The 72089-nt window shown below is 38.3% G+C and overlaps 2 protein-coding genes across 2 annotated transcripts; both read right to left on the reverse strand.

Moving 5' to 3' along the window:
- Nucleotides 1-573: 573 nt before the first annotated feature.
- LOC128491463 (calcium-activated potassium channel subunit alpha-1-like) lies at nt 574-6543 on the reverse strand. The gene is made up of 4 exons (XM_053463785.1): nt 6448-6543; nt 4262-4456; nt 2649-2752; nt 574-730 (listed from the first exon to the last, which is right to left on the reverse strand). The coding sequence occupies exons 1-4, from the start codon at nt 6541-6543 to the stop codon at nt 574-576; spliced, it is 552 nt and encodes a 183-aa protein (XP_053319760.1).
- Nucleotides 6544-10867: 4324 nt separating this feature from the next.
- On the reverse strand, nt 10868-49741 carry KCNU1 (potassium calcium-activated channel subfamily U member 1). The gene is made up of 22 exons (XM_053463786.1): nt 49703-49741; nt 47718-47779; nt 47185-47275; nt 46126-46237; nt 45637-45712; nt 44696-44771; nt 43356-43526; nt 42589-42680; nt 42353-42463; nt 41913-42018; nt 41329-41411; nt 40810-40879; nt 36883-37038; nt 35078-35187; nt 34359-34424; nt 33138-33224; nt 31871-31968; nt 30954-31011; nt 22409-22508; nt 18598-18822; nt 17769-17946; nt 10868-10944 (listed from the first exon to the last, which is right to left on the reverse strand). Exons 1-22 carry the CDS (start codon nt 49739-49741, stop codon nt 10868-10870), a joined length of 2244 nt encoding a protein of 747 aa, XP_053319761.1.
- Nucleotides 49742-72089: the final 22348 nt, after the last annotated feature.

The following is a 72089-nucleotide window of genomic DNA, read 5'->3' on the forward strand; positions in this document are numbered from 1 at the left end:
AAGTAGAATGGGTGTCAAAATTCTCTGCCCTTGATATTTGTGTGGGCACTATTAATGAGTGTAAGGATTACCATGAAGTAGAATATAGTGAACATGAATCTTTTTATAGCCATAGCCTAACAGCAAACCTCACAGACCCTAATTTATCATGGATATTTAGGAATTCTTGCAGCCATCCAGCAACATGGAGGATCTCAGTGTTTAGTGAATAGTTATGCTACTATTTCAGTTTAGCTTTATGGCTAGGTAATAGCTTTTGAAGAACTAATATTTGCATGATGCTCGATTTGCCTGAAAATTAACACATTATGGGAGTTGTAGCTGCCTAATGGCTCGAGATCTACCATAGATTCTGGTGATTCTGAACTACTAAAGTAAGCTACTGAGAACATTGGAACATGAGGACAGAGTATAATACCGGTGTGTTGGCAATTAAGCCTTTAATATCAGAAAGGTTAAGACCATGGTCTATTGTAAACCCAATGAACTTTAAGTGTTAAAAAAAAAAGAAAGGTTAAGAGTTGGATTTAATCTTAAATGTAAACTAAAAAATGGTAATTCATCTTCAGAGTGCTAAGTTGAAGCGTCAGCGAATAAAGACTCTATGGATGTTGATGATACTGATCTTGCTAAGCCAGGCGTATTTGGTTGATCTCTGAATGGAACCACACAATACAGCTGATCTGTGGTTAGCAGTGCAAAGTTTTTTGGTGGTCTGGTGATCACGTACCTGTAGAACAAAGTAAGTGAAAGTATCAAAATTATAATTGCTATTAGGAGTATATTTGAGCTACAGGGTCCTTGTTCAATATAATATAATTCAAATGACATACAGTGGCATTAAGCATCTTCTAAGATATTGCCATTCCTTGTAGGCCCCTTTGAACTTAAAATATGCATCATGTGGGGCATCTATGTTTTAAAAAATATAAGCTATGTATTTATTTGACATTGTCCAAGGCCTGACCCAGAGCAGCACCACCACCCGCAGCCAGAGTCCTTACTCCTGATGTGATATCCTGAAGCTCCATCTTTTATGTGTAGCACCTAGGAACAGCTTGTTATGAGGGCTGCGCTGGCCAGGCCAAGTCCTTCATAGTGTAAATGGACTGGTTAGGGAGAATAAAAGCTCTTCGTTGTAACTGATCCATTCAGCAGTGTCGCACCAAGGATTGTCCAACAGGACTATCTGCCCCTGGTTGATGTCAGAGGGTCTGTCTTCTCTGGCATATGCCACTCTTGGCCTAGTTGGCCAACTGAATTGTATATATTAACCATAAGAATCCATAGTTACATGGAAAATAGTCTTTAAGGACTTCTGTATAAAAGCGATTGACACTTCACAATCATGTTGGGGAATTTACACCTTCTTTTTCCATGTTTTTATCTTCAACAAATAAATAACTTTCTAAAGTATTGAGGAGACTACTGAACACTGTGTATAACTTTTAGGTTTGGTGTACAGATGTTACCCTCATGTGAGTCCTAGGTTAGTTGAGGTGACACATAAAGTCTTATCTTGTTGCACTCTGCGCCAAGAAGGGCCAAATACAGCAAAGTCTCATCTCTGAAAGGCTGAATTGTCTTCCAGATGTGTTTTGTTGCACCAAAACACAGAATTATTATGGTTTTGTATATTCGTGCTGGCGTGTCTTGCTAGTCTGCTGCTTCTTATTAAAAATGATAATAAAAAAATGAAATACAAATAATGTGGTAAAGTTTATGTGGTTCCCCACTTTGATAAAGGCTTTTTTTGCAGCCTGAAGACAAAATAAATTATTAGTGAGATTTACAAGCAATTTTTAAAGCTTGATTTATAGTCGTGCTTTTAGGAATATGTGAGCAGTTCATTTTATATAAAGACAAAAAATGCATCTTTAGCCCATATGAAGGGCCAATCTGTTTAACCCTCGGAGTGCCACAGTAGACCAAGTGCATTGCTTGTGAGCGGAGGCACTTAATTTCCCTATGTAGAAATAATTACCTCTGGGCTTGTTTAGTGGTCTGCAATATATTGTACAATTATATCATGCAACATGTCATTATCTATGGGCACAGGAAATTACCCTGAACCTTTTAAAACCTGTATTACTAAAACTTCCTGCTTTCCTCCAGAACACAATCTCTGCTTTATTGCATTTGATGAGGTCTTGGAAAATGTTACCTTGTAATTAAAATATCAATTTATATTTATTCAGTTGTAAACAACATCTGGCATTTATTAAGAAAAAAAAGAAAAAATACTTTCTTTGTAATTCAGTAGATTTATGTTAGCAGTGTTTTCTGCTGCTTCTTACCTGGGATACCCTCAGTCTATTGAGTTACGCTTCTATATGGTCAGAAATAAGATATTTCTTTACCATCGCGATCAGATCCCATAGATGGAATTATTTTAGGGACAAAAAGCAGAACTGGACATTTTTATAAACTGTTTTTTTTTTCTACAAAATGCTAGTTTCTGAATGTAAAAATAACATGGAACTTAATAAGATTTCCAATTAAATATAAAAACATTAACTATGTGTATTGTACAAGGTTCATAGTATAGATTTCTGATAGCCATCTACCAAATTTTTGATTTCTCAGTATTAGATCACACATGGCTCATGGATGTCAATCATGATTCAGTACCGAAAAAGTACACTGACCTTCTCTGTTGTTGGTCTGGATCATCCATAAGACGGTAAATCCCGAAGCAGATGATCCTGGAATCAGTCAGTGCGTTGCAGAACAACTCTCCATAGGTATTTCCCTTCATTGAAAGAATACAGAATAAGAGCCCAATTAGTTTCCTGAAGTTTATATACATGAAGCAAAACACGCTAACTACAGAGGCTTCAAACAGGGGTTAGGAAATCTGTAATTGGTTGCTATTGGACAATAGTTGAATGGGGCTCTATTGCAACAGCCGCTAAAAGGTTACACATATCCCAAACCTTGATGCATTTTGTTGTGCTCTGGCTTGCTAATTATTTTTGTGGTTCTACAACAAGTCCACATATTCCACGGTATTTTCAGCACTGCAAGGATGCACTCTAGGACAGGGTATTAAGCAGGCTTTGTCTGTCCTTGGTGAGTACATCTCAAACTTGTTTTGTACAGTATTTTGCCCTATGGGGACCTCTTAAGTTCGGTCTTGAATGAAAAAGGAGTTAAGACATAGACCTCCTTGATCTGTTGTGCCTAGAGGGATACCAACTTGACCTTACTGAAGAGGCCCATGAAGGTCAAAATGTATATTGTTGTTGGTTTTCTTGTATAGACACAATAATCCTCGCATTTCAGGACTGCCCTTGTGGCAGGATCAGACTGATATGTTTGATGGAGACTTTTCCTCCAAAACCTAAGATGCTCAAGTGTGGGGATGTACAGGCTATGCAGCAGCTGTCCATCCTCCATGGTATGGATTTTCTGGTGTCAGTAACACATACAGGTTTGAGTGTTCTCACAAGTATAAAGGAGAATGGGTCAGTGTCCCCCTCTTTCTGATGCTACCTCAAACCTGTACAATGAACGGGTAGTGAGGACCGACATAGGAAAACCATGCCCAAGGAAACACGTTTTATTTCCGCTGCAACCTTTTTAGTGGTCCAACAGCAGGAATACTTCTTGCTGTGTTAATAAAGCCACTTTTCAGATGTTGCACCAGAACAATTTTATGCAAGCGCATATAGGAGGGTGCCATTGGAGATATAGTTAACTTAAGGAGCTAGAAGCCATAATTACAAATGTATTAGTGAACCCTACCCTTTTGGGTAAAAGCCACCACACCCCAAGTTTTTTAAACTAGATAGCAAAAAGCACAACACAGTCTGAAGGCCCTATGTTTTAAAACGTTAGGTGTTTTGCTATTGCATATGTAAGGGTTTGGATATGTCTCGTCAATGTATTTGTACACAACAGGAGTTAAACTCTTATCTAATAGAGTTTCAAAGATCTTATTGTATCTTATGTTATCTAAATGCACTAGAGATGGACAGGATCTCTAATTTTCTGAAAATTTCTAATTGTACCGAAAATGTTCTTATTTATCTAAGCTAATGCTTGTTAAATGTTAATAAGCAAACGTCCACTTAACTGAGTGTCATTTGCAATTAAGTCTCACAAAGCAATCCAGGAGTGCCACTTTTAACCATTGTCCCATTCTCATCATCAGTGGCATCAGTTGCCAGAAGATGATAATTGTAGGAGTGATTTAACTATAGTTTTGCCGCATGTTCACTGCTGGTGAGATATCCATCCACTAGCAAAATATACTTACGTTATGATAATCCAGTTTGGGGTCCATCAGAGGGACAAGGGCCAGTTTGCAGCGGTCCTGTGGAGCAGTATGGCCTGTGTACCCGGATCTATTTGTCAGGGCATTCTCCTCAGCTAGCTGCTCTTCTAATTCTGGGGTAGTTCCTCCAGTCACTAGGGTCTGGAGCAGTCCCAAAACCTGCCAGTTAAAATATGTCTATGCAGAAAAGAGAAAACTTAAGTGAGAACTATTAGAAAGAATCTTCATTACTGTTGTGTAATGCTTATAGAACACTCATTATACAAACGATGTATAGTCACCAATCTGGCCTTCTATAGTAGGCTTTAGCAGTAACAAGAAATATGTTTTACTTCTTAAAATGCCTTACTGAGTGCTGAGTTAGATCATTTTATTTTCGGGGAACAAGAATTTGAGTGCTGCCTTACACAAGGACTGACAGTTAGAAACATTTGAACTTTAATAGAAGCAAGGAAACATGGTTTAAATAATGTGGAAAGGTTTGCAGGATGAGACTGGGATAATGACACATATGATAATAAGTTTCCAATAGCTCAACATATTCCACTAATTAGTATTACAATACATATACACAATAAGTATGTGTGAAAACACAGCTTCAAAATTGAAAGGATTTAGCACATTTTCTCCACTATGGTGGTTTTCTTGATGACACTATGCATTACCATTTACCCTGTATGGGCAGTAAAACAAAAATCTGGATGCTACCCTCTCTACCAATTAGATTAAACGTTTTTGGGCCTTAAAATCCTAACGTCATTGTTTTATCAGAATATTAGAAGAGATCACTGTAGATAACTCTGTTAAATTATTCCATTGATTTACTAACCAGTGGAAAATGCCCCATAATTTACTTTGAAACAACATTTAAACAAATCTTGCAAAAATAAAAAGGATTTGCTGTGTGATAACATCTATTTCATATATAAATGCTACTTCATATGGCCAGTACACTGTTAGCAAATGTGCAGTATGTCCTATTCAGAGATGTTTTACTGTGATTCAGATTGTTCCTTCTTGGCAGAGATGACCATAAGGTTTGTGTTGCTTCTCAGAAAGAACACAATTGCAATGAATGGCCTCACATGGATCTAGTAGAGGGGGTATATCTCCCCCAAGGTTTAGGAGGACGAGAGACACCAGAGGGGAAAACTTTCACTCAAAGTCCAGTGTTGGGTATTAATTTAAACACATGGTGTAAGCATGATGATCACAGAAGGTGAAAGTGGTAAAAGGGAGAATAAAGGGATAAGGAGCACCCAACCTCCCAGAATGCACACAAGGTATCCATGCCAGCACTCAGGTCAGGGACCACACTGCCACAATATGGGAGCAATATCCCCTTTTTGCCATTTTGTTTGTGTGTGTAAAGTTTTCTGACAAAAGTTATTATTGAATAAAGAAAAGGCTACAAACTGCAACATTTTGGTAAAGAGGGTAAAAATCACAATAGCGTCTAAAACTATAAAGTGATCTATAAAATGGACTTTACAATATTTTATTCATTGTGTGACTGCTGCAATTTGTTTTTTCCCTCTTTAATTAAAACAACTGCCCCTAATTTAGTCGTTATGATTATATGGAGAAATACATTTTGCGGCAGCAGCAATTTAATAGCAGTAATAAATGAAGGCATTGTATGATTGCCGCACTGCTCTATGTCAAAATATAGTAGCCGATTTTAAAGCAGTAGAGATGGTATCCTCAGAAAGTTGCAGTCCCAGCAGACAGAAACGAAAAGCTCTCTGCCATCTCTAAACCCTTAAATGCTTCCTGAAGTAACAGGACATCCATTTGTTCCAGCAGTAACTGACCGCTTGTGTCATTTGTCAGCACTATTTACAGACTTTGTGTAGATGTGAAGAGGAAAATCTTTGTCAGCCATCATCGGTTTGAGACAGGCAGCAGCAATTCAGGGTTAAGACTGGAGACAAGTGTCTGATGCTCACATCTCATGAAGATAAAATGCACGGATACATTGTAACTTTATACTTCTCCTACTGTGGTGTCATAATGTGACAGCGCCACTACAATACAGTGACACTTGATATGTGTGCATTATAGTATACTGTACTGGGCTTGAATATATGAAAAGATCACAATGCATCTGAGCTGGGCTTCCGGCATCTCTCCACCAGTCATTGAGTGTTAGCCAAGTTTGGTAGTACAGTATTCAATATAACATAAGTCTCAAATACTCCATTACTTTTCAAGTTAAGGATAAGTTCATTGGGAGTTATTCCATAACCACTGGAGATAGGCATGGTGCCTTCATTATTATACAGCTGTGTAACATATGCAAATTGAAATGCTATATTATTCTAGGATTTAATGAACACACTAATGTATGTGCTTCTAATACCATATAGGGGTAAATAATTAAATTGAAAATAGTAAGATATATAGAAATATGTATGAAAACTAACTATAAGACAAAAGTATAACATGTTTATCCCTTCTTTATACCATAACATGTTAAATACTTTGAAACAGGCCCATATTGAATAGCCTTTATTGATTTGGATCGGATTTTGACCATACATGGGTGATTATGTATGTAAACACAGAATGTAGTTATGTATTTTATTTTGTATTTTTATCACATTTACACCAAGGATGGTTTGATGGCTCTAGTAGAACTGTAATTCCGTATTTGTAGGACAGTATCATGAGAGATTTATGCCCATAGCTGTCCAAGCATTAAGGTAACACATTGGAATGCTTGGAGTATTCTGTCTAGGTGTCTCCACTTCCTTCTCTGTATGGGAACTGGGAAGGGCCGGAGAAGTTCAATGGAAGAAGGCTTGTTGTGGGAAACTTGGCTCATGTATTAGGCATCATAAAACAAATAGAGTTGCACATAGAGCAGGTCAAACTTAACTGGCATACCCCCAACCCAAAGTTCTGAAGGACTGTCCAGAATGGCAGCCGCACGACAAAGGCAACTACATACCATGTAGGCTTTCTAAAATAACGTGATTAATGGCAGTGCCTGTATGTTTGTATATTAAGCAAGTATGTCAGTCTTAGATAATTAAACATGAGCCTGGGCTACTGAAAAGCTTCACAAGAAGACATTTATTTTTTAAAAGGTCAGGGAGGCTGCAGAGAACAGTAAAGCTGATATTTCCCTCAAAACACAAAAAGAATACAAAACCCTTTCAGAAGCTTACCCTTATGGTCGTGTATAAACATAATTGAGATTTAACTGACTCATCTAAACAAATTATTGGTGTAGAATGTAAATATGCAAAAATAAAATATGTTTGTAGACATGAACTTAAATAGGGAAAAAACCCAGAAATTATAGTATTGAATGAAAGCCCCTGAGTTGACCCAGAGAATGGGCAGCCGGCACTGAGTATCCCTCATTCCCTATAAAAAAAATGTGATTCATCATTTAATCTACTGATTTGCTTAGCAGAAAGTCCATAGCAAATTTCTCAAGGACTAGTTGCCCATTGGACCATTCACAAAGAGCAGATATAGTGCAAGCTAATTAAGTATTTAACAGCACAGCTGAAATATGTCCATCAATAGGGGCTTCTGTCATATCGAGCAAAGTGGATACCACAAGATCCCAAGGAGGCTACTATCTTTGGGCCTTTTTTATACACAAATGATTTCTTCTATATTTGTTGGTGTGCCTCAAGAGAGGCAGCATTTTGCCATGCCTTTTGTCTCTAGATGATCACCAGTGTGCTTTTAGAGCAAAGGGTTGGAGCTAGCCAAAGCAATGGAAGAGCAGTATGGGGGAGGGGCTAGAATGATTATAGCTGAATGAGGGAGGGGCTAGAGCTAGCCAGAGCTCTTCAAGGGAGGGGCTAGGGCTACCCAGTGCTCTGCAAAGGAGGGGTAGAGCTAACTAAAGCTGCAAGAGGCAAATAGCATGATGCAACTGCAGCATGTTTCTGACACCATCACAAAAAAGGTTAATTAATTTCCCCTCCACATTAGGTAAAAAAAAAAAAAAAACCTGGCAGTTCAGATGGACCAAATGTTTCTTATCTGTCAGATTTGAGTGTATATTAGTAGTACGGTATGTAAGGGTTAAGATTGTATGTGTTTTATAAGGGCCATTCATTTGAATACCAGCCACTCCAAGTGCAGTTAGGACTAACTTGTTAGCTGGCATGTGACTTACCATGCACATCAAAGAGTCTAGGAAACAATCAGAGAAAACGGATCCAGAAGCAAAAGCAGTGGTTAATCGTGCATTGGTTTCTGGGTGTTGAGGGTATGTAGAGTCCTCGTCTATAAATGTAATATTTGATGCTTGCTCTGTTATAAATAAAAGGAGAAGATATACAGGTAATTGCTGATCTTTCATAAACAGAGTTATAATTGTTTTAACAACTAGATACAAGGGACCCAAAATAAATAAACAGTCAAATTGCGAATGAATAATTTTCTCACAATTCTGTTAATGTTGTTCCTGCGTAAATAAAACTCTGACAATCTGGGGAAGTGGTTATTCATCCCCCACAGCAAGCTTGTGTGCAGAGTGGCACGTATACCACTGACCCGTGCAGAGCACTTATTTTGGTATCCGCGCATGCACATAGAGACACTTAAATATCAGTGAGGGGGGACCTGTTATGATGCCAATTACACCACTCTCACTTTTACTGAACTCCAGTGTCCCAAAGAGACAGAAAAAGATTCAGCTTCATTAGAAACTATAATATATCCTTAAAAAACGACCACGTTATTAAAAGTATTATTTATTTCAATTTATGTAACATGTTATTATTCATCATTTCATTTATACTATATATTTTATGCCTAAATCCGGAAGCTGGTGATAGCAAGTTTCATAGCATCAAGCAGGGTAAATAAAACTTCTAGATACTGACATAGGCAAACCTGGTCAGTTGGTTATGAAGACGCTGCCTTCGTGATGACAAGGCGAGGAAAGGTGCAGAGAAGAGAATAACTAACTTATCATTCAACCAACAAATACCACAGTCCTATCATTTTCTCCCGATCTGCTTTACTCTGTGATTCACCCCTTAACTGCCACATATACTGGAAGCTGATACAACCCGTTCTCTGTAGAGTTCTGCAACAGATGCAGCACGACACAGATCTCAAACAGAACGCTTCCCCGTGGCTGAGGAGCTGTCTACTCTGCTTTGGTTGCAGAGCGAGGTAGCCTCCCCATGTAGCCGTATAACAGGCTCTGCCATGTAACATTAATTTGACAAGCATCACCTCCCAGCGTGCTGGAACCTTTGGAGGGCTCCTAATTAAACTGTAGACACCCGTCGGTTTTATTTGTGAGGGGGTTTCATTGCTAACACACACAAGATGATTTAATTAGCGGCATGCGTGCTGATTAGCAGCATTTAGCAGAAGAGTCGACATTAACAGCAGAAAAGAAAAGCTAAAATAACAAGCGTACATTTGCCAGGTCAAGGAGAGACATGTACGACTGCCGTAGTCACGCGCAGATTGAGGGACCTGACAGGTTATACACTGTGTAACCCTGGAAATAACAGAGGAACATCAATGCTCGGACAGCAAAGAACAGTTAACCTTCTGTGTAATAGATTGCTGGGACCCCAAAGTGTTAAAAGTCTTACGTGACATTTCACTGGTTTATATATACTGCAAACCCATGAATCTATGAGTCAACTTTCATCCTAAATTGAGCAAGCTCAACCTCACCACAGGTTAAAGTGGTTCCCGTCTTGGACAAAGCTTGGAAGCCCCCTTCGGATCTAATGTGTTCTCTTTATCTCTGAGCAAATTGTAGATGTTTATAAATGGGCCATAATAAGGGTTATGGTGGCAAGCGCTGAAGGTCCTTCAATAGTTATGATACAAAGCAGTTCTTTCTGAAATACACTGCATTCTTTCTTATTCACCATATACGCATACCCCCAAGAGTCTGCGTTTAGGGGGGGGCAGTAAATCTTTGAGGCTCAAATCCCTCTGTCCCACTTTCCACCCTCTTTAATACAAACTCAGAATGTTTTCTACCACCCTGAAACGCATCTAAATTGTGTAGAAAGATATCATTACTATTACTTCCACAAATAACCATCAATACGTTATGAATTTACATAAAAAGTATTGGTAAAAGCCGCCACCTAGTTATGCCCCCCGATCCCTCCCTCATTTGTTTGGGGGGCATATGGTCGTTTAATGAACTCATCTGATGTCTGATATGGTTCACATGTTTCTTTTAAACAAATGCTTTATTACCTCTAAAAAGAAAGTATAAAGTAAAAAAAAAAAAACACTACTCCTACTTAATAGTGCACAAGGACAAAAAATGTGCACCTATGTTTAAAATTATAAAAAGTATATAGCTTATAATAAAAAGTACCCCTTATTATATACCCCTAATGTCGAAAAAATATAAACATTTCACTGGGTATTAAACCCACTTAACTTTTTATGTTTTAAAATATGGGTAACAAATTTGTTACATTGTGGCTGTGCAACTTTTCTTTATTGCCTCTTCCCCTTTACTGATTCCCATCTTTGACTTTTCATAGCCACTCTAGATTGCCCGTTCTGAAACTTGCTAGCTCAGAACTGATCTGTATTAATAATACCCACCCCGAAATTTAATAACTCTCAGAATGACTTACTCAGCTCTGTGATCACCGGAATCCTTGGCGCCGGTTTCTTCTGATCCGATAAGCACAGGAGGTCTGTAAGCAACAAAACATAAACACAAAGAGATTTTTACAAGAAAGGCGAACAAACAATAATTATACCTGTCAAATCCACCAGCGAGCATTAATTGCATCTCTTTCTCATGCATTACCACCACTGCTGGGAGGCAGCTTAAACACTGAGAATGTCACACTTTTTAATGGGGGGTTGGATCTGGAGGGGGGGCACTGAATTCTTCAAGGAGGTCTTGTGGTCAATACCCCCCCCAAAAAAAAATAGTCTTTGGGTGGCTTCCAGTGGTTTTGATTTATTTATTAATCACTACCCTTTATGAAGGGCCAGCACCTTCTCCTGCAGGAAGAGCTGGGTTGGCCCTGCTTGGTGCATAGTTAATTTTATGATATTGCATAGACTCTTTTGTATGTAATTGCGGTTATGTACGCTATATGTGCCGTGTTATGAATATTCAATGATATCTGCACTTCCGACGTATTATTCATCATTTGTTTCTGGCTGTTTCGGAATGGAAATAATAGTCGCCAGGAAATAGATGCAGCTGCCCAATTTAACCCTTTCTTCTTGTGTCAATATTTTGCTAATTTCGAGTCATCGGTCGCGTGGTAACATGGGCTTGTTATGCCAGAATTACTTAATGATAGATTAATACTGTACATTTAAACTCCAGTGGCAGATTAAGGTGTCAGGATTAATTATTATTACATGTTTGGAATATGTCACAATCTATTTAGATCACAGGATGAATTTGCTAACACGCTTCTGCCGTGTGCTGTCACTCTGCTAACTGACACGCAATTGAAAGACAGTTCAACTTTTCCACGGAGAGAGAGAGTCGGATTTCATATGAAAAGGCTTGAATAATCCTTTGGCAAGAGAGGTGGGAAGGGAAAAATGAGAGAGCGGTGAACAGTTCACGAGGGCTTTAACCTGTCACTGAGCACATCCTGGCACTTCTAAGAGTGATGAGAGTTATAGTCCACAATAGTGGATTTCGCTTAATGAATTACAGTCCACCGTAGGTTGAAGTAGGTTTGATCAGACGTTGACAGTCAACAAACCAGACAATTGTTATTGTAGTACATAGTCTGCCCTTTTTTAATAACCTTTTACTTTATTATTAATTATATCGGGTAGCTTTACTCACATCCTAGGCTTTCTTAAATTGCCTTTCTTTGTCTGCCTCTTCTTTATTTCTCCCCTGTCAATATGCTGCCATAGTTCACCTAGGTCTTTATATGCCATACTAGCTGATGTGTCCATCATTAAAATGACAGAAGGTAGTTAAAATTAAACTGTATGTGTGATGTGGATATGGAGAGAGTCCAAGACGAGGCGGCACACAGCGAGATCCAGGTCTATAATCGATCTGTGCCTGTGAGACCGCAACGTAGTGTATTCACATCACACACACACACACACATATATATAAAAATATATATATATATATATATATATATATATATATATGTGTGTGTAAGCACAGTACACAAAGAGCAGCAGCCTCTTTAGCTTTACATAAATTATGACCTTGATGACAAGTCACTAAATTTAGGTTTATATGATCTTATTATATCGTTTGCCCTTCGATTCTGAACCTTCCAAAGCCGAAGGAGTTAATGAAAAACTACAGACTTCTGCTGGCCGGGTTGGACTCCTGAGGGATGGTAATTTCGTTTTTTTGGGTAATGTAGTTTAATTTTTTTTTAAGCTGCCAACATAAGGCAAGTAATTGAAAGTGAAGGTTCGGATACAGAGAACAGGGAAAGTGTTCATCCCGTGAGGTGTTTAATAAAACTCGCATTCAATTACAAAGAATTACATTACTACGGAGACTGGGAGAATGCTTAATATTGCATTTTTACTCCAAGATGTCTGGGCTGGTGTCAGGGAAAGGGGCAGAGACAGCCATCCAAACACATAAAACTGAATAAATGTCGAAGTGCTGATATTTGTGCTTTGAAGCAGTAAAAAATGTCCTTCGTGTCAGCGCTCATAGACCTAAATTAAGAAACGCCTAATTACTTTTCATTTGTGTATTTGAAATATAGTTTAGTTCTGGAGCAGTGAAAGCGGTAGGCGAAGCTCACAGATGTAGCGAGGAAACATTCCGGAAGAGCAGGTTATGTTTCCTTTGGGTGGAAAATTTGTGGGCATCTCTTAATGGAAAGATTAGGGTTTGTATACTAAACTCATGTAATGCAATATAAGCCATGATCAATTCCCTTCCCTTTCATCAGCTTTTCCTTGGCTCATTTTATTAGGGCAAGAGATATTTTTTTGGCATAAGTAACATGCGGCTTTATGATTGTCCTTATGTAATGTCTACCTGGCATATGATCACATATCTAGGACCTTTCCAGGTTTGGTATTTAAATAAATGCAGGTATTTGTGAAAGCAGAGAACTGATGGCACCTTAATTAAATAGAACTAGAGTAGGTATGAATTATCTTTATACTAGATATGTTTCCCAGTACACTACATGGCCAAAAGTATGTGTAGACCTGACCATGACACCTATATAAGCTTGTTGGGCATCCTATTCCAAAATCATGGACATTAATATGGAGTTGGCCCTCCTTTGCAGCTTTAATAGCCTCCGCTCTTCTGGGAAGACTTTCCATAAGATTAAAGAGTATTTCCCAAAGGTGTTCAATGGGGTGAAGGTCAGGGCTATGTGCGGGCCACTCAAGTTCCTCCACACCAAATCTGTGAAACCATGTCTTCATGAACCTTGCTTTGTAAACAGGGGCGCATTCATGCTGGAACAGGAAAGGGCCTTCCCCAAACTGTTCCCAAAAAGTTGGAGGCATACAATTGTCTAAAATGTCTTTAAAGTCTGTAGCATGAACAATGCCCTTCAGTGGAACTATGGGCCCCAAACCCTGAAAAACAGACCCAGACCAGTATTGTTAGATTGTAAGCTTGTTCCTTACCTCTTGTTTCTTTAAGTCAACAATTGTTTTGTTATATACTACTTGTTATGGCCTGTTTACCCATTGTACAGGGCTGAGGAATATGATAGCGCTATATTAAACAAAAAATAACAATAATCCCTCCTCCACCAGGTTTTGTATTAGGTGCTATGCATTCCAGTAGGAGACATTATCCTGGCATCCACCAAACCCAGATTCATCCATCAGACTTCCAGATACTGAAGCGCAATTCATCACTCCAGAGAGGACGTTTCCCCTGCTGCAGGGTCCAGTGGCGGTGTGCTTTACACCACTCTAGCAACTCTTGGCATTGAGCTACTCAGCCATGGAAATCCATGATGGGCTAAATGGTTCTTATCTGCCGTCACATACTATGTTTTTATGCCTCTGGGTCAGGGGCTACATCGGGTAAGCTAGTCACCTAGAGTTGTGACTAATATTAGGGGCTAATGTTAGGGGTACTTGTTGGAAAGGGTTGGTATTGGAAGTAATTGGTTGAAGATATGCATGACTAGTGGTAGTTAGTTAAAAAAGGTTGACGATCTAATGGTTGATGATTTAAGTGCTTGGGTAGTGCACTTTTTGAAACATCTGGACCAGCACCAAAGCATGTATCCAATTTAGAAATAAAAAAAGATGTTGAATGATATTCATGTAGATTGGTCTATGTGGTTTTGTTATGACAGTTTAGAGTTGGTATGGCACTTATATGACCTAATGGGCTTTCTTTCAGTGTTTGATGCCCATACCTCTTTATGGTGTTTTCTTAGTGGTAAAATGTATTTTAATAAACCTTAACTGGAATCCAATCTGGAGGTTCCATGGTGTTACATTAGCATTAAGTGGCATTTAACAAAGTGAAGTCACAAATTGTGCAAATCCTGCCGTGGAAAGTAATTTATTTAATCGTCAGACAGGTTTGGCAAACGACTAAGCCTGGCACTGACATGTATAATATCCTCTGATAAGTACAGAGTATCTGCAACTTATTAGCTCATAAATCCTCAGCTATTCAATTAGAGATTTACAGGGAATTCCAGGGACAGCAGACAGCCATTAGCGTTTATTATCATAAGTAAAGGCATTTGCTGGAACCAAGTACAGGTCACAAGCATTACATCTCAGCTAAAATACACATGTAAAAGCTTATTGACTCAGAGACTGGGAAACTACTAGTGTGCCATTAATTTTGTTTCCCCACAAGTACACAGTAATGTTCTGTGCTGTCAAAAAATCCTCACATAATTCATTACATCTATTTATACATTATATGTGTTTTGGAGTGATGTATGGACATTGTGCTTTCATTGTAAATAAAAGGCAGTTGTTTGAAACATTTATTGAGCAACATATAAATACAGAACTAGAACTTCAATTGTTTCTCTTAGGAAATCAGACTTCATAGGGTAGAGAGAGATATGACTGCTCACTCACACCTGGGTGAAAGCTCAATATCTTCTAATAGCCTGTGAGTACTAAAAGGTTACCCTATTTTCTATGTTATATTCTGGCCTAAGAAGCTTAGGCCTAGGGTGGTAGGTGCAAGGGCGCCTCTTTAGGGAGAAAAAGTGCTTCATTGCGTACTGCTGCCAAGAGCAAGTACGGGAGATGTCTACTGTAATGGTCTAGTTACATCATGGAGGCCAAGGCAGCACAGTAATCTTTCCTGGCACGATTGCCTTAAAAAGCATCATATCATGGCGCTCAGTAGAGAAGGCAGTAGCTGCAGAGGTAAGTGCTGGGGGCAGCTGGAGTGTATTCCTAAACTGGACCTAGGATAGCGCTCAGCCAAGATACACCGCTGCCTTCTTCTTTCTTTGGATTAAAAAACAAGTGGACCTCTGAGCTTTCCTCCTGCACTCACCATAAATGACATCTAGCCAGTGCTTGCTTTAAGGAGGTTTACTGTACAATGTATGTGATGATGCACTTAGGAGAGGCCGTTGTGGTGCATCTTAAGGCTGCCCACACACTTGGACTCTTGGGTCACTAGAACTGCCTGCTTGGTAGGATAAAAAATGTTAATATGTGTTATACTGTGTAGGCACATGTTGAGTGGACGGTTATTACCTGTGCACTACCTCAAAATTATTTTTTTATATGTTTATTTTGGGGCTGGGTGGGGCTACAAGTCAGGTTTATAAGCGTGGGCCATCACAGCATGGCGTTGGCACTACCATTTTATTTCTAGAAGATTATAAAGGAGGATACAAACACAAAATCACTGTTATATTGATAAAAAAAACAACATTAAGGTGCAAGTCAGGAAGGGCCTAAGAGAAAATTACAAATACACAACAGAGAAAGAAGGTTATATTTAATAAGGAATTCTTATTGGGATTAGCAGCAATAGTACAATTAGCAGGAACAATTCAATTGTTACTAAGTGTGCACTTCACTTACTATAACCCCTACAGAGAGCTTATGAGTGAGACCAATGGTTTCTGCAAAGGTCACCTCGTTCTGTCCCCCAAATCCTTAGACGTGTGAGTTGCCCCAGCATTCTGGCAGAGAAGCTAACATTCTCAAGATCTCAGCCCCAATGCTCAGCATCTGATCTCCATAGATGATTTATGACCAATACTTTGCGTCAGGTGCCAGTTTGGTGGCTTGTCACTACTACTGCCACTGGTAATTTACTTGCTTAATCTTATTTACAGAGCTGACATTTATTAGCATGTTACTGTGAATACATTGTTTCCTCTCATGCCTAAGGCATTGATAAAGCACAACGCTATCAATTAAAATGTGCATGCTATGAGTTTGCATTTTTAATTAATCATAAAGACTCCATTGCTCATAGAAATTTAATTATAGCACACATGCTGGTAATTATCGACCAATAGCCGGTTTATAAAATTGCACAGAGGAATTCACAGCAAATGTGCCTACGAGGATCACTTGCCGGCCCAAAATATGTGTTTCTATAGATATCAGGAAGGCATGCATTGGGCTTTGTTATTTTAACTATGGCATACAATAGGCATATTCTGGCATTTTGCTCGGTAGCTGTCAATAGCGGTTGTCTGGCAGACTGATTCTAATGGTATAGAATATGCCAACGTTTTGTTAATGATATGGATAGGCCATGATGTCGGGTAGTTGGGCATCAAAGTCATAGTTTAGTTATGAAACTAAGAATTTTTGAAGTGGCCTTGTGAGCATGGCATTGAGGTTTTATAAATAAGTCTATTCAGGAAGAAATAAAGTGGTCTGACCAGACTAACCATATTCATACCTGGGAACTTCTGGGCTCCGGCTACCTGGAGCCTTCCCTATGCGGGACACGGCCAGGACTGCACACTGTGGGCGTTCCCGCTGACGTCGGGGGCATTCCCACTGACGGCAGCGAAAAAAACACTACCATTTAAAGGAAAAAAAACCCGGAGAGTTCCCAGGTATGACCATATTATACCAAGGTTGCTTACCTGTTCAGTATGCAGTGTCAACTCAGCCATTGTTAAGGGAGGACCTCACCGGGGTTTGACCACAATAAGGCTGAGTGATATCAGAGAGCCCACATTTTTTACTATCCTTAGGACCATTTTTTTTAATAAATAGAATGAAACTTGTGTGAAGTACTGTAAGGTACTCTATAAAGCAGAAATGCCTATAACGATTGCTATAATAATCAATTTATGCACAAGGTTGCAGGATATGACAAATTCATGGTACAAGGTGGCAGAATCTCTGTATTGGTAGCTTGTTATGTCCTTGCCAATACTCTGTACAAACAGCTACAGATATTTTAAAATGTATTTATATAAAGGAATTCAAGAAAACCTGGAATGTGCATAAAGCTATTCTAATTAGAATTAAAAAGTAAATCAAAAAGGGTCGAAACATGGGTATATTGTTCTTTTCTGTTATTTTTATGCATCTTTTTACATTTTGCATGAAAAGTTACCTGAGTCAGCAGCTGTAGCCTCAGGGATCATGGACCTCATCTTAATAGTGGAAAGTATACACTCAGTGTCCTCCATATACTGAGTAGTTTTGCCGGTCCAGATGGAAGATATAATGGCACACATGGAGCATGAATGTATGTTCACAGACCTTAGATTTACGCTGGACAGTCCAGAACCCTGAAAGAGAATAGTCAGCACTTCTCTGATATTTTTTAAAAACCAAACACATTTTTATCGGTAATTCCTGGTGGTCTAGTAAAAAGAAGCAGTGAGATCTCATCTAGCCACAGAGGCACATGTATAGGTTCCCGGGTGCAATGTCTAAGCCTAGCACCCAGAGCTAAAGCAGTTTTTCCTTCATCCACAACAGCAGAGGGAGTTGCTGAGCTGCCAGGCTATCTGTTATAGTTGTGCCCTTGCAACCTCATTCTTTAATTGGGCTGATACCATACTGATACAGCAGAAAATGCTGCTTCCTCATAAAATGTAACCTATAGCTATACATTCGGTAGCTTAACAGTAAATATTGTAAAGTACAAGACAGCCCTCATCCTTAACTATCTAGTGTTTAGAATCATATATACAAAAGAGTTCCCTACCTCAAAATTAATTGAAATACATTTTTTATTAATAATCTCTTAAAATTTCCCAATTAAAAAAAATACTAAATATGTAAGAAAAATGTTACTCAATTCTACTACCAATCCAACTGAATGAGATATAATGTAAGTGCATTGTATTAAAATGGTATCGTTGATGAGTAATAACATGAAAGTAATACCAATATGGCATTTTGATCGTCTCCAAAAGCATGGATTTACCACTTACGGGAAAAACAAACAGCTGTGGGAAGTTTTCAATGTACTTCCATTCCCTTTCCAGATAGTTCAAGGGCCCAAGAAACACTATTGGTTTCAACTCATCATAGGTCAGGTTGCTGGCTCGTAAAGGCATGACAAAGTCCCGCAGTCCAATCAAGGTAGAGTTACTGTCTCCGAAGACACTGACGACAATATGATTGTGAAAGTTCTTATACACAGCTGCTTTGTGTGTCTAGAATGTAAACAGGAATTTAATTATTCCATGTTCTGTAAAAACGATACATGATATTAATTGTATACTCTGTGTAATACAAAATGTAGTGAAGCATCAAAAACAGTTCTAGAACAGAGGTTGATGAGATACTCAGAAGCAGAATACTTTTTCCTACAGTATCTTTGTACCACCATACTATAGAGAAAGGGTAGCTTTGTATCTGTATTATATATATATATATATATATATATATATATATATATATATATATATATATATATATATATATAAATCCCTTTATTGTCCTGGTATGTGGTTACCACTAGCAGATGAAGATGGACCACTCATACAGTTCTAAAGGCTTGTTGGCCCCTCTCTGGTCAACATGCAAACTGGACACCCCAGTCTAAAGCCTTAAGGCACTTGTGGATATTGTACAGAGAGCCACTGAAGAAAACATTTGAGAGCCACTGAAGAAAAAATGAGGCATTAAAATATATGTGGGTGCTGTTTCCCATACCATGCATATTATACAAAAAGTACCAAAATAATCTGATGCTTTCTTTTCAATTCATTTGCAATAAAACATCTGTTATTTCTTGTTGTGCTATATGTGGGAGATGCCATTTTGCCACTGGAATTATAATTTATTTTGTTTTAATCAAGTCTGGAAGACCCATGCAAGTAAATTCCAGTTAGTGTGAGCTTACAGCAGGATCCCAATGCAATTTATAGGCAACCTAGACAAGCAGAATGGTCCTTATCTGCCGTCAAATTCTATGTCCCTATGTGTCTTCATTGAGGGATCAGGGGATGTGAGGAAAGATAAGCGTCATATGTAGAGACAGGCGTCATATGGGAGAGAAAATATAAATCCAAGTAACTTTCAACCGAACATTAAAACAATGTTTTAGATGGTTTTATCTCACATGACACCTGGATAGTGATATGGAAAGCCAGAGCAGCTGCATATGCTTCTTACATACAAGCACCAGTTATGCTAGTAGTTGAGTAGAGAACATTCTATATATATAGACTGAGCATTCTACAAAATAGTTCACCCCGGACCAGTTTGTCTTCTAAACTCAAGATGCCATTCAGTATGATTGGTTTTCTGAATCTCGGATATGTTTCCCTATCAAATGTTCACACAGCCCATTAATTTGTTACGTTTCCACCATATTCCCTTCTCCTTTCTCTCTTTACAGATGAACAAGCCCTTATTGTCTTTCCTGATGGGCTTTATGATAGATGTATAACTAACTTACTCACAGAGGCAGACACCATGGAAAATTTCACATCGTAATTTCCAAATGGCAATCTTTTTTTACTCTCTTTAATGGTCGACTGGCAGGGGTTGTGTATTTGATCCAAAGGGTTTACCGAGAAAAATTTGGAATGGTGAGTCACCCAACCTTTCACCCCATAGCTCGAACCCAAGAATTGAGCATTGTTTGTGGTATATAAATCTGCACTATATTTTATGCTCTGTAATTGTGTGCTTTGGGTAGACAATAACGGCCCTTTATATATCCCAGTACATATTGTCAGTGCATTATATTTGATTTGAATTGATTTAGTGGTCTTAGTTCTTGTTTGATGGTCCTTCTTGCATACTGTTTTACTGTTACATTTTATGGGCCATAAACACCTCACTCTGATCCATTACGTGAACCTCAATAACAACATTCTTAACAAAGAACTTATGTCTGCTGCCATATCATTCAAGTGGTTTCCAGCAGAGCTGGGCTGGCTGTTATTTTCAGATATGGGCTAGGGCACTAGAAAAAAGAAAAACATTTTTACCTGCAAATAAAGCAATGATAAGCATGGATCCAGTATTTCAAAGGTTGGTCATTTGGCAAATAGGCTTATACATAGCTATCATTCGCTTTACGTAATTATGTCTGAGGTGGCTGGGATTACCCCAGTAATATTTAGGTTATTACCTATTCCTTTATGAGTAATATGTGTAAAAAATTAGTATGTGTATAAATTAATGTTCCAAAGACAGTAGGTATTGCTACATGGGTGAAACTTGCCATAGCCCTATATTTTATGTTCTCTTCCTTTTTCTAGTGGGAGTAACAATACTCCTCCTAGCTATTAAGGCACTGCTTATGAGAACCCGGAGTGAGTTATCTTACACCATGTATGATAGTAGTCTGCATGGATTATTTTACGTATGGAAAAAGTAAGTTCCCTTGAGATACATTTGTACTTTATTTCATAGAAGGACATCCACTCCTTGGTGTCTAAATTCGAAACAATACGTAAACTACCTGCATTATTCCTACTGTAACTTTTATATTTGTCTCTAACCCTTGCCCGACCCAAAATTATATTAGGAATTCAAGGCATGTTGCAGAATGGTATTTTAAGTTTTATTAAGTTGGATACCTGGTTCAATGGTCATATGATCCTTTAAAGACACTAAAAAGAAAGGTTGTCTGGAAAATGGTGGTAGGGCTTGGAGTAGTCAAAAGATCTACAGTCCCCCTAAATTCTAAGGTGCTTATATAGCCAAGTACAGACAAAGTATTATAGGAATTACGTGTAATGCAGTTTAACTTTGTGAGTTTTTAGCTCATCAGCAAACCAGCGAAGGTATCTTATTTACAACATCATTTAACCATGAATACAAATAACACATATTAAAAGATCTTCTTCGATTGAACCTGTTTCATTATCGTTGACTAATGAATCCCTATCAAGCTTTTAATCTCATTGGCCCGAAGTCCAACCATTCGTCTCCAGAATGAGACAGACTGCTCAGTAAAATGAAGCTTATCTTAAAAGAGACAAATGGATTGATTATTAGCTCGAGTCTCTTGGAGAAAAGGTATAATTTCACAATTAATATGAGTGATGAGAATTAAGCTTCATTGATAATTAACTGGGTTTTCAGGCTGTTTGTTCTACTTGCTTAGCATAATGTTTATATTTCAGCAGAAGATATTTCATTATAAGTATTTGCTAAGACAGCCAGGCATTGTGCAGGAATATCTGTGTTACGTGCTGCTAATGTGCGGTTGGAATTAGTTAGTGCTACGTGGGTTTGGAACAAAACCGTCATCATCAATCATTCTGAATTTAAAAACATATTAATATTATCATTTACATATAAAGCGCCAATCATTTATACAGAGCATGATACAGTGTGATAAAAGTAAAAGGCCAAACAGAACCACTTACAATGGTTTATGATCTTCAGCCTAAAATATAGACTGGGTTATTGGGAAAAAAAACGTCACTCACACGTGAGGGTAAAATAAGAACACCTGGAAGGTATATTTTACTTCCATTTACCATTTGCACCCACCTATTCAACAAAGCAGAAACTTGTACGATTCCTCCCGGGGAAAAGAAACAAAATAAAATTGTATTCTATATTAATACTATTAATTATAGTCAAGGCACTTGGATGTTTCAGCTCGGTAAAAAGATATTTCACAAAATGTGATCCCATGAGCAACGTTGCAATATTTTCAATGAATGTATGGTTAACAAGCCAGTATAGGACAGTCAGGCCAAAATGAATGAACAGGTGCTTAACCTCACCAAATAAGGTGATTATTGTATAAATATTTATCATGATACTCACCAGTACAGCTTTTTCGAGTGGAACCTCTTTGCACCAATGAAACATCCCTGTAGAGTCCAAAGCTGTCTGCCCCTCCTCGTCCGTCTCGCTTGCGAGATGTCTATAATACAATAAGGAACGTTAAATGGAAATTACAACTTTGTCTATAACGCAACGTCAGATGTGCTTGACCTGATCATTATTTTTATTATATTTTTCTCTTCTCTATTACTCATAGATCAAAATAGCTAATAGATAATTACTTTTTTTGGTTAGTGATATGACCTAAAACAAGGTTTGTTAAATTGTAAGCCACCTTTTTATCTAATAATACAGTGGTCCAATGTTAACTTGCAGTCTTCTTCAGTTGTTTAAATTGTCCAGTTATGCCCAGTTAGCACGTGTTGACTCTTAAAATAAGGAAGGATGTCCAAGATTCAGCAGCACTGTAGGTATTAATTTTCCCTTTTTTTTTCTCTCAGGAGGTGTGAAATATAAGTGCATCTGATTTTTATCTGATGTCTACCACATCCTGAGAATTTTATAGCATTTTAAAACCAAGCTGAGTTTCTTGCTACCACCAACAGGAAGAATGAACAAAGACTGAATTTATTTACTTTTGTTATTTATTATATATAGAAAGGACGGGCTGAACTCATACAGACGTTGGATGGAGGTTAGTTAAAATGTCTAACCCAAGAATTTAAGCTACCAGGTTAGATTGATAACTTCAACCTGTAATCGCAGGGCTAATCTTTGTTCACAGATGCCCCATGACTACAGTCAGGTCTAATAACCATCACGTTTTATGGGGACTTAACTCCATGGCTAAAATACAGATTTACGAACCACTTTAACCAAATGGTCAATAGACTTCTTATGAGTTGAGATGAAGTCTTTTTGGTGTTTTGAAAAGTATCTGAATGGATGTACACTCATTATTCAAGTGCTTATTTTAAAATGTACAATAATACAAAAATAACTAACTACTGTTAACACACTACACTAATTTCCTGCTTGTTATGATCGTTAGGTTGTGGGTAATTCAATGATTCCTGACTGTGGATGGGTGAGGTATTTAAATTAAGGTTTAGTTGAACTGTGTCCAGTCTCCTGAAGATACAGGGCTCAACTAGTGTCAAAACAAGGAGCTCATTCAAGGGTTGAGTTCAAAACATGGATTCAAAAGTCAACACATACAACTGAATCCAATAATCCTAACCACAAATAGCCCATCATATTAAAGCTGCTGCCCCCCCCCACACACACACTTATTCCACCCCACCTGGCCATCTGGATACCATAAAGCCGGTGACATCTGTCCTGCACATGGAATCATTGACTTGATGAATGGCAGACGACGTTGACATGGCATATTCGCTGAGTAGGAGCCAGTAAATTCACTCTCCCTCTTGATGTATACAGAGCATAGCAAATCAATCAGCATACATTTTTGTTCCATAATAAAAAACATGATGCAAAATCTCCCTGTCAGCCTCGCATAACTCTGCCCGAATATTATGGGAAACAGACAATGCTTTGGAGGAAACACCTGTACTACCGGTTGCGTCAACAGAGAAGGTTTGCAGCAGTCACACTTCATTGCAAAGGCATTCACCTGATGACGTTGCCAAAGTGGAAATTAATGTAACTTGGGCTCTCCGACTTTGACAAATGCACCAATCTCTCCATCTGGTTCACACATGAACCATAATTTGTGAAAAACTGGACACTCCTTCAGAGTTTAATAAATTATTGCTGGAAGCAAGCTGTGTTCTGGGATGCAGGCAGTGGAGAGGACTGGAGATGTAGCAGAATGTTTAAAAAAATACTTAGTTACTAGAATATATTTCTCAGGCCAAGGCCTGAATCCCCTTGTGACCCCTAAATACTTAACAGTTTGTGGATAAGAATTGCGAGCAATCCAGCGAGTCAAGTAAATGGAAGGTTAACTCCATTTCCATAAGTGAGGTGGCATCAAAAATGTCTCTATATTCAGCGTGTAATATGTGGATGAGGTTTTTACCCATCTTGAGGTAAATGTCTTCCTATGTGTAGCCCACATAGTCTTTTACCTTGATGAGAAAAATTTGTACAATTTGTGTACAAGAGGTCATGATCTTACTATGACTGGTATATGGTTTTCTTTAAAAACCCTTCATCCTACATGCTTCTCCCTATGACTAACACACTATTATTATTTTTTATTTATTAAGCGCCAAAAAATTAAGCAGCGCTGTACAATTTAAATGGGGCATTTAACACACATAACAAATACATATTAATACATACAGACACAACAGAAGTTAAGAACCCAGCCCCTAAGCTTGTCATCTAGCCTTAGGGTACTTTTATACAAAGTTCCCTTCAGGAGTAGTGGGATTTTGAAAGCTTGAAAGCTTAAAATCTAGTGGAATGGTAATTAAAACAAAAGGAGGGGTGAAAAGAGGGAGTAATAGTAGCTCTCTTGTAGCAGTAATTGTATAACCGTTACGGTATCTGCTTTGGTCTTGGAGGACCACCGCCCTTCCATAGTTTATGCGTTTCTGTAATTAACATGCACTTTAAAAATGCACGTCACTTAGAAATGGGCTATATTGTTCTGGACATTCCTGAACAGACATGAATCAAAAAGAAAATGTATAAGGAGTATTGTAATAGGCAGAACCCTTTTGTCTACGGCTTTGGACGTAACGGACACAAAGTATTAAGGGTGATTCAGGAGCAAAGTGCTAAATGTTGAGTAGTAAACATAGAAACTATGAAATCTTCCTGATGATTGCTCCTCATTTAGTTCTTGAAACATTAAATTACCCTTTGGTAGGAACTTCTGGAAAAAGGCTTGAATGACTGAGAATTCCAACATTAGTTCTAGTGAGAAAACAGCTCAAGTCCAATCATGCTTTCTCTACTTCGACAAACAAAGATTAAATCAGATTTTGTTGGAATAACAGATTTGGCCCCAGCTGCGATGAGTATCATGTTTGACATTGCATATGCAAGAACGGATTATGTGTTTGTCAAGGGTTGGAAATAGAAACCACATGCCTACCCCCTCCATCATCTCAACTTAAAAGAAGGACATGGCCTGACCATAATATGTTATGTATGTTAAAAATACAAAAAATGTCCTAGTGTTCTCAGATGTAAAAGACGTGTATCTGGATGTATAGCTTGCTCTGCATTTTATACCATCTGTTACATTTTCGTTTGAATCCTATTTTTTTTTTAACAGATATAAAAATGTTTATAGTCATGTGCACTACAGTGGTCTGTAGTGGTCCTGTTGCCACCCTAAGGTCAGTGGAAAGCCACTTTGGTCTCCACACGCAGAGGCTCTGCTATTTCCCACTGATTTTTTTAAACTATGGTTAAACTACATGCTGGTAGATTTTCCTGTAGGCTGTCCAACAAAAACTTTACATGAGGGGCAGAATTTCCCAGGTGTAGCTATGGGTGTATCTGAACTAGGTGCTGCATTTGCCCTGGCGAGACATCACCCTATAGAGTCTCAACCAAAGAGCGTGAACGTTTGTATATGTTACATATGTATGGGGGGCACTCAAGTAAATCTACCCTAGTAGGTAAATCCTGGCAAGTCTATGTGGGCACTGGTAATTTCAGCTCCTACTTGCTACAATAACGATTCATAAGTTGCTAATAGTGTTGTATGAATTGTCTGCTGGAAAAAAAGTAGAAATACATGACATGGTTTGATGAGTTTGGTGTGGAGGAACCCGATTGGCCTGCACAGAGCCCTGACTTTAACCTCATAGAACATGTTAGGGATGATTGATTGGATTGCCGATTGCTAGCCAGACCTTCTCATCCAACATCGGTGTCTGACCTCTGCTGACCTATTGCTGTGACTGGGCACAAATTCCCAAAGAAACACTTGAAACATTTTGTGGAAAGCCTTCCCAGAAGAGCGGAGGCTGGCATAACTGAACAGGGGTGAGGCAACTCCATATGAATGCTCATGGTTTTGGAATGGGACGCCCAACAAGTTCCTATAAGGGTGATGGTCAGGTGTCTGCATACCTTTAGGCATGCAAACTTTACATTTATTTATATAGCAGATTCTGTAGCGCTGTAGTGGATAGATTATGATGAGGAGAGTGAATCAAAGGGAAGGGAGCTTATATGCATGTGTAAATGTTTTATAGCTACTCTTTTTGATAACTAATTCATTATGGTTTTGGTGAGCATTTATCATTATTATGGCATATCATTTGTATTAGAGTGTTATTCTTCATAGTTTCCAGAAGCTCAATTAGACCAATTAGTGCCATCTATCACAGCAGTAGGGGGTGTTCCCGTCTTGATTTCACTAAACGCAGTAACTAAAAACTAAATCCATAGGGGTTCCAAAAAAAAATGGGGTAAAATACTAAAAAATGCTTTGATTATAAAATGATTTTTCTATCACATTTTGGTACCATTTGAATTCTAAATGTTTTTAACATAATTTAAGCACCTTTTGCAACAAATTTCTAACAGAAACACTATGTCAACCCTGTTTTCATTTAGAGAATATTTTACATTTTAAAAATTCAAGTACTGTATGGCCTTTAAAAATAAAATCAATAAAACCACACGTTCTGATACAGCGTGTGTGTATATCTGCCTTTGAAGTGCTCAGACCTTGCAACCCTCCATGTCAGGACTCCGTGAACCTGCTTATTAAGAACAAGCGATTAACTGCCTGAGTACACACAAAATACAACAATTCACATCCCGGCATTGAGTGCACACAATAGTCCTTTATCCTTTTGCATTGTGGGCCTAGCTTGTCTGGGATTCTTTCGTATTAATATTTCACAGAGAAAAAAAAAAAAAGCTATTTATTTTTCCACTGGCGTTTTGCCTTGCGCGTTGCGGTGTTGTTAGGTTCCTAGCAATGATCACACGTCCAGCTAGTTAAGGTCTGGAAACCATTACCTAGCACAATAGTCTAATCTTATATGTGTAAAGTGTTCTCCGGGCACCTCTGACCCATATCTAGCAGTATCAGCTGGGTAACCCCATCCCCCCCCTTCCTAATGCCTTCTGTGGTTTTATACTTGTCCTTCACGAAAACAACCCGAGGGTGGAAATTATTCAAAAAGCTCATGTTTGACACCTCATCTGTTCTAATCTGACAGCAATACATAATGTAACAGGCTGAGAGTAAGAAGAAGAAAAAAAAAAAGAAAAAGAAACGCAACTTAAAAAGGAGATTGACTCCATTCCAAGAGGCCATAAACGGTAACAAAGAGCGAAATGTGATTTATTTCAGCATGTAATCTTTACAGTAAGTCATCCTTCAGACGTTTCCCACTGACAGAATGTAATAATATTAATGCCCAAAGCAATCGCAATCACGACCAGGAGAGGTATTTATCAGGCTGCCAATTCACGTAAATGCAGTAATGTAACATGTTTAAAGCAAGCTAATAAAACAAGTCAGTAGAGAAATATTACACAGTGCTTTCCGCCTCTCCCTTAATCCCCGCTATACATTACTAAAACGAAAATGTAAATCTGCCTCGCTCTGCGCGCCCCCTCCTTTGCAGTTCTGCCGCCTAAGATTTAGCAGGGGTTAAAATACACAAATAACACGTATTTCCTTCGTGGTAATATATCGCGATCTATTATTGTATGACATGTACGCCTTAGCGGGGCTGACCTTGGAGTTTATTTACTAAACAGTGAATGTTAGGTGATTTATCCTCCGATGAAAAATGTCACCCAACCCAATTAACTATTGACATATATTATGAAGGGCCAAATAGGCCCTCTGGGTGGGGAAACTCAGTGTGTTCATTGTGAATAACTAATGTGTGAGATGACACTCACTCCACTTCGATGTTTAATGATTAAACCTTTATATAGGTTAAGGTGGCCACACAATTGTTCATACAGACGAAGGCTGCATCAAGCTTTGAGGTGGACAATTAGTAAATGTCTCTTTGTACGAGACAGTTCCGTCTGCCCGTTGACACTATGCCTATCGTTGGTTACAAGATTTTTCAGTAAAAATACAATGAACATCGTGTTCGAGCATCTGTAAGCTCCACTTGTAATTCACGTAGCCATTGTAGAATCTTGCGTTGAATTGAATAACTTCTAACCTGCCAGAGATCTCTGTTCTCAGCGGGGAACAAAGCCCAGCACAGCTAGAGCCATATCCACAGCTCATTGCACGCTCTTCTCACCCTCTAACTGTTGTGGAGCAAACATCATTATATGGGCTTCCACAGCTGTTTTTTTTATATATATTTGTCTTCTCCAGAAAGAATAAAAATGGTGCTATTTATGAAGTTGAGGTTTAACAGATGCATTGCTAGCAATTGCTAAGCATGCAGGCCAAATAAATAAGAAATTCAGCCTCCCCACGGCACAGTTGCAGAATACAGCACCTCGCTTTCATTAAATACCTCCCTCTGGCCTACTTGACTTTTCAACGTGCCTTTTTAATAATGATATTTCAGCGGAATCTGCTCCCTTTCCGAAACCCCCTCCTTCCACCCCCCCACACCCATCACCCTCACAAAATGATGCCAGTGAAATAAAGTGTTATAAATCCAGTGACATTTCCAGTCAAATTAAGTCAGCATTAAGGCTCTGTGTTTACAATGTGTTCAAAAATCTCTTCTAATATTTACTGAAGTCTGCATAGTACCGGTCGCGCAGGAGGGACTGACATATATAAAAAAATCCTTCCTCCGCACCTGCACTGAGGGTGACGGGGTCACCTCCTGATAAATAAATTTTAAAAAATACACGCTATTTGCATTGCATTTGAAGGAATATATATATATATATATATATATACACACACACTATATGGACAAACGTATTGGGACACCTGACCATTACACTAACAAGGACTTTTATGACATTGCATTCTAAATACATGGACATTAATATGTAGTTGGTCCCCCTTTTGCAGCTATAACAGCTTCCACTCTTCTGGGAAAGGTTTCCACAAGATTCTGTGGGAATATTTGCCCATTCATCTAGTAGAGCATTTGTGAGGTCAGGCATTGATGTTGGAGGAGAAGGCCTGGCTCTCAATCTCCATTCCAGTTCAACCCGAAGGTGTTCAATAGGGTGGAGATGTTTATAAAATGCAAAATAAGTATGACCACATAAAATCTCAGATTAACGCTTTCACTCTTACTTTATCTAAGCATAGAATGACAATAAAGAAACCCAATAAATAAGTTAAGATGAATGAGCTCAAATGGGCCTGGCATGGTCTGCCTTGGAGGAAAGTGCAAGCTGAACCTAAACTGGAACCAGAATTGGCCTCCCCTCCCTCTGGCAGTAGGTACTCACACTATGACATGGCACAGTTACCCTTTTACGTAGATTTTAGTTTGTCATAATGCTGTGTTTATGGCTTAGTCGTGAACTGTTCACATATTGTGGAAGTGTGGGTTCCCTATCTTAAATTATTTGTAATGCCCAAGGACCATGAGTTTCTGGAATTATTTGGAGTAAAAATTCTCAGATATGTTGTGTTTTAAGAAAGAATTTCCCCAAAATATATTATTCCCATATTCATAACGTTAGTACTGATGGCTTAAATGGGCATTTAATGTATGTGATAGCTGAAAGCCCCCTTTACACTTTTTATTGAATCCCACATATGCATTTGTCCCTTAGCTGAACACATCTCCTGACGAAAGATATAATTAAAGCTCCGGCACTAGCTTGGCAAATCTTTGAATCGGGGTCTAGTGACCCCTTGCCAATGCGGGGTTAAAGCTTTCAATTGATTTTATTGGGAATGCTTTCCTGATACTGACTGGCTGCTTCAAGTAGCCAATCAGTGGTCAGAATTGTCTGACCATGAAAGAGGTTGGGAGCGTCAGCTCTGGGGTTGCAGCTTCTCTTTCTGTTAAGTAATTTATTTATCTTTTACATATTAAATAATGCATATTAAAATACTCTACTTTAGTACGCATTTTGTTTCTGGCGAGGCTGCCAGGCACATTAAACTGTCTCCTTAAGAGTCCAGTCCTTGAGGCTCAGGCAGTAAAAAACAAAATATACCAAATGTGTAGCCAATTGCTTTACATGATTTAATCTTCTGAGTTTGCAGATTAATGTACTTTGTTTTACAGCTGGTAAGGGGAAATCTTTATTACAATTTAGATATGGTTCATTTTGACTAATGGCCCAACCGACGATGTATATGAAATTGCAAAACGTTGTAGACAGTTTGTTCTTTGCCATTACATTCTATGAAGCAAAATGTTTTGTTTTAACATCGAGAACAACCGTGTTATCTGCAGCAGCCTTTAGCATGAGAGATTAGGAATTATTATTGTAAATGATGGTAAGCAGTTTCTTTCTGTTGATTCACATTCCTGGTTTGTGCCATTATTTTTCCAGTCTTAAATCAGATGGCACGCCACTGCAGAGAAATTCAGAAGCACTTATGTTTCTTTGGGTCCACAGATCCCAACATCCTCAGCCGACAGCCGTTTAACTGTGAATGGTGGGAATTGTGGCCCGTCAACATCTTAAATACGCCACAAATGGTAATGAATTGGTAGTAATGTCATTCCCTCACCTGATATCAGAAAGAGACAGTTTATCCAATGATTTTACAGGAGTCAGCATAATACGTTCTGGCAACGAAAATAGAAAAGAAAATACGAAGCTGAACAAAATAATTCAATGAAATATATGGTGCAATGAAACTGAAATAACAGCAAATAGCATAGTTTAACATTTACAAAGTCACATTATAGCATGAATTCCAAAACTGGGTAATGTATTGAAAAAGACATCATAATTAAAAAATGAAAAAACACAACCCCATCTGTATCATTGAATATTAAGCATACTTTAATGTTCAAATCACAGTAACTGAAGCTGAAACATCAATAGGAAGGTTAAGGATTGTGGTATTTATGGAACGTTGCCACCCTCTGCTGTTGAGATATGAAAATGCATATATAGTGCCATAAAAACATAAAACTGATACATTTTACCTAAGTAAATGACTCTTACCCAGGACGGGCTGGCCATGTGGCGCACCTGGCAAATGCCCGGTGGGCCGTGGCCAACAGAAGCCCAGACTCACTGGCAGATCGGCTGGATGTGCCCGGCCACATGCTGTGTGAGCATAAAAACTTAACTTGCGGTCTGTCATATCCAGCCATCATCCTCATTCATGTCATAAGGTGGCCTCTGGCCTTCAAAGTGCCCTGGCTGCCTTGTTATCCCCAGTCCGGCGCTGCCTAAACCCAATAAACCTCCGTTCTTTACTTGTGATAAGTTTATCTCCAGTAATTAGATTTAGACTACTATGTGTAGTAGAAGCTAACAGTGGACAAAACCAGGGTTATACACTCCAAGGAACATTTAAGGACATGATCTCATCATAGAAAGATGCAACATTTTACAGATTGGATCATCTTTAAGTCATATTCATTTCTCTGGTATAGTTGTAAATTATTTCAGTATAGAGAGTATGAAAGGTACCTGATGAAGCGCACGGAGAAGGGCTTTTGCATGCACATTTCTTGATGAGTAAGGGATTGGAAATGTCATTGTGGCAAACCGTGCAGTATACAGAAGACCTACACATAACACATACTGCATTAATATGACATTTTATGAATATACAGTGCTGGACTGACATCTTGTTTGCAGCTTTAATTGCTGTGTATTTATGCTACTGGATTGCACAGAATTGCCTAAGATTCTAGATTGTAAGCTCATTTGAGCAAGACCCTCCTCACCTATGTATATGTTATACCGTGCTGTGGAATATGGCGGTGCTATATAAAGATAATACTAATAATAAGAGTAATAATCATAATAATTACAATATTATCCTGTCCGTGTTTATGGTCTTGTAAAAATATAAAAAGGGGACAGAGAACAGAAATACAAATAATAATGCAATATAGCAAAATATAATACGCTAATCCCCCGAGTAACCAATTACCCAGTCTGCAGCGGGCACCTCCGTGGTTCCCTGGAACATTAGGCCCAAAAACAAGCAAATTGGGATCATCACCTGCACTATGGGACACGCATGTGCTCACTGCACACTTTTATAGGGTTTGCAGCAGAGACATGGTAAAAGAGATGACATCCCGCAAGGGGGCGGATAGATAATCAAGCACGGTATAAAAGGGACAAGCAGGACCTTACTCAGCGCGCATTTATATTGCTGATATTGCAGCAATCAGGTGTTTCTGCGATCCCTGCCTCCCCGCCTTATCAAGACTATTTCAGTGGCAAGTAATAGTGGAAGTATTTTTGGTCTTTGTTTCTCCTCATTAACCCCTGCATTGCTGACTACTTTCCCTGAACTTATTTGTCAACTTGCTTTTCTCCAATAATATTCATATTGCCTGTGATTTTCTGCACCTAGATATCCTCACCCTTGATCCTTCCTAATAGTATTTATCCTTTCAGTAAATTCACTAAAAGGTACATAGGTCTAACTCAAAAGGCAGCCTCAAGACTTAAGATTTATTTATTTATTTGAACTTGAAAACAATTCAACTGCAATGTGAATGTTACAAAGTATAGACCTGGTACATTCTATGTACCAAAGAACATACAGTTTTTAGTGTTTCCTCTTAGGTACGTTGTCCTGTATGGCTCCTCAGAAAAAAATAGTGAACTTGAAAGCACCAATTCCTCTCTTGTGTCAAAGAAATGTTTCTCTCTTTAGAAGCTTATTGACTGAATATCAAAGCTTTCGTATGTGTTATTCTTATAGGCAAACACTAACCTCTGCACTTCACACGAAGATCTTGCAATGAAGAATCCAACAGTGTTTTCTTGTAGTTTTACCTGTGCTCTTGGATTCACTAAAATACTAACAAATATACATATATTCTTTAAATACATGTCTCAAACACAATACCATTGTCTAAAGTTTGCAACCAGGGCATCTTTTTCTTAAGGTAAAGGTAGGGCCAAGCCTTACACATTGGTATCTTTTCAGGTTCACCCCACCCTTTGCACTGTGTTGCTGATGCTGTAGATATCTACAGTAGTAGGGATCTGAAAAACCTTTGAAACCCTGATTATCCTTCTTTTTCTAATGGATCCAAGTGCATGGGCAGAAAGATGGCAGCATCCTCCAGTTGTAGGCATAAATAGGTAAATCTAGACTTACCTCTTTATTTTGTTGGGTAAGTTAGTGTGTATGTCTGCTTATGTGTGTGTGTTTGTGTATTTTAGTGTGTGTGTCTGGGTATGTTAGTGTGGTGACTGTTTTGTGTGTCTGGATATGTAAGTGTATGCGTCTGGGTATGTTAGTGTGTGTTTTGGTTATGTTAGTGTGTGTTTTGGTTATGTTAGTGTGTGTAGGGTCTTGGCTGGGATGCACTGGAAATCAATAGCAGGGTGGTTAAGCAAAAAGGGCTCAGGCAAAAGCATAGCCGAGGGCAATCCAGAAGGTCGGGTCAGGCAGAGAGTAGGAGAATCCAGTAGACAAGCCGAGATCAAAAACCAGGAGTGCATGCAATACCAAAACCTTAGCAGCTTAATATACTGCAGTAGGTGCACGGGTTTTATGGGGTTGAAGATCCCAGCCCCACCCCTGCATTCTGTATTCATGTGTGTTAATGTTGAGAGTCTAGTTGTGTTGGTGTGAGTATCTGTGTGTATGTCAGTTAATGTATTTGGTTGTGTAAGTGTTTTTGGGTGTGACACAGGGTGTCTCTATGGTTCCATATAGAAAACAGCACCATTTGGGAACAAATGAACCATTTCTCATTTTACACCCATAACAACCTATTATAAAACAATGGTTATTTGACTATCATGAAAAATGTGCATTACGGTGCCATTGAGGGTTGACTGTGTAGAGGCCCATAACAGCTAAGTTATCATAGCCAGGGATACATCTTCCAGCTTAAGAAAATCTCACAGGTTTGTATAGCTGAGAATTGCTTCTCACCTTATTAAGGGGGTTATTAAAAGAATACATGTACAGGACATTCACCTGACTCCTGAGTTAGACCTGTATTCAATCGCCACCAGCACAATGTTCATCTGTATGAAGCAGACTCTAGAAAAAAAAAAAAGGAGTTTAGAAAAGTGAGAAGTCTGCAAGATATGAACATGGTACTTAGGATTTACAAATTTAATATTTAATATTATGGGTCATGGAAAATTAGCTACTTTTTAGATGGTCCAGCACAATGAGATACTGGTATTAACAAGATAAAAAATGTTTAATTGTGCCTGAGAATACAGATAGTTTGTCCCTGTGTCTCGGAGTATCCCAATAAATGCTTTTCTTACGTGTCTATCCATGTTTAAATCCTTCCTTGAATACAGGTGACTTGGTCCAAAATGTATTCACCTCTATTGAGGGTTTTCATAAGGATCTATATTAGCGTGATTTAGTTACCACCATTAGTATGTCGGTACAACAGAATGTTTGTGATGGGCTATTACATGATTAATATCTGAAGAGCCTCAGGTTGAGTTCATTCATACAGTTCCCAGGTATGTGTATGACCTGCAGCTGTATGATGGACAGACATGCCCTTTGAATATAGCGATCATGTCCTGCTAGGAGAAAGTTAGTGGGGGTGATGGTTGTATGGTGTTTAACAATTTCTGAATAGACACGGGTTTCTCAAATCGAGTCCAGAGAAATGCAATAGGTATGCAATGTCCTATGGTGGCCTCTGGGATGGAGACTTTAAGTCGTACCTGCACACCTCGTTAAAAGACATTCCCACAAAGGCATTGGAGAGCACACTTGTCATCAAGCGGTTGTTGATGCTGTCCAGATAATGCCACCACCAGCTATTTTCATCCACCTGAAATAAGACACAGGTATCAACACATTCATTCACCTTTTGAAATTTTTTCCAACAATGCATCCTCGCCAATACATATAAAGATAATCCCAACATCCCAATTTCACATTATTATCCTATATTTTTGAACATTTGCATTTCTATAGAGGTTGCCTCTCCCAGTATCATATATTCCTACTGCTGCCCTCTACTTGCCCCTGCTCATGTAAACAAATATTCCAGCTTTTACTTTTCCATTCACCCCATTCTTCTCCCCATTAATACCATGTTCTGTCTCCATTCTACATAATCTTAATTTATCTCACTGCAGATAATAATGTCTTTTCAGTTTTAATTACAATAAAATTCACTATTCTAATCCATTTCAAGTAACCACCCTAATAATCTTCACACACTATATTTGATATTTGGCACAGAATGGGTATTGCCGTATTTGCTGGATTATAAAACTAGGTTTTTTCCAGCGCAAATGCTCTGAAAAATACCCCTCGTCTTATAATCGAGGTCGTCTTATAATCAAACCTCAAATAGGTCTGACTATGAGACTAAGATCCAGATCCCCTGCAGCGATGCAGGGGACCTGGATCCTCCTGTGTGATGCCCCCCCAACTTACCAGTGCTTAGTCCGGGCAGCATGTAGAAATGCCTTTTAACCTCCTCAATGCCACTCTGCCTCCAGAAATGCCTTTTAACCCTCTATACGCCACTCTGCCTCCTGAAATGCCTTATACCTCCCTATATGCCACTCTGCCCCATAATATGCCTTTTAACTCCCTAAATGCCAGAGTGGCATATAGGGGTATAAGGCAATTCTGGAGGCCGAGTGGCACATATGGGGTCAAAAGGCATATCATGGGGGACAGTGGCATATAGAGGGTTCAACGGCGTAGCATGGGGTACAGTGACATTTAGAGGGTTAAAAGGCATATCATGGGGCACAGTGGCATATAAGGGGTATAAGGCATTGCTGGGGCAGAGTGGCAAGCCTGGGGGCAGATGTGAATAACTGGGGGGGCAGGTTGTACAGAAGGAAATAAAAACAAAATATTTTTCTCAATCATAGCTTTTATTAACAAACAATTGTTCACATAGTTTACATGAATTAACATTTACTGGTAAAACTTTTTTCCTATAGGGTCGTCTTATATTCAGGCTTTTTCTTTTTTTCCTAAATTAATATTCAGATTTTAGGGGGTCGTCTTATAATCAGGGTCGTCTTATAATCGAGCAAATACGGTATGTGCGTCAGTCAGAAAAGGAATTTAAGTCTGGACCATAAGTCCCTTATGAAAATTTTAGAGCATGGGATAACATATGTGGCACTTAAAGTGGCAAAAATTTGCTTATTTTGGAGGAAACAGATCTCAATCGATCAAAGGATCTCAGTCTGGTTTTGCTTGTAAAGCTGCAGCTGATAATTGATCAGAGAATTCCAGCTCTTATTAGTTAAAAATTCCAGCTCTCTTAGTTCAAAATGCCCCAAAATTTCCAAGATTCCAATGCTTTGCAAAAGGGCACGTGAATGCCGCTACTGTCTTTTAAACTATTCTTAAAAATCTGTGCACTATGTCCCTCATACTTCCCCGCCAAGATCGAATCTTGAAACTTTAGAACAGTTCTATGATTTTGGGTGGCTAGTAGACCCTTCCTTGGTATTTTCCTGAGGTTTGTCCATATATTGTTAATGTGCCTTACCTGTATATTATCGGTCACTGAACACAGGTTTATTAGCACAGTGGAGAGCCCGGGGACTAGGCTGCTCTGGGCCATAAACCCCAGTCTAAGCTCTGAAAGGCAGATGATGCTGTCGCCGATTTCCCAATTCCAGCCGGGGATATTGAGCAGGTGAGTCTACAGCAAAAAGTGGAAAGTCATCCGAATCATTTGTTACAGAAGGTGCAGTGGATAGTAAATATTTGCTGCCATCTAGTGTCATTTATGTGGCAAATCGATGTTCACGTCAATGTTACATATTCACTAAGCATAAGATGCATCGAAGCAGCAGAAAACAGTGTCTGTTTGTGTGATTATTTAAAAAAATGTGTCAAATAACTTATTTGTAATGGCAGTCAGACATATGAGGTAAGGTAAGGTTATAAGTAATAAGTAACATGTTGATTTGACAGGTTTAATAGGAAACCACCACCACATACCTTTTATTAGAGTAACTCACCACTGTGAGTTCTTTTTTGCCTCTTTTCATTGAGTTATTAATTATTATTAATCAGGAACGAAACAATTGGAACCTAAATCTACTGTGAGGTTTGTATTGTTAAGCTCTAGGCCTTTATTTTTTATTATTATTTCTTGTTTGATATAGCACCATCATATTCCGCAGCGCTGTACAATGAGTACAAAGGACATAAGTAGTATAACACAAACATTTGACTTATAGAAACAACAGATGAGGAGGGCCCTGCATTGTGTATAAACTAAAGAACACATTTATGACTTACAAAAAAATGCTTTTTAAAGAAAAAATACATTACAGTGATGTGTAACTTTACGAGGAACCTGTTTTATACTTCTATTAGTGTTTTCCCCTTAACCTCTAAGTTGCCTCCCCAAGTGGGAATTTGCTTGCCATTGTCTCTATTGTCTTATATGAGTGTCTACAGAGGCATATCTTGGCTGGGCGTTCCCATAGGCCTGACCCGCAGCACTGCCATTCCACTTGGATTGGAAAGACCCTAGGAATTATGCTTTAGTGGGCAGGAAAGGGACCACAGGCAAAACTGCATGAGATAGTTATAACATCTAACGTTTGATTGTCCAAATACGGTAGAGGGACCACATGTCCCGGGTTATGTGTGTGTCCCTGAATGGCAGAAATAATATGTGGTCACCCTAACATAAGACAACTTTTGCGTTTACAAATACCAGATACATATTGCTTCTTTCCTTGTGCTGCACAACTGATATACAGTAACACATAAGGCATAATGCATATATATATATACAGTGTATATATATATATATATACACTGTATATATATATATACAGTGTATATATATATATATATATATATATATATATATATTGTGACAAACCCTGTAGCATGGGAGCCATAAATCCTAAGCACAGTCCTCTAGGGCAATCAGAGTCGGGAACAGCAGCTTGCAACAAAACAGCGCTTTATTTTTAGCGCAAACCCCAAAAACCAAATCATAAAAAGAAAACCTAGCTCCCAATTGGAGCCTCTCTAACTACACTATACTGGCCCAGACTGACCAGCCTAATCACCCACTAACTTGACCCCCCAGCCAGACCCAGCTAAGCCAGGCTCTGAAAAACCTCCCCCAGACAGCACACAAAAGGTCCAGGCAGGTATTGCCTCACTCGGCTCAGGGATTGTCTTCTTCAGGGCCTCTCCTTGCCCTGGGTGCGCAGGGAACTTCCTCTTCCCCCAACAGTCTCTCTGAGTATCAGGCTCCAGGGGTTTTTAATGCCCAGCACCTGTGCCTGATGCCGGCCCCATAGGAATCCCTGACCAGATCCTGCAGACTTCTCGCCTCCTGGAAAAGCCGGCATGGAATTTCCACAGAATAGGGGAACGGGGCATTGGCCCACCCTGCTCTCCAATTGCTCCACCCCAGGGACCCATATGTATAATTTGCATAGCAGCTGTACCCAGATGCCATGCCAATCAACTCCCTGGGGTTCACAGTCTCACAATATATATACATATATATATACATATAAATATATATATATATATATATATATATATATATATATATATATATACATACATAAGGCATAATGCATATATACAGTATATATATATATATATATATATATATATATATATATATATATATATATATATACACACACACACACATTCTGCGACATTCCTACATAAATACATACACATGCATATATACCGCCTTCCATATGCATAGATCCAAACTCCAACCCGCACAGAGTGACTCTGCACATGTGACTGCTGGCTGAGGGATACTGACACAGTAACTCTGTTATTTACAAACAGAAAGCCATGCAGCTTCCACTCTTACTGACTGTCAGGGCTGGCCCAAGACATAATGCCGCCTGGGGCGAAGTTTAAAATGCCGCCCCCCCCATTATCTACCCTTCCTCTGCCGCCCCCCCATTATCTACCCTTCTCTGCCGCTCCCCCCATTATCTACACTTCCTCTGCTGCCCCCCCATTATCTACCCTTCCTCTCCTTCCCTCCCTATTATCTACCCTTCCTTTCCCTCCCTATTATCTACCCCTATCCCCCCCCCCTTTGTACTTACCTTGCAGCAGTCCTGCGGCGAGTCTCCCTGCTCGGTCTCAGTGCCGGCTTGTAATGCTGAGCGCCGGAAATGGCGTCATCTTCCGGCACAAAGCATTATAAGACGGCACCGAGACTGAGCTAGAGGGCTCGCAGAGGAGAGAGAGGAGCGCCGAGCGGGTAAGCGAAACTTGGCGCCCCTATCTCTCCTGCGCTTAAAAATAAAAAAAAAAGGGCTTAGGGCGGCAAAAGTGCTCCATGGTAGGGCCGGCCCTGCTGACTGTAACAGGTGAACTACAAAAGGAGCTTCTTCCTGGCTTTGAGTGAATTGAAACATGCACGGAATAGGCATAAAGCTAACCTGAAGCTAAGACAAGACCAAGGACAGATACAAGACTTTACAACTGGCACACTAGGACGCACCAAATGGTTTTTATCTGCTGTGAGATGTTTCATGGTTTTCTGTCACAGGACGTGAGAAGCTCCCTCTGTCAAAATTGATCATAGTCCTGAATTGATCTTGTTTATGTCTCTGCAAATACCCCTGTTATAGCTGGGGAGCACCATGCACTCTAATCTGGGCCCCCATTTTACCCAGCTCTACGAGCACTACGATCCTGCTGTGCAGTGTAGGCAACTACACAACCGCAAGTAAACAGTGATTCCAACTGCCCAAGATTTCCCGAGTTTTGGGCACTGTCCCTCCAAGCTCTGCTGGGGAGATCAGTTGATCCTATGAGCACACACAGCTTTTAAAATCGATTGAGGTCTGACTTTTACACACCAGACCTCAACTACAATGTCCTTTGATGACCAAACATAAAAAAAAAATTTCATTTTAAGGCTTTTTGCAGTATCTGTGATGTTTCCCGCTGTTGCTTGTACCCAGAAGGTATTTTGATTTTACTAATTAGTGAGTATATTGGCCTTATTCCCAGAGTTAACTGCTGACCATGCAACAAAACACAGAATCTGCTGGTGGACATATTAACGCTTGCTTTAGATTTGTATTGTGGAAGTCAAGTCTGCATAAGTAATTATATGCAAACATAAGGCTACAAAGAGTTATGGTGTTGACACCGGCATATATCAGTTGCATGTTTCCATGGAGCTCTCTGTTTCTTCTGCAAGACACGGGTAACATTATCAGAAGATTTTTTAACTTATGGAGCTTGAAATATAGGTTATATCATGATATTTCTGAGATACAGGTCATCCCCAGCAAATACTATTAAATAACACTCCAGTAATGAATATTGTAATTCCATCACACTATATGGTCATATATTGCTTAGTCCTTCACCACACACAAGGAATGCCATATGAATGGATGTTGATATATTGCTTTATAACTATTATGGATTATTGCTTTACACTTACTTTGCTGTACGTTTGCAGAATCTGTATAATCACTCTAGTTTGGGGGTAATAGTGTTTGATCGATATGACCCTGAAAAACACATAAGCAAATAAAACAATGAAACTTAAGCTCAGTATATATACCAAAAATACACACGTTTACATAAAAAGACCATTTAGAGCTGTTTAGGAAAAGAAGCCACATTTAATTTATTACTAAAAAATCCATGTATATTGAACCTTGTACATAGCTTATCATTGTGTTAATTGAGTGTAATTCAGCTACAGACAATTTAAATGTGACACAAACTAAATATACTTATGGGTCTAGGGAACTTCAATATTTAAATGAAAACCACATCGTTTATACAATTGTTTGGCGTTAACCATATATTCTTTATATGTTGCAATAGGACCGCTTCATAAAACGCCTTTTTTCTATGTTGTGTTTTGTCAATAATATAGTCCTAGACAACCTGTTGAACAATTGAAATTGCTATTTGACTTTACTGACCCAGAGCACGGGCGATAACCACTGACCTCATAATGTTACAAGCATCTTCATGTTCCGGATCAGAGCTATGTTTGTCAGCTAAAACCAAGCATGCATCTGCGCGATCCATCTGTGACCGAGACAAAAATACAGAGGGTCTGGTATTTCACACTGAAACCAATTACCAAATAAGTTTGCGTAGGCTTTCCGCACCGTTTGGCGTACATTGAGATAACTGTAGTGGATTTCTATTCACGTAATTTTTTCTGATAGGGATTCTGAGGACGTTACATTTTCTCAGGATGCTTACTATCTTAACTGTGAGCTGATATCCACACAGCAAATTAGAACAATCCCTTTAACATAACATACACTGGGTTTTAAGAAGGAACTGCCACTTTCACAGTTTTAGAATACCTTGATTTGTGATAAATATACGGTAATCGTTTCCTGCCCTGAAAATGTTATGGGGAGAAATAACTATGTCGATCTTGAGAACAATCAGTTAAGATTGCTTCTCCCATGGTATACACATTTGGTGGCTTTTTTTCTTTATATGTAGTGTGCATTTTAATTTTAAACACTATTTATCAAAGGATTAAGGAAGCTATAATGCCATAACATATCTTACCTTTACTCTTTTCAGGTCGTCGACATTTAGCACAGATCCATAGAAAAACGTAGTTTGCGCGTGATAACGTTTTAACAGAGTCTCCAGCTCCAAATTTGGGATGATTCTTGGGACAGAGAAACCCATATATTAACCAAGCGCCAGTGTTCCCTCTAAGCTGTGCGCTTTTTTAGAGAGCGCACACGTCCAAAAATTGTGCGCACAACAGTTTTTCCCCAAAAAAGAAAAAAATTATAATTTTTTTGGAACTTTATGCGGCGCGGATATTGTGCGCACAAAATGTTTGCTCTCTGAAAATTTTTGCACAAGATACATTTTCTGCGCACGCTAACTAAGAAAAATTAGATGGAACATTGCCAAGCACTACTGTTATATGTCTTAGACTGAATGATCTGAAAATGGATATAATGCAGGTATGATGTATATAATAGAAAACTCACTCTCCCATAAAGATGACCTCTGTGCTGGTCCTCCCTTTATCTCTGTCCATGAAGTCCTTGAGAAATGAATTCACACTGTCTAGTGTTATGTACCCACAGACTACAACATGTCTGAAAAATAGGACATTAGTCTATAAGAAAGGCCAATGGCTTGATCAACTATGGGCTTCCATTCATACACCAATATACACTTGGGCCGTACCATATTTATTATATTATTTATAATTTTAACTTACTTTCTTCGTCCCATCACAACATATGTCCCATTGTACTTTTTAGTGCTTCCCACAATATCCACGATTTCTGGAGCATGGCTGGCAAACAGAGCCTACAAATATATACCTCTCCTAATTAGCAGTTCAGAGCAAAAGATAGAAGTGATAAGTGCTTAACTGTATTTGGAAAGACTGAACCCTCAGGTTAAATATGTCACTTATCTACTACTAGCATAATGTACAACTATACAAAGGTTAGTCATTTATACATGAAATAATCTCCTATCATTTTCTCCCTCTTATCGTACATGGCCTTTATATAATCCCCAGCAGTTGTCCCAGTGTCATTAAATATACGGTATGTATTTATATCACCTTTGTGTTAATGCCATACAATCAATATTACATGTGATTGTTGTGGTACCTATCGACATCATATATGACATGGACCCCAAAAATGGATTTGTGTATTCAGCAGTACTGATAATGATGTTTTGATAATGCTGCATTTAGTTACAAAAGTGTTAAATTTGGCAGGGTAGCTGATATAACACCTTTTATAATCTGTATAACTTGCTAGCCTCCCTGTATTACAGAGTTCTTTTCTTTTTTTTCTCATTCGATGGTCATTTGGGGGGGGCTGTGTCATTTTGCAATGCAATTTGTTTCTTATTACTGTATGTTGTACCCTGGTTTCCTTGTTTTTGTTTGTGTCTTTGAAAACGCAATACAAATGTTCAAAATGAGGTCCCATTTTCCATTAAAATGTATGGAATCAAACTCCTTACTAGTCCTCCAACGATGAAGAATATCATGAAGATTCGGCCTAGGGTAGTTTTGGCTGTAATATCTCCATAACCCACAGTTGACATAGTCACCATAAGCATATATATGCATTCAAGGTAATTCATGCGCTGAGAGTTATCGTAGTCTAGCCATTGGTCTCCTGTATTTTCAAGCTAATAAAACACAATACAGACAGGTATTGGGATGCATGCACTTCCTAAAGTCAATTATGATTTTTATAGCATTGTTCTTGGTTTTTATATAATTTATGTCAGAAGGGAGGGAGAGGGTATGTATGTTTGAATGCATATGAGCATTAATGTGTATATAATCATGAACGTCTATTTATATGAGTGTGAATGTCTATGTATAAGTGCATGTGAGCATGAATGTCGGAGGGGGCAAAACAGACTAAGACAGAAGAAAAAAGGTTAGTCGGTTATGCTGTACCACCGTTAATGCCTGGCTCAGTATATAGTGATGGCAGTAATGCTGTAGGATCGTCAATGTCTGGCTCAGTATATATAGTGAGGGCAGTACCACTGTCAATGTTTGGCTCAATATATGCTGATGGCAGTTATCCTGTAGCATAGTCAATGTCTGGCTCAGTGGAAAGTGATGGCAGTTATGATGTACCACCGTCAATGTCAGGCTTAGTTAAAGTAGATAGAAGGTATGCTGTACCCCCTTTAACGTCTGGTACAATATATAGTGATGGCAGTTATGCTGTACCACCGTGAATGCCTAGTACAGTATATAGTGATGGCAGTTATGCTGTACCACTATCAATGCCTAGCACAGGATATAGTGATGGCAGTTATGCTGTACCATCGTCAATGCCTAGCACAGTATATAGTGATGGCAGTTATGCTGTACCACCATCAGTGTCAGGCTCATTTTAAAGTGATGGCAGCTATGCTGTACTACCCTCAGTGTCTGGCTCCATATGTGTTGTTGGCAGCTATGTCATGGAAAATAATATATATACTTTTATATTTTTCTGATTGATTTTCTGTATTTATATATTTATGATTAGAATGATTTGTAGTTTTCTATTGATGCTGATATTTATTATTAATTATCTTTATATTAAAATTGGTTTACACTGTTTAAAAGTTATCTTTTTTTATTACTATGAATATTGAAAAATAGATATGAGGGGGGTGTAACCACAAGGGAGGAGCTTAACCAAGAAGAAGAGTGGTCATTATAGAGTGTGACTAAGGTATGGGCATTACCACAGGGGACCCATGACTCTTTGTTGCTCAGGGCCCTGGATGGTCTTAGTCCACCCCTGAGTATATATGTTATATATATATATAGTAGAACATATAATATTTACCAGGTGCAGAAATCCAGCTGCTGTCAGCCAGCTACTAAGGAAAACAGCTAGCAGGTTTGAGAGCTTGATAGCAGCACTGCCAGGAATGGAGAAAACAGTTGGTATTCCTCACTATAGTTAAAGTAGCCACTTCATGCTTGCAAATAATATACTTCTATATTCAAATAATATACTAATATATTTTGTTTTTAGAATTATTCTTAAAGCCAACTTGCGGACATGTGGAGTTAGCACAAAATAGAGTGATTGGAAAATTCACCTTTTCTCAACCATCATCCGGGTGATGACCCAGCTAAGGTACTAAGTCAAAGGAAACTGTATAACATAACACACCATCTTAGGCTATATAGGTTAACTAATCAGTGACCAATCATTTGAAGAACCATACTCACTGACTTGTTTTAAAGAAAAACTCTTAAAAAAATAAAATGGTATGGAAATTCAAGAGAAATTCTGCTTACTAGATGAACTTGCACCCAACCATGCCTATGTGAATGAGCATGCAAGATAATATGATAGGGAAGGATTTAGGCAGTTTGTGTTATGGAAACACACTTAGACAAGCTATGGAAGACTTTAATAGGTACTTTTCTATTCAGACACAACATTGCTGCAATATCTAGTATGTTAAGTAAATAAACCTTAGCAGTTTTTAATACACAAATTTACAAAGTATATAAATAAAATTGAGAAAATTTCTTCATTTACACATTCCAAGACAGATAGGATGACACATTTCGTTACGTTTTAAAAAAAAGTCAATGCATGATTGTATTGTATTCTATGTTGAATCTTTGTGGCATGTTGCATTTGTTTGATAACATTTCTTGTAGGAAAACAATGTAAACCAGCCAATATCAAGTCTGCAGTATATCTCCTGACCAAACTGTGATTTATTTTTTAGATTCTGTTTACTTTTTGGAATTTTGGTTCATTCTTACCTGGTTTTAGTTATTTTGAGTAACAGTAAAATTTTGGGTAGTTCTAACAACCGAAGAGCCCGGATGAAGCGAAGTCCTAAGTAGGAGACAAACTCCATGATCAATAGGCAATAGTTTATACTGAACATCATTTCAACATGTATGAGAGGATACTGTACTTCCTATTCTCTCATCTACTCGTATTTGAAAAGAATCACAAAACATAACTGGGAAAAGCTAAAGACATTTTATTTCCATAGTCATAGTGTCTAATGTTTATAAGAATATATAAGAGAGTTCTGTTTCATAGAGGCGCTGCTTTTCTATTTTATCCGGTAGGTACTAGAGATGATAGAACTAGTACTGAGGAACCTCCCAGGAGGCAAAGGTGTGTGACGCTCTGCAAAGGTGCTTGTGTTGAACCTCCAAAATTATATGTGTGAAAGATAGAAACCACATTTCAAAAAACAAAGTATACAAATGGGAATAAGAGTAGTTTAGAAAACATACCAAGCCAGTTTTTCCCTAAATAAACCAAAACACAAACTGGCGGAATAGTCAAAAAATCCACTATAGAGTTCAGCTCTAGCCAGAATTTCAGCTTGTCACTGGCAGCAATGAACTGCAAGACAAAGTAAGTAATTTTACATATAACACAGCACATAAGTTATCCATGAAGAATAGAAATGGCATTTTTTTTTGCAATTAAGGTTCATATTGATTGTGTATATTTAATGATAAAACATTTCGCAAGAGCGCAATCAATACAAAATAAATTTTAGGAAGTCTAATCAATTTTCAGAATGCATAGGGCATAGGAAATGCCTTATTATAGTCTTCAATTTATTTTTATATTGCAGTAAAGAACATTAAAGAAATATACATGTCTTTTAATTCATAACTCGATTTTTGTTTTGCTGTAAACTTATCAGCCACTACCATGATTGCTGATCACAGCTCTGCCTTTGGGGGCTGCACGCCACTGTGAAGGTTATGTGAGTGGTGAAGGCAAAAGGTTTTTACCCCCTTGTAACTCAACAATCCCAAAGACGCTTTTCTATCCTGCATGTCTAGCTGTGTGTAACTATCTGGGAAAGCATATATTACAAATATGACTGCATAAGCAATGCCTAATAAACTTACACAAATGGACCCAAAAGATTAAGACAACTTTTCCATTTTTTTTTTCAGACAATTAATTTAATTTCCTGTTCTTTTTGATTTCCATTCAGAAATTAAATTCACTGAACAAAGCAAAGAAAACAGAAGAATCAATACAGAAGGCACAAGAAAAGAAGCAGTGCTGCAGAAAAGAAGGCAGGAAAATGGAAGCGGTTGTTGGAGGAGGTAGGGAGACATTGAGAGAGAGTGAGAGAGGTGTGACAGAGGGTGAGAGGGAGTGTGAGTGATTGAGAGTGGAAAAAAAACACGACAAAATGCAAGCAAAAAAATAGGAGCTCTTTTGTTTCATCGGAGGCCCAGACATTTGTACAAATCCCAATGCACAAATCCAATGCCTAATTCTATATACAGGATTCCAGAGTATAGTATGTTGGGTTAAACACTTACCCGTAATACAAAGCAAAATGCAAAGAACCCATTAGCCAACACTTCTGCTGCAGCTATTATTTTTCCAGGGTAGTCACACGATTCTAAAGGGCTAAAGAGAGACAGGGAGGTATGGCAAAGCCCAATATACTTCATCATTATGGTTATCAAACCAAATTATCTCTTTATTTCTGACAGTGGCAGAAGGAGCAAAATGACCATGACCATATTTTGTTGACACAGCCCAGCTGTGGGCTGAAACGTTGATGAGCATTTTTTTTCTTTTCCCTTGAGTTTTATTGAACTATTATATTTCATAGCCCTGTACAACGGGATGCATGTGACATGGCTAAACATTAGTGGAATATTTGGTTTGGTTAGTGAGAGAAGCTGCTCAGAAGCACTTCTTATTGCGTCCAGCAAAGCCCACCACATTTTTTCTTCTCCAACATGAGTTTATTCCATTCAATTTTTAATAAAAGCCCAAGATGAATCTGATATAGAAAACTTTGGCTTGGTATTAAGAAAGAAGCAGAAAAGGCTGTAGTACTTACTACGTAGACATAATAAAGTAAATTATCACTGTGATAATGGTGAGCGCAAACACGCCAATGACCTAGAGGAGAAAGCATTACAAGATATTCTTAGATATTTACATTAACTGTATTCTTAAAAATAAAAATGTTATGACTAACAAAACAAATACTCTGACTCGATATATATATATATATATATATATATATATATATATATATATATATATATATATATATATATATATATCACTAATTCAATGGAATTGAGTTTCTGTAGATACATATGACTAAAGTGAATTTTATTTGTCAAAACGTTTGCACACGTGCTGAAATTGAACTCACATTCAATGCACATAAAATCATTATTTTTGGCAAGTGTGTTTGTGGAATGGGGGATGGAATAGACCAGAGCTCTCTATTATATGAAGTTAAGAGGAAGTCCAATGATCTGTTAACATTAAAGGTTTTTAAATTAATGTGTTTCTTCTGTTCTGCTAGCAGAGCCTGTAGCATTAGTTAAATATGGGAGCATAACTGGCACTAAACAAAATGAACAATACAGGTAATATGAAAACATGTTAACATACCCTGCTTTTGCAACCTTGCAATCTATTAGTAGGTTAAAAATGAGGGACCTCTTGTGTAAGGATGGTTTAATTGTAGAGAGAAACCAGTGGCCTGAAGATCTCACAGGTTGGGGAAACAGTGATTTCTTTTGGACCTTAAGTCGTACATATTAAGGGGATAGACTGCATGCTTCTCTGAACAGATGCAAGTCAGCAAGCATTGAAAGTTAGAATAGTTATTAAACAAATTTATGTTTAATACGCATTAAGGGTGTGGGAAGAGCAGAGGGTCTTATTCTTACAAGGTTACAACCTATTGGTTAAACAGTAGGAGAGGACTACTTGGGTAAATATGACTTTTTAGGAATATGAATTGTAGGAAGGGAAATATGGAGAAATCAGTGGCGTTGAGATCTGGCAGATGGTTATGACGTTTCTTTAGGATGCAGGTTAATGGTATAAGGGGGATAGGTTGTATGCTTAATAGATGGGTTTTTAATACTTGTTTAAAGTTAGGGAATTTCAGAAAATAGGTACAGAACAAGTAGAATCCTGGATATACACAAGTGGGAACCATAGAAGAGAGACACTAGTAGTGTGAAGAACACAGAGGTTGGTTAGGAGACTATTTGGAGAAAAGAACATACAGTAGATATGGGGGTGCAGATTTGTTAAGGGCTTTGAAGGTCACAAGTAATTCACTGCAATCCATAGAAAATAAGCTTTGTTAAATTTACACATTTTAGTCATATTTCCTAGGCAATTTAAAAACCACAAAAAGAAATCTGAAGACAGGTCTTATTAACTGCATTTCTATTAATGCACTGTTAATAGGTTAAACTAACAGTCAGCACATGCACAGATGAACCTAAACACACCTTAACACTTTAACCCTTTAATTGATAGATGAAACAAAATAGATACCGGTATCAAAATGATGGTATTCGACACATTTTGTTTAACTATGTCAGCATTGGAGCATTTTTATTACTTAACTTATTATAATGTTGCAAAGTTAAATAGAAGCATCATTTTGCGCAACACCAGCAACATTCTAACCTTCAATTAACCTAATCCAACATTTAAACAAGTAAAGCAATACCATAACATCTGACAACGTCTATCTAACGTCAAAGGTTGAGCATTGAGTGTAAGCCAGAGCTGTGGCGGATCTCATCCCTCCTCTACTTAAGTGGTTTGGTCCTTACGAACACGTTAGGTCTTTCTTTACGCAGCAGGTTGAACCTGCTTGTTGCAGAGTAGGTTCAATGATCCAAGACTAGGATTAGTTTCTGGATTTTCAGGACTGTTTTAAGTGGCACTTTAAAGGCGCATACAAACTAAAATCATAGGAAGAAAAGACATTGCTGAATAATTAATGACATCTATACTTGGTCTGTAGAACAGTATAAGTTGACAATTTACCATGTTACTCACCAAAATCTTTCCTATAATGGTCTGAGCTGACAACGTCATTTCCACAAAGTGTACCACCCGGACTTGAATACTAATTGATTTCTTTTTTTTCTCCCTCATCTAAAAGAAAGCCATTGTTATCCTATGGTGTCTGCCATGATGCACTCACTAGAATACACTTCTATATATTCTGTATTGAGATCAACATTTCCATTAGGAGCCAACGTAAAATAGAAGAATCGAAAAGGCATCTTTATATAAAAGTTAACATTGTGCAGTGTTCACCTTATTTGAGGTTTTGGAACATCTCTGAAAGCATAAACGTATGGCTCTCAACAACAATATGATGACCAGACCGCCTAGAAACACAGATGCTGATGATATCAGAGAAGCATTCTTTTCTGTGGAACAGTGTGAAGATATCATTTTGCTTCCCTATTATGTTAACTGGTCTTAAAATATCCTTCTACTTCTGTTGCTGGAGCTGCCACTGGAACTTTCTTTCTGAAGAACAAGAATTCCATTGTTATTCACAAAGCGGCTGGCACAGATACTAGGCACATGCACATATACTAGGAGATAAGAATGAGAGTGTTGTCATCGGAATCTTTTCTTTGGTTTTCTAACTGATGGGAGGTTTACATATTGTTGTAAACGCACAAATCAGTAATACATTAGTGTGCGAGCATAAAGGATGCTCCATGAGAATTAAAACACACGGGAGCGTGAGAAAGTTTCTTGATGAAACAAAAATTAAAATTGACTGATATTGTTGTGTATGATAAACAAGTGGTCTTTTAAAATATGTCTGTTTAACTTGCGCATGGTACACTCAATTACCCATATTCAGCAACAGGCAAGCTGGTTAAACTATATGATTCACGTCCATGCTGCTTTTATGTTAAAACACAGAATGATAACCAGGAGATTGCTGTGTAATGTAAAACCCAAATTATTTAGCTGTATGCAATTTAATAGTAATTAACTTCATTTTTAGGGAAACTGTTATATCTTAAACAATATAAAGTAGGTCAATGTTTCTCAACAGTTTACTACTCAGCTGCCACAAATCTATCTAAAATACCCATAACCTCCATCTCTTGCTCAGCAAATGTCCCTTACACCTGTCACAAAGTAAGGAAACACAATTCCCTTGTGCTATTGTCTAGTTAAGGTCCTGCTGTGGCCCTGTGGTTTCTAGCACCACCAGCAATCTATGTCGCCAGCCCCCACTCCTTCATGCATTTCATTGCAGACATTGGAGAGAAAGGGCAACACAAGCTTATGGAGTAGGAAAAACCCTTCTTAATATGTACGATTCCTTTATGATTCACTGCTGATCAGTGGCATCTACAATCATATTTAGGGGGGCACATGGGATAGGGGCAAACGTATACACACACACATACAAATATTTGGGAAACATTTATAAGTTAACAACCACCACTGTGAAATATGCAACCAAGTCTTTCTGTATGTGTACATATGGACTTGCCCCAGCACCCACATTGCACACACAGAAGATGCGTCTAGCTTCAGTGCTGAGTACCGGGATATCACATCATCTATGATCTCCCCAACTGGCCCTGCTCCTCCAGGAGTTACTGGCTAACGGCATTTCATTTCAAGCGACACCACAACTGCCACTGCTGCTAACTGGATTCCTTTAAAGATGTCCACCTAAGGTGCTGCCCCTGTAGTAGTGGGCACACCATAGCGTTTCTGTAGACAGATTCATGCCTCAATAGTACAACATAGTATTAAAATAGATATACACAGAGATATATTAATTTAAATGTGAGATACAGGCAGGGGTGGGCTGGGCTGGGGGGCAATTGACCCCAGGCTGCCCTAAATCTAAGTAAAATGACCTTCAGGGCCGTCTTTAATCCATCATTAATGTCTTTTAACCGTGATCGCATGGGTCACAACCCCCACAATCACTTCCGCAGGGGCCCCGCTGCTTACCTATGCGTTGTTTGTACAGGCTGTGCGAGCAACGTCTTTTGCTCCGCCCAGGACAAGCAGGAACCCAGCGCAGTCATGTGACTTTACGTCAAGTCACATGACTCCGCTCCATTCTTGCTTTGCCGGGCAGTACAAGAGAAATTGTTGCACAGAGTGCGAGCTACGTTGAGGCAAGTAGCGGCCCCTGTGGAAGAATATAGCGGGACCGAGATCTGCAGTTCAGGGAGTGGGGGAGGGTGTATGAATGAGTATGTGTGATTGTGGGAATAAATGAGGCAGTAGCGTACCTAAGGGGGGGGGCAGTCCACCCCGGGTGCCGCTCATCAGGAGGGTGCCACCACACCGGCACCCCTCCAGAGATAGACAGTAATATCCGCCGCTAGAGGAGCAGGCTCGGTTGGGGAGATCAAGGATCTCCCTCTAATCGGCTTAAAGACAATCAAGGGAGCAGGAGGTCTGTTAATGCAGACCCCCAATCCTGCTCCCATGCGATGTGTGTGGCAACTGATGCTGTGCGTCGGGATTTGCTGTCGTATCCTGGAGCACAACACTGAAGCCACGCCCACCGTCTTCCGCGCTCATTGCAATGGAAGGAGACAGAAGAAGAAGAGCCAAGAGGAAGAACGAAGAGGAGGAGGAGGAGGAAAAGGAGCTGTAGCAGGAAAAGTGACAGTGACAGAGGAAAGGTAGGAAACCATTCAGTGAGAGTGAATGTTTGTGAAAGAGTGTGTGTGATAACATGGATGTGTACGTGTGTGTGGGGGGGACAGCATGGCATTAGGAGGCTGTAATCTCACTTCTACCATGCCCAGGTTTCCAGGTTCCAGCATGTACTGGCTGCCTGGCCATGATAGTAGTGTGATTGCTGTTAGCAATCATATATATATATATATATATATATATATATATATATATATATATATATATATATATATAATGTTGTTATTGATTTTTTTTTGTCCAATTTTGGTGTGTTAACCCCACTTTTATTAAAAGTAAGTAACACTCCAAATTTGGACAGAAAAATTCAATAACAATATTAATATATATATATGAGTGAGATAATTTCACTGGTTGTACCATATATTATATAGAATTGACTAAACTGTTCTAGAAGGAGGAACTCTCTTGCCATTGGCTACACATAATGTATAGGTAGGCTGACCTGTGTCACCCTAAGCTCACTTTATTTCATCTGTAGGTTAGTGAATAAATACTGCTCAATGGTATGCTCCCAGTTGGTTGCAACAGCAATCTTTAACCACCAGAGGGCCACATTGTATTACAATTATACATGTATTCATCCTTTGTGATTTTGGCGGAAGCATCTTACTGTGTGACAGAAGAAGGTCACAGAGAAAGGTTTAGAAAGAGAAAGAAAATAGGAAGCGACCATTAATTACATTGTCCATCCAAAACATGTTTATTTTCCGGAACACCACACACAATATAACGAGCAGAGGTCCACAAAGTTGAAGCATTATGAAGGTTCTCTAGGACTAAGGAGCCAAAAATGGTTTGTGGGGTTTATGGCGAAAGAAATGTTATTGTTAAAAGAGCTATGGTGCCCCAGTACCTTTGAGTGTCAAGAGTTACAAAAACATCCTTGCTTTAATGTTAACATTATATATAGTATATATTTTTCTCATGGAAATAAAGTGTGAAGTATAAACAAATAATGTAAACTGGTCAAGTTGGAGCTCAGTTAAATGCATTCAAAAGAGAAGAGACTGTACTGGTGTTAACTATACTACTGCTGTCGCATATACAGTCCATTATTTTCTTGTAAATATATGCAGGACAAAGATATCCTTAATTGTTCATATGCGTGGTTTCTTCTTAATCCAAAGTCAATAAGCATTGTTGACCACCTTGTCGGAGCAAACAGAGTCAAAGCTGCTTTGGGCCTTTTTAGGGACTGTTTTAAAACCCAAGGGTTAATCAGTGCTGGGCGTGCTACACAATCTAGACACAATCTAGACATGAGACAGATTATACTGAATGCCGCTCTTCTGTTAGCTGCATACTCCACAGGGCACCAATCTGTTCTTGATTGGCTATTAAAGAGGGATATTAACAAACACATTTTAACAGCTTCATTTCCATAAAATACTGGAAGGCTGAGATAATGTAAAGATCTGCAGAAAGCCTTAAGGAAATCGATAATATGTCACTGTTTTAGTGTTTTCAATGTTGGCCAGTTACGTTAAATAATGTAAGCTTAGATGTATCAATACCACAGTAGAATCGAAAGCATTGCATTCGCCCTTGCTTTTAATGATTCCTTGCAATGTTTATTACACACCGAGAAAACAATATACACAGTAAGGCTTACTACAACTCCCAGACTTCTTGGACAGCCAACCACGCAGCCTTGCTTTTCTAACTACTGAAGAATTAATAAGGTCAGTTCATACATTACAATTCACAGACTTTTAACGGCCATGTTAGGATGGCCTTTTTATTTCCAGGATATGTATACAATTCGTATTTTGCTTCTCAGCCTTCATTGCACTGCCATATTTGCCTGCCTGATTCATGGACCAATCCCTGCCCTTTTTATTGTTTTATCCCTATTTTTTTTTTATTGTTGGAGGTGCTGTCGATTGGCTTATGCCTACTTTGGCAACCAGGTATTACATATGTAGTTGGTACTAAAATAGTTAAACCATCTATGCCTTAAAGTATGTTTTTGAAAGTGTTGTTGGTTAAAGGGCCCATTAGTCCCCTTTTCCTGATTATATGTCATTATACAATGACATTAATAGTAGTGCTTTTTCATCTTGTGTTGGCTAATATTTAACCTGCCTCAAATAATATGTTCTGTTTGTAAGCTTTGTTCGTAACCACTAAAGCAACATGGATTTTGTGCTATCTCTGATAAAGTGTAATGTGATTATTCTAATCCCTCTTTTACTTAATAAACCCTGTAGCCATTAGGGACCATTCCTTATATCGATGTGTTACTTGTCTTCATTGTTCTGCTATGAGTTTGAGTATCTCAGTTTGGGCAGCAACTAACGATTATTTTCATAATCGATTAGTTGGACGATTATTTGTTCCATTCATCGGATAAAAAAAAAAGCGACATGCAAATTTTTCATTTAAAATAATATAATGAACAAACTGGGTGTTAAAAACAAACATCAGAATGAAAAACGTAAAATTTTTATTAACGTGTCATTAACCCTTTTATCTCTATCAGAAAGGCATTTCTCTAATTGCCTTGTTACACAATATTTCTCAGTTTTCATACCTAAAAAAGTTTTAGTAGTAAATATTAATTCACATGAAAACTATTTTTTCATATTTAATAAAAACTATGATTGAGAAAAATGCATTTCTTGTTTTTATTTCCTTTAATTTGCCAACCTGCCCCCCAGTTATGCACGTCTGCCCCCAGGCATGCAACTGTGCCCCCCCAGATATGCCTTATACCTCCTATATGCCACTGTGCCCCCCTGATATGCCTTATACCCCCTATTTGCACTCCACCCCCAGATATGCCTTATATCCCAGATATGTCTTATGCCCCCCGATATGCCTTATACCCCCTATATGCCACTGTGCCCCCTTATATGCCACTCCGCCCCCAGATATGCCTTATACCTTCCTATATGCCACTCTGCCTCCCAGATATGCCTTATACCTACCTATATGCCACTGTGCCCCATAATATGCCACTCTGCCCCCCCGATATGCCTTATACCGATATGCCTTATATCCCCCTATATGCCACTCTACCCCCAGATATGCCTTTTACCTTCTTATATACCACTATGCCCCTGATATGCTACTCTGTCCCCCAGATATGCCTAAAACCTCCCTATATGCCACTCTGCCCCCCCAGATATGCCTTATACTTCCCTATATGCCACTCTGCACCCTGGTATGCCTTACACCCCCCTTATACGCCACTTTGCCTCCCTGATAACCCTTATGCCCCCCTGATACGCCACTCTGCCCCCCATACTCCCTGGTGTCTAGTGGGGGCAACCGGTGAACCTCCGCTGCCGGCTGGCACTTTCGCTAGAGCTTCTATGACTGAGCACCGGAAGTGCCTTTCACTTCCGCACCATCATAGAAGCCCCAGCGGAAGTGAAAGGCAGTAGCGGAAGTTGTCTGCGCGCATCGCAGTGGAGGGCAGAAGTGGCTGCCAGTGCTGCGGAGGATCTGGATTTTAGTGTTATAATCTGACCTCTGATTTGAGGTCGGATAATAAAAGGAGGGGTATTTTTCAGAGCATTTGCTCTTAAAAAAAACCCTCATTTTCTAGTCGATAAAATCGATTCGACTAATTAATAATGAAAATCATTGACAACAAATTTTATTATAGATTATTATCTATTTTTATCGATTAGTTGTTGCAGCCCTAATCTCAGTCACCTTCCCCCAAAGAGAAATTATGTATCATTCTACCCACGGTGCAACCGCAGTTTCATGCCATGAAGAAAATGTATAGATTTCAGATTTCATTTTTTTTCAGAACAGTTTACCTGTTTCTATTTTTGTGTTGTCCTTTATGTAAGGATTTCTCACCACATGGCGTATCCAAAAATCCCCGCTACTTCGCTGCTTCCCACTGTCTAACCACTTAACACTGTAATCAGATTATCTTTTCCTTGTATTCCTTGGCAGCAGGCAAAGGATTGGAATGACATGTGAAAGCTTGTTTTCATTGAAAGATTAGGGGTTTTCTGGACAATATACTCGTGCAAATCTCATAAATGTTTCTTAGAAAAACTAGTTTGAATAAGGACCTATTATTCATCCAGACTCTTGAATTGACATGCAAGCAAATGATAGTCATTCATGTGACCTTATCACCATAAAGGGAAATGAACTGTATGCTGGGATTAATCCTCTTCCCAAAAGAAAAGGAATTTATGTATAAGTGGTTTACTGCTAATATCTTAAAGAACACTCCAACCATTATATGCAATTTAATGCATATGGTTGCCGAGTGGTTCATATGTATTTATCTCTTTACCCAGCTCCCTGGGTTGTAAGAGTTCCTGCTGCCCACGTGATACACACCGCCACTCAGCTCCAGCATAAACTCAACAAGTGTTCTTTTGTTCTTTTAATGTTAACAAATTTATTCCAATTTTGTTAATTCGCATGAATGTCTGAAAACGAGGAGGACCTCAACAAAACAAATACTTCTTCTCTTGCCTCTTCTTGTTCTTCCGTCCCTTTTCATTATCTGCTTCTCCCCGCGATTAACTTTGTTAACCAGGTCGGGTAGAAGTGGATGATGAAAGAAGGCAGAAGAGGGCGCGAAAGAGGATGAATGACAATGAATGTTTTTTCACAAGTTTGTCCGAACGCAAAGGGCAAGAAATGAAATTCATTGTCCTAAAAGGAACAGACATAAAAATAAATGAAACATTTGTCCAAATTATTTTTGGTCCGTGTGCACATATCTAGTGTGCTGTCTGCACGCCAAACACTGTCATTAGCTGAATTAGACTGCAAGCTTTATAAATGACATTAGACTACACACTGTATTACCTAATTGAATTACATTAGAGTGCAAGCTTTATTGTCTAACTGAATTCCTTTAGAGTGTGAGCTTTTGGGGGGGGGCAGCATTTCATCCTTGGACCCAGCCAGAACAATGTCTTGGGTCGGCCCTGATATGTATCGTTTGTTTCTGTGGCTTAGTGTACACAAAACATATCAATTATGTCTGCCTTTAAACTCAGTGGAAACATCCATGAGCTACTTTATGGATTGATGACATTTAACCCCTTAAGGACAATGAGCGGTCCCTAAACCCATTGAAAACAATGCATTTTGAGCCTGTACATGTAAGGGCTTTGTCATTAAGGGGTTAACATGGGTTACAATTGTGTGAATTTTTCACAAAGCATATAAACACCCTAAAGTATTCCTTTTTTTTAAAGGTCTCAGTTTTCACATCTCAACCCCCCAAAAAAGCCAACTAGCTTTAGTCTGAGACTGTTTTTTTTTGTTTTTTAATATCCATGAAACTCAGAAACAGGGCTGGGAATTAGATTTATTTAGATGAATCAAGCAATAACTCTCCACAGCAATCATGCCTGGGAAGGGCTGCGTTGAGTCTTTGATTTCATCAAAATGGTAATGTGTTTTAAAAAAGCAACAGACAAATAACTCTGGAGAACCGGGAGAAAGTTTATTTGCAAATCCGATCCTATGTTCTGGAGCTCAACTTTAAAGAGATATCAGTGTTGAAGAGCAAGTTGGTGTGTTATTGCAACATTTATTGGAACATATTTCCAAAGAGCCACTAAGTCTTGAAACTAAGATGGATCAAGTTATAGAATTATTATTTAAGCTAGACTTAATAAGAGTGCTTAGTTTATGTTATATTGAGCTATCACAGAACAAAAAATGGACTTCCTTTGATGGAAGGAGGTTTTCTTATCTTAAACTAAAGACTCCAGCAAAACTTAAACCAAGCCTGAAGAAGGGAACTTAGCAACTTGAAAGCCTATATTAGGTACTATTGGTATTTTGTTATTTTTACATTACTCTTTGAATTATTTATTACAAAAATGCCTTGACTACAGCTAGATTAAATTTGTTTTTATTATAATACACTTATTGACAGCGACTTGGTATAGCTTAGACCTTGAGTGTCAGGTACGGTGGAGTGGACGTCACCATGCCACAAACCCGAGGGACGGGGCAAAGCCTCGTTTAGGGTGATCTTCCACTGCGATGTGCCACTGCTCAACTGGCCAATTACCAGGGAGCTCTCTCAGCTCCCCAACTCGCCTTTTTCTACAAGAGCTGGGCCAAATCGGCACAACTTCCATAAAATGCAGTATAAGGTTCTGCACGCATTTAAGACACGGGGTCAGGGCCGGCCTTTGGGGTGTGCGACCTGTGCGACCGCACAGGGCGCCACACTCCAGGGGGCGCCGCCGCGGGGTCCGCCGCCGCCGCAGCGCGGTCCGACGCCACTGCCGCCGCTGGGTCCGCCGCAGCGCGGTCCGACGCCCCTGCCGCCGCGGGGTCCGCTGCCGCGAGTATGGGGGCACCCGGCACCCCTCCAGAGACGGACAGTAATGTCCGCCGCTGGAGGAGCAGGCTCGCAAGGGAGCGGTGTCGGAGGTCTTTAACAGACCTCCGATACCGCTCCCTTGTGATCCCCGCGGCAACAGCTGCTGTGCGCCGGGGTTTGCTGTCAGATCCCGGCGCACAGCACTGAAGCCGCGCCCACCGGTCTCCGTGCCCTCTGACCCGGAAGAAGAGAAGACAGAAGAACTAAGAAGAAGAGCGAAGAGGAGGCAAAGAAACTGAAAGAGGAAAGGTAGGAAAGCATAGAGTGACAGTGAGAGTGGATTGGTGTATATGTGTGGATTAGTATATATGTGTGGTTTAGTATATATGTGTGGTTTGGTGTATATGTGTGGTTTGGTGTATATGTGTGGATTGGTGTATATGTGTGGATTGGTGTATATGTGTGGATTGGTGTATATGTGTGGATTGGTATGCGTGTGGATTGGTATATATGTGTGGATTGGTGTATATGTGTGGATTGGTGTATATGTGTGTGGATTGGTATGCGTGTGGATTGGTATGCGTGTGGATTGGTGTATATGTGTGGATTGGTGTATATGTGTGGATTGGTGTATATGTGTGGATTGGTATGTGTGTGTGGATTGGTGTATATATGTGGATTGGTGTATATGTGTGGAGTGGATTGGTGTATATGTGTGGATTGGTGTATATGTGTGGAGTGGATTGGTGTATATGTGTGGATTGGTGTATATGTGTGGATTGGTGTATGTGTGTGGATTGGTGTATATGTGTGGAGTGGATTGGTGTATATGTGTGGATTGGTGTATGTGTGTGGATTGGTGTATATGTGTGGAGTGGATTGGTGTATATGTGTGGATTGGTGTATGTGTGTGGATTGGTGTATGTGTGTGGATTGGTATATATGTGTGGATTGGTGTATATGTGTGGATTGGTGTATATGTGTGGATTGGTGTATGTGCGTGGATTGGTAAGGGTGTGAGAGTGATGGGTGTTATGCTGTACCATTTCCAATGTATTTTTCATTATATAATTATGCTCTAAAGTACATCATAACTCCCATCACTCTATACTGTTCCATACAGTGGCAGAGCTGGGAGGCAGAGGCCTTGCACCCTCACCGCAGGACTTCTGAAAGGTAAGTGAACTTCAAAGAGGGAGAGGGTAGATAGTTAGGAGGGAGTAGATAGGGAGAATGGAGTCAGACGGGGTACATAGGGCAATCATACTCCTATCATGCCAAGTAGTCTACGAGTACATCCTGGAATCTGCGGGCATGATAAGAATGTGATTGCTGTTAATCATATATATATATATATATATATATATATATATATATATATATATAAATATATAAATATTGTTATTTAATTGTTTTGTTATGTGTTATGGTGTGGGGGGGGGGTCATATTCGGTTTTGGCCAGGTAAATGCTGCACTTTTGGTTTCAGTCCAGAATTCGTTTCGGTGCATCCCTACTACTAAGCCAGACAATGAAGTGGTAGGCCTACACCACATCAATGTTTGGCGTAGTATATAGTGATTGGGGTTTTGTTACAAGTTTTGATTCCTTTCTTTTTTTGGGATGGGGGGGGCGCCAGACGAGTAGTCCGCACAGGGCGCCAGAACACCTAAGGCCGGCTCTGCACGGGGTGATAAAAATATATGACATGTGTCTTAACTTATATTTAGATTATCTTATTTTAGCTGTATATTTTTAGATTCATTTAAGGAGAAATTAGGGATATATTTGGGAAATATTATGGATCTTCCTAGCTTAGGAACATAAAGGCTATGTACATGTAAGAAAATTTTAGATTCATAAGATATGTGTACATTTCTTTTTTTTAGTTTAACCATGAAAAAAAAGTATGTCATATGGACTTTTGTTTTTGTCTATATTGAAATGTATGTAAGAGTAGCCCCTATTTGTTTTATTTAAAAAACTTGAAATCTGTAATCAAAGCCATTCTCGTTTTGTACAAGTAGTTGAGTGTTCCTGGCTTTGCCCTCTGTCTGAAGGTATTATTCATTAATACCTATATTCATATATATTAACTTCACTATGATGGACCAATTGTAGTACATTTCTACAGTGTAAAGGACTGAGCTGGCCCATAATTCAACGGTTGGGGAGCCTGAAAAAACCTTTCATTATAAAAACTTTCCATTATAAAACTCTTTATAGTGCATAGTAAAGTCAAAGAGGTGAAAGTTAGCTCTCTTGTCAATTGTAAAAACGGCAAATCTTCTGCATACACTCGTTTTAGTGAATAAACCCCTAAGTATTGAAGATAATTTCCCTAATAAACATACAAGATTTTTTTTTGAATAGTAGTCCTCAACAAAGAAATAGTTTGACATAATAGAATTAAACCTATTTTGAAAAGTGGAGAAAAGGCCCTGTTGATAAGGAGACTTAAAGAAAAGAACATTTATACCGTCATAGCCTTTGTGAAAAAAGGTCATTCAGCAAGGGGCTTCAAAACAGCTGCAATGAGAGTCCCACAACACATATTACATTTAATAGAATCAATTTCACACCAATAGAACCAGGACCACTGGTTGTCAGGTTTCAATTTACTAAGGCTGTGTCTTAATGTAAAATTGCACTTGTGATTGGTTCCTAAGGTTTTTTCAGGCTCACCTATGATTGGGTAAAGGAGATGGTACTTGTGATTGGATCCTGAAAACATCAATCAAGACAATACAAATATTATTTAACAAATATAGAGTAAAAAACACTTCCGTATGGCTGTGTATTGTTGCTGTCTGCTGGGAAGTTTTTTTTTTATGGTCTGCAAAAATGTAGTGATTATAAACTTGCTAATACTCTGCCTGCCTCATTGAATCACTTATTAGAAGTTGTTTTATACTGTTCTTAATGCAGTTTTTTTTGTCACAGTCTAGAATCTGCATCAGTATATATACGTTTAGTCTGGCAGTTGAATGTCAAACTCTGCTGTTTCTACCACTGTTAAGACCAATTAAGTTTTAGAGAGGTCTTTGAATCAGGCCCATGATTTTAAATTTGTTATAAAAAATAAAATGAAGAACAGAGTAGGCGTGTATGAATGGGTCGTACTGTGGCCGCACAGTGTGAGAGCAGCCGGGCAGAAAGCTGCAGGAGAGGTGAGAGGTAATTGGGGTATATATACATATATATATATATATATATATATATATATATATATACGTATATATATATGTATATATATATATATATATATATATATATATATATATATATATATATATATATATATATATATATATATATATGGGCATGAATGTGCATGCATAAGTGTATGGGAGCATGAATGTCTATGTATAAGTGTGTATGAACATGGAAGTCTATGTAAAAGTATGCGTGAGCATGAATGTGTGTGTTTTAGTCTTGGTAACTTTTATACTGTTTTGTTATTGTAATTTTTGTATGTCTTTTTACCATTATTTTGTATCCATTTTTTGTGACCATTTTTGCTTGGATTAAATATTAATCGCTTCTGTCTTTCTGCTCTATGTTTGAACCCATAGCTGTTGGAGATAGGCGGATTTATTACATTACCTCATCTTTTTTTTACCAAATTGGGTTTTTCTATAGTTTAAGTAGCTTATGGGGATAGTAAAGCCATATTTTTTAAGACCTTAAATAGAACTTAGTGGTGGCAACGAATAAACCTTTGGGGTCATGGGATAAACAGCTTTTTGAGTTAAGGTGTAGTTTATCTGGGCCCTGCGAGGAAAGCGTGGAGTGAGCCTGGTGCTATCTGCTTTGAATTGTGAAAAAGCTAGGAATAGTTTGAAGTTGTCTTTTTAAACGATCTTCATCCATGATGTAACTATGTGCCCACAAAAATACAAATCACCCCAAACCACATGCACTGTCTTTTTAAGGGCCGTGTTCAGGTTATGTTGCATTTTCCTTACACGCTTTAGCCTGAAGCTTCATTATAGCAAAGCAGAGAAGGAGACACTTGACACTAATGAACGCTTTGAGCTGCGTTATGTAACTGTCTTGATTGTCTAACAGTCTTGATTCTGAAATCATGTTTTATCCGATAGCAAACTCTTAAGCCTAACAAGTAATAGGAGGAGAAAAAAATGTGTGTCTAATAGGAGAGAAGATTCCTGAGAGGAAAGGACAGCTCCAGCATGTAATTAGTATTACTAAGCAGACGGCTAAGATGAGACCTTTGGGGAGGAGAAATTGTGTGCTTGGGCTGGGAAAGGAAACCACATTTCTCTCATCTTGCATAAAAGTGTCACCCTGGATTCAGAGGGAACCCAAGTGAAAGAAGTATATGCACCTTTCAATGCTTTCACTTTAGGGAGTTAAAGCCTAACAAATTAAAGTGATCAGAATGCAGGGACTCACACTAACGATAGTGTGAAGAGTGGCCCAATTAGTAATAACACAGCCCCGTGTATGGCTTCCTGACAATTCAAGGAAAAAAGAAAACCTTAGCATGTTGTAATTAAGGGACTGACTTGTGGAAGAATGGCATAGAGGAAAGGTCAAACTTAAATCTTGTAGCGGTTAAGAATGTACTTTAAAGGCTGTTTAAAGGTAATGCAAAGTAAAATATACTTTAGAATTTGTTCAATAGCTTCACTGTGGATATTCACTATATGGACATTGGAGGTCCAGCATGTTCCATTATGGTTTGGAAACTTATGATATACTCAGTGGAGTAGCCATCGAAAAAGCCAAATCTGACTGGTAAATTCGGCAAGCACTCTCTGTATGTTTACGTTTTTGGCAATTTATCTAAAGCAATACCCACATTATTATTATTATTTATTGTTTTATATAGCGCCATCAAATCCCGTAGCGCTGTTTGAGCAGTTGGTGTGGGTGCAGGAATCATATGTTGTGCACATTTTGTTCCTGTTACAAAAGTATGCGCCCACTGGATTTGCAGGTATAGATTAGAAATGTAAACATTGCTCTTGACCCCCTTCTTCAGGGTGCACCTGATACGTAGTGTGATCTGCTTTAGTGTTAATTTTAGCAGTCCTCACATTTTGTTTCTGTAAATCCAAATTATATGATGCACTTCAGAATATGATGACGCTATATAACTCAATAGAAAATAATACCATTTTCTATTTTCTATTACATTATTATAAGTAAATACTTTGCTATTCAGGTGGAATTATAGAATGGCAAAGCTGCAGTGAATGCTGACTTTTGCCTTATGGTTTCCCCATTAACATTGCTTTCATGGTGGATATTACTGCCAAGTAGTTCATTGCAAAGTCAAATTTTCCTAATAAACCTAGGTAAATTGTCGCTTTGAAAATATTTCTTTCTACTACATATTCACAAGCAATAATACACCTTGCATTAGCTGAGGTCTTGTCTCTAATGGAAAATCTGGCTTAATATTACTGTGAAGGTAGATTATCTAAGGCTCCAGAGAAGAATGCTAATTAGGAGATAAAAGGAAAAAAGATGATTGTACAGTAACCCTCGCATTCTACAGAAACTAATTTAAGTAGAGGAATAGCTGGAAATGAAATGTCCATCTTACACACCCGTAAGTAACACATTTCAACCTTTTTTTATACCTGTGCTTTTAATCTTTTCTTGAAGCATATTTACTGTTACAAGTGGCCGGGCCCGATATACCAGTACCAGGTGTACCCCCTGATGGTGGCCCTGACTTGTTACAACACTGTCTGAGATAAGAGGTCTCGGAGAGAGTGCCTGTCTCTCATGCACAACAGCAGCAGCAGCACCAGATCTCCTTGAAGCTACACAACCAAGTAATGGACTGCTTTCTATGTGAAATAAAAGGGACAAAAGAAAACACTTCCCCTTAGAATGCTCCTCTACTTTTAATTCTCCATAATATATGCTGAAAGAGATTATTTATACAGCTTGATGAGGTTCTTTTTTTTTTGTTCACCCTTAATCAGGCCACATACTTACTCTGTTGCAATTTGGCAATGTGGATGAAGAGTATAGACTCACTATTCTTTGCTTCATTATACACTTACGATATTACTCTCCATAATGAGCAACTGATGGGAGCAGGGTGTGAAATATTGTAATTGCATCCTATACTTTTCACTTCATAAAAACCACTTCCGTGATTACTTTTATGATTATTCCTTCCATACAACACTCTGTAATCACTGGCGTTAATGGTAATTGGTGTTGTACTGATTCCTTAGGAAATAATTTTTAATACGACTGGATATGCTCTTTGCAGGAGTGTTACTATGCAGCCATGCATTTCTTAAGTGTTTTTACAGTTCGTTCTCTCAGAAGACCTCTCTAGTAATAAATGTTGTGTTTTAATTATGTTTGACGTCTATGAATTGCTGGAGTCCACTTTCTGTCATTATGAGACATAATCCTTTATGGATATGACCATGAAATTATTGTGGTTGTATTCAAAACAGCTACAGATATAGTCTTTTGTAATTGGAGACGTTAAAAGGTGGACAGCTGTAAGTTAGCTTGTTTAATTTTTTGTATTTATTACCTCTGGGTCCTTATAAGAAGAGTGGCACAAGGGGTTAACCCTCAGTTGTCTAACTAGAACCAATCAGAAAAAAGTATCTCTCCAAAAATATTTATAATAAGTTTTATTAAAAATGCCTATTGGTATGTCTATATGGATGATGTAGTGCAGATCTCTAGAATGATGTAATTGAGAGGGTGGTAGATTAATAGTACAGCCCCTCATTAGAAGTTGTAGAGGCTAATTGAGTGACGGAATTTAAAGAAGCTTGGGATAGGCTTTTGGCCATTCTGAATCTAAGACATGACCAAGAACCGATTAAGATTTACATTTGGGGGAAAAAAAGGGCAGATTAGATGGCCGAATGGTTCTTGTCTGCCATTACATTCTATGTTTCTATCACTGAATAACCCTATTAAATAAAAAACAATAGTGGTGCTGGATGCAGAATCTCCACTGTGAGTCACGGTTCACCACCAGGCATTGGCACCTCTAGGACTCTGAATTCCGAATTCCTCTCTTTGACCAATAATAAAGAAAAACTTGAATAATGTTATTGTAGTGGAATGTAATGGTCAAACACGAGCGCCCATTTCATCGGTGTAGCAATTGGCTTTGTCAGAGGCTTAAATGCTGACTATTTTAAGAGGAAAACTCCCGCTACAACAATTTATACTAACAAATTAATTTTGCACTGTTAGGTGGTTTTGGTTTTTTTTGATAGATATACTTCTGATTTGGTTCTGAAAACAAAATGTATAAAATGTAATTATCCCCACAATAGCTCACACTTCAACACTTCCAAGTGAATTGTCTACAACAGTGTTGTCCAACTAGTGGCCTGTGAAGTAATAGAACCTTCAAAGCATAGCATATACTCTATATATAGCATTTGTTAGAAGACCACAGGATAGAAAATATATAAAGCGTTGCGCAAAAAAAAACAATATTAAAATTATATAACAACCATGTGAATAATTTTCACCAAAAGATATATATATGATCCACCAAAAAATGTGAACACAGTGTATAATCCACAAAAAAAATAAAAAAATAATGAATTATTATGAATATTTATTTTTCATTTGTGCCAAAACTTTATAAAAAAAGCATATTCTACAATTTAATCCTTGTATACCTGTCACCAAAGATAAACTTGATATTTATCAACAGAACATGAAAGAGCATGTGTTGTGAGAAGCTCTTTTAAGATCCTTTAAAAACACACAAAAACAGAACTCATAACATATAAGCAGTTTTTTTTATGTTTGACTAAAAATGTCAAGTTTCTGACAGGTCTGTTATTTATTTTTAGAATCTGACATCCTAAACTTCTGTCCCCCTGCAGACAATAGTAGGATCCCTGATACGTCATGAACTAGTTTTATAGAAATGTGAATTAAATAGTCTGAATTTGAAGGTGCTGCATGCTCGCAAAAAGCATACAGGGGGCAAAAGAAAAGGGTACCTTTACAGCCATAACATAATTACATGACTCACAATCAGGGATAGGGACTGACTTGATTCATGGAGCACCTTTTTAAAGATACTGAACTCAGCATTTCTGTTGCCTTTGGGCATAAAAATAGTATTGGATAGACTCTCTTAACACCGCATTGTATGAACATGTATGAACTGACCATGTTCTCACTTAATTTTGGGCCAGTTGCAAAGAGATCAATAATCTCCCCAATTCGCCCTGCTCTACCCGCAGCAGAGAGTTCGGTCTGCCTATTGAGGGCACCAGCAGGATGACGGACACCACAGATTGTGTTGACAGACACCATATATTGTGGTGACGGACAACTTGCTGCCCCTGCTCACAATATAAGCCCCCACAGCTAAAAATGTATAATTAGTAGTAATAGTAATATTTGTATTTATATTTCCTTTTTCATACAATTTATTGTATTATTTTATACATTCTATTCCTTTTTTATATAAGGTATAATATTATTCTTATTCTTTTACCCATGCACATACAAACAACTGCAAGGTATTTCTGTTACACAGGTATTTATTTTTCGGTATGCAGATGTGGTGGATATTTGTCTTCTCTTGGCATTTCATTGAATAAGGACCTCATCTGTGTGTTTAAAGCAGCTGCCTTTGATCTTTTTGGGCACTTGGTGGTTCAGATTTGCAATATCGTGGGCTGACATCACGTTTCTTTCCTTTTTTTGTGCAAATGAGAAGCAGGGAAATGTAAAAAAAACCTTTAATTTTGATCGATAAATCCATCACTGCTATCTCCAGATGTAAATTATGTATACTTTTGTATTTCCTGTATTCTTTGTATTTCCTTTCCTTTTCCCATGTTTTTTTGTTTTATGTACTTGAAATAAATAAAAAAATATAATTAAAAAAAAATCAGATTTGGGGTATGGGTATTAGCTAGGATTTAGCTGTAACTCACAATTAACTGCTACTTTGCTGTGTTAGATGTTAAATATATATTTCATAGATGAATTTAGCTAGCCTGTGTATTATTTCTAATTAGTATATTTGGGTTTTCAGGAACACTTTGATTTTAACTTTTCCAATGGAATCTGCCCTTACGTCCATAGGAACTTAACACACATTATACACATCAAAAAGTTTTTAAAAAAAGTCATTTATTTAGAATATGCTAGTGCCGCCCTAAGACAGTTTTAGTATCTGATGACTTATTTTGTGTGAATAATTATAACCAACTTCTTCATCTTACTTGAGTTTATATTTACAAATATTACAGACCTATTGGGATCAAAACGTCGCCGGTGGCCTAATTGAACATATTTTCCTTAATCTAGCTTTAATAATTTGTTAGTGTTTTTCAAATCTTCGTCTCAGTAGCACACTTTATTTTTACTTGGTTAATTTAAATAGAGGGGAAGTTTTCAAGGCACAATTTATTGTCCACTACTCTTCCGTACATAATTATTCCTGCCCACGCTTTTACAATAAGTCTTTGTTAATAATTGTTTCTCCTCCAAATTAATTTCATGAGCCAAAAAAATCTAACTTGGCAGTTTAATATAGAGATTGTTATTATCAAGATAAATAATATATTTTATGTGTGCCGGGGCAAATTCGGTCAAATGACTTGTTGTGGGCTATAAACCCCCCACCTCTAAATTAGCATACATAATTCAAAACAAGAATAGTATACAATAATCGGTCCTGAACAGCAATTACATGGCGCACACAAAGCCCACAGACTGGAGTCTATTCACTAAAGGGAGAGTTGACAGGAACATTTGCAGAATCAGGTTGCATTTCAGCTTCCAGACTTCACCATTCTTTATGAACAGCCAACTCCATTGAGCTTCTGTTGCTGGGAGAGCTTGGCTGGCCCTGTAAAATGCATAGATTAATCAATGAGATGTCTCCCCACCCATCGAATTATGCATTGTATAGTGCCAGCTCAGGCCTTCCTGCTGGTGAAACATATCATAATTTCTGTGTTATTTGGATATGTTTGGTACTGTCATAGGGGTGTCCAAACACATCAGCAGGAACATTGCATTGGTGTCTAATAGGGTGACGCCCTAATAGACACTATTAGAGGCTTCTGTCCGTTATTCTGTCTGTTATTATTTTCCCCGAGAAATATACCCTGAACCAGTCTGAATCCTAAATGATTCCGTTTAAAGAATTTTACCAAATGTGGTATTTTGCTTTCAATTAATGAAATGCCATAAAATATGTCCATTATAAGGAATATAATGGTGTTTTCTTCACTTTCTGTGAAGTATATACCTTAAACATATATACTTTAAAATATATAAATGCACATTTGAGAAAAACTGATGCATACTTATGACATGGTATGTTTCTTTGGTTGCTTAGAATAGGCCACCATGTATAGCCAGTCATTTAGCAGACATCTGACAGAAGGATTACATCATTGGAAGATGGTCAAACCAGCCATAACATCGCCATAATATACACATACACTTTACTCTTCTTATCTCTGGTGTTACTGGAGGAACATGACTTCATTCATGACTATCAATACATGCAAAACCAACTCACTTATACCTCATTTTAAGCCCCGCTATTATGCAAATGTAATACAGCGCTAAGCATAATCAGAACATTCATTTATTTGTTCTCATGTTTTTTCATCTAATTTCCATGTGGGCCATTCCTTTCCACCCTTCTTTAAACAATATTAAAAATAGGCAATAAAATGTCTAATATACTTCAACTTCAGCAGGGGCGATAATGCCAGAGTACGCTCTGACTCGCTATTCAGAATGTTAATATCGGGCAGCTCAATGATCGGGGGAAAACAAATTTAAAACATGATAAAGGCTGAGGCAGATGCTATCCATAATGCTAACAACTTGTCATAAGCCGAGATGTATTTTGTGTCCTGTGGGAACGAGATGTCTCATTTCTTCTCATTGTGCGGCGGTAACATTTATTGTCTCCGAGCTGTGTCTATGAGGTATAGTTATTCACTTCTCTGATGTGATTTGTCAGAACGGAAAGTTTCTCATTTAGGTAACGCTCGACTCCCTGCATGAACAAGAAAACCAACAGCCAATAAGAAACACCAGATACTTCATAAACACAGTACATGATGGTAGTGCAATCAGGCTTCCATGACCAGGCAACGAAATAAGGGGAAAGCAGGTGACTTAAAAACAGTACTTAAAGACGATGGCACACAATATCGAGAATACATCCACTCACAGTGGCACTTTTACACCTTTTGGGTTGTAAGCTTGTTTGAACAGGCCCTCCTTATCTTTTGTTATTTTTACGTGATATACTACTTATTCTGTCCTGTTTACCCATCATATGTGATATGATGGTGCTATGTCAACCAATACAGAATAATAACTTATCTAGGAATCCAAAACATCAAACCGATACACTGGACTGGAACATTTAAAACAGGCATGTCCAAAGTCCGGCCCGAGGGCCAATTGCGGCCCACGTTCCAGACTGATAAGGCCCCCCAGATAAGTTGCCCAAATATAGATCTGGTTTTTTTATATTAAAGGCAGAGTGATTTAACACCTTGTTTAGATTTGTCATCCAAGTCACAAAATGAAAAGTATGCCGTTTTCAATAAACTTTGCATAAAATAGTTAATTTGCTTTTAATTTTAATGGTTCAAAGAATGTCAGGCAAAATGGTCGGCCCTCACACATGTTCACTTCAAATCTGGCACGCTTCGAAAAAAGTTTGGACATGCCTGATTTAAAATCATAGGTCCTAATTGATCTCATATGGTTCTACAAGCTTTGAGATGCCTTTTAATATACATGATAAATATCAAAATTTCTTTCATAGCAATAATACTAATCGTTGATAACTACATTTGTGATTATTGCTTTATCATGTTTTTTTGGTGAATGCAGTCATATCTATATATTTCGATTACTACACTGAGAATTGTATATAATTATATATTGGTTGTGATGAACCTTTGGATATTCTCCTCACCAGTTGTAATAGCACTACAAAGTCTACACTTTAAATAAAATATAATAAAAAGTTGATGTTCTTTTTTAGGAGGGTGTACTCCTCTTGCCACACAGGTACCTAATTAATGGTGTCCATAGAAGGCTTTAATTTTGCGTTCTCAGTAAGCAATGTAGCTGTGTAAAATTAACCAGAGGCAGGCTGGCCCAGTGGGCAAGGGGGCAAGGATGCAAACGCCCCCTGACCAGTCCACAATTGTTCACAAAGGGCTGTGTTTTAATTGTGTCATGTCGCTCAAGTTCATTGCACCAATTAAAAGGAACAGTGGTTCAAAGGAACATATTTAAATATATAAAACACTGTTCTGTTATTAAAAATAATTAATCTTGGTATGTTCCGGTGTATAAAAAAAGAAATATATAAAAAAAAAAAAAGGAATATTTCTGTATAACTGAAAGACACCATCATTTGGTACATACATACGGGATGTCATGTACTAAAGTATAACCAGTGGTGTGACCTGCAGAACACACAGTTTGACTCCCGTTATATAGATAAAATAAAGATAATAGCAAAGAATACACTACCGACGACATACAGGTGGGAGCTTTTAGAAGACTATTAATCGTAACAGGTTCATCCGACAAGCATGTGCACAACATCTCCCCTAGCATTGAACCCACAAGACTTGATATAGGATTAATACTGAGGCCTGCAAGCTCAGGAGTCAAGTTAAATCACACTTAAAGAGTGAAGCCAATGCGCTCTGCTAATACATATCATAAACAAGGAGCACTTTGCTGAGCATGGCGGCGAGAAATAAAAAAATAAACTTTGGATAATAAAACAACGTCAAGGTGATGGATGGGAGTGAACACGCACCCGAACAGCCCAATATAGAAGCATTCTAATAACAAATTGCTATTAAGCTAACATATTCTGCCTATGCACAGACTTCTGGCTCGACAATTGCAATGCTGCATAAAAAGCAGACGCGGATATATTGTTTTTCAGATGTTCAGTTTGTTATGAGCGCAATTATCGGCAAAACAAATCAATAAATGCCGAATATATTATCCAAGGTATGAACTGTAGGTCATGGTCTGATTACCCGCTCCCGTTACGGTTGGCCACCGCTGAGAAGCATTTTACATATTTTGTTTAAATCTTAAACACTCAGTTCTAACCGAGCGGGAATGTTTTCCAAATCAGTTTTCTGCACTCATATTTCAGCAGAGTAAAAGAAGAGGGGTGTGTATCATTCTGAAATATGTTTTCTTTTAGCTTCTTACTTAGGTCTTGATTTAGGAGAAGCACATTAGCATAAATGTTATATCACACACATCTATTGTATAAATAAAGATATAAATATATTGGGTTTTTTTATATATATATATAAATCATTGATATTAAGATACAATTATTATATATGTTTTCTTGTATACATGCACACATTAAATATTTGTTTACACTCTCTTGGTAGTTTGCGCATTACAGTAAATTACAACTACG

This window comes from Spea bombifrons, chromosome 4, assembly GCF_027358695.1.
Source record: "Spea bombifrons isolate aSpeBom1 chromosome 4, aSpeBom1.2.pri, whole genome shotgun sequence".
Lineage (NCBI taxonomy): Eukaryota > Metazoa > Chordata > Amphibia > Anura > Pelobatidae > Spea > Spea bombifrons.

Bases quoted from the DNA above. Each gene is read 5' to 3' on its own strand.
- LOC128491463 (XM_053463785.1), bottom strand. From the start codon at position 6,543: ATGCCTATCTCCAGTGGTTATGGAATAACTCCCAATGAACTTATCCTT. The intron at 2,753-4,261 runs GTAAGTATATTT...CTTTCAATGAAG, and splicing joins CCAAACTGGATTATCATAAC to GGAAATACCTATGGAGAGTT. The intron at 731-2,648 runs GTCAGTGTACTT...TTTGTTCTACAG, and splicing joins CCAGACCAACAACAGAGAAG to GTACGTGATCACCAGACCAC.
- KCNU1 (XM_053463786.1), bottom strand. From the start codon at position 49,741: ATGACGTTGTCAGCTCAGACCATTATAGGAAAGATTTTG. The intron at 45,713-46,125 runs GTATGTTTTCTA...TCTCCTACTTAG, and splicing joins TTTAGGGAAAAACTGGCTTG to GACTTCGCTTCATCCGGGCT. The intron at 40,880-41,328 runs GTCAGTGGTTAT...TGTGTTTTTCAG, and splicing joins GATGCTTGTAACATTATGAG to GGTCATATCGATCAAACACT.